The sequence below is a fragment of the Pogona vitticeps genome, chromosome 4 (assembly GCF_051106095.1).
Source record: "Pogona vitticeps strain Pit_001003342236 chromosome 4, PviZW2.1, whole genome shotgun sequence".
In the NCBI taxonomy this organism is placed as follows: domain Eukaryota; kingdom Metazoa; phylum Chordata; class Lepidosauria; order Squamata; family Agamidae; genus Pogona; species Pogona vitticeps.
In genome coordinates, this window is record NC_135786.1 from 58,659,729 (window position 1) to 58,716,364 (window position 56,636).

Genomic DNA, 56,636 nt, shown 5'->3' on the forward strand with positions numbered 1-56,636 from the left:
CACGAAAACACTCTAGCCGCCTAGAGTGGTCTTATAGACCAGATGGGCGGGGGTACAAATCAAACAAACAAACAAACACTGACATCACCAAGTAATTATTGTTAACAAAGCTAACATCGATTCTTCCTATTGGATTTTTCTTAAGGACCTAATGTTTCTTTCTCCCCCTCTCTTTTTTTTTAATGGGGCCTTAGCATCAGCCAGTCGGCTTCCTTCCAGCTCTCCCCCCCCCCCCGCCACCGCTGTTATTCTCCAGCAAAATTCACACGGGGGCAGACCCCCCCCAACCAGGCTCATGAAGGCAGAAGCGCCCAGCTTTTTTTTTTTTTTTTTTTTTTGCCCCCATCGCTCTCAGCCCGCCCCCGCCCCCTCCCTTTCCCTCCAGTAGCGGCACTGACGGGGTTAATCTACCGAGCCGGAGCGAGGCTTTCAAGGCACGGCTGAGCGGGGCTGGGAATTCCAAAGGCGGCGAGTATCCGGGCAACAGGCTGCGGGAAACCACTTGCCGGAAAGCCGTCGGAGCCGTCCTGTTCGCGTCGCCCTCCGGAGAGCGCCCCCACTGGACGAAGGGAGAAATGCCCTTGCCCCGCTCGCCTTCCTCTCTCCCAGGGCTAGTCCTGGGCGCAGCCGGCGGGGGCTTTTTTGGAGCGCGGCAGCGAGGGTCGCGCCACAAGGGGGGGGGGGGAGGGTGAACAACCGGTCCAGCTGCGCACAGACTCTGTTGCGTCCAGCCAGCCGCTCCTTCGGCGGCAACTTTCCGCTGGGGATCCAGTCCCATTCCCTGGAGCCGCTCCCAGTGCTGGGAGTGGTGCGGAGAGCGGAGTGAGGAAGAAAGCGAGTCGCTTCGGCGCGGTGCTGGCTCCCATCGCTCCCTCCCACCCTCCTTGTCGCCTTCCCTTCCTCCCTCCCTCCTTCTGGCTGAAAATGATACCGCTCCGCGCTCGTTCGGGCTCCTCCGGCTCTCTTGCAAGCGCACCTGAAGGCCGGCGAGAGCGATCGGGATCCTCACCCCGCCTCTCCCCGGCTGGAGCGATTAAAAGAGCCGCGCGATGCCGCCGGGATCTGATGCTCTCTGACGGGAAGCGGATTCTGTCCGGACGGCTGCCTCCGGGCTTTTTCTAATCCCACACAAGACGGGAGGGCACCGAAGCCTCTTTGTCGCCCTCCCTCCCTCCGAGGCCCCTTGGGATCGCTCGCTAGAGGGGAACCAGCGCAACCCAGGCGCGCCTGCTGCGGATGTGCCCGGAGGCGTCGGGCATCCTTCCTGGTCCCTCGCGCAGGGAAGGAAAACCCGGGTTCTTTGGGGCGCTCTGAACACCGTCCATGATCTATATAGTTGAATCCGACCCCGACTGAGCGAAGGTAAAGAAAGGCGCCCGGCAGTCCCGCTGGAGCCGGAGGAAAGTCGACCAAGACGCGGAGAGGTGGCGGCGTAGCTGGGCGCGCAAGAGAAGGGGTGTGGTGCTGTGCTGCTCAGGCATTGCCCGGGGAGCGGTTTCAAAGTTTCCAGATTTCCTCGAGAGTCAAGGCAAGGGCTGTGCGCCGCTGTGGGAAGGAAGGCTCGGAGAGCTTTTTGCGACCTGCTCGGAAGGGAACGAGGGGTGGGGGAGGAAAAGAGGGAGGAGAGGGCCGATCCCGGCAGGCGGCCGCCCTCTGAGCCGGCGATCCCTGCCCACTGCGCCGTTCCCAAGCGCTCTTGTTTGTCTTTCTCCGGCCTCCGTGCCCTCCCTCGATCGAGCCCCCGGCGCGCCTCCCTGCCCGCCGGCGGCGGTTCCGTTGCCCTCTGCTTGCCGTCGGCGGAAAGGGAGGCGGACCCCTCCGGCTGGCTCTCCGGGGCGGCGGAGGCTCCGTGCGGGCCCGCTTCTTCCTTTCACGCCCGCTCTTGGTTGCTCTGGCTCGAGAGGCGCGACTTGTTGCCGCCCGGTGGGGGCGTCCGGGACAGCAGGGCGCGGAGACCCGCCGGTGGCTTCCTCGCCTCCTCCCTCCCGGGGGCTTGAATGCCAGCGGCGCCGGCAGAGCTGCGAGCGCGCCAGCCGGACGAGGGCAGAGCGGTGCCCGGGGGTCCAGACGGACGAGCCCCACCTCGGCCCCCTCCTTCTCCTCCCTCCCAGCTCCCTCGCCGACAGGCCAGCAAAGTGAGCAGTCAGAGGGCGCCTCGGGTCCACCTGCCCGACGTAATCTATGATCAGCTCGGTGTGTGTCTCCTCTTACCGCGGGCGCAAATCGGGGAACAAGCCCCCCTCCAAAACATGCCTGAAGGAGGAGATGAGCCGAGGGGAAGACTCGGACAAGATCACCATCAACGTGGGCGGCACCCGGCATGAGACTTACAAGAGCACCCTGCGCACCCTGCCGGGCACCCGCCTCGCCTGGCTGGCCGACCCGGACGCCCAGAGCGCCTTGGACGCCGCCGACGGCCAGAGCCAAGAGGTCTTCTTCGACCGCCACCCGGGCATCTTCTCCTACGTGCTCAACTACTACCGCACGGGGAAGCTCCACTGCCCGGCCGACATCTGCGGCCCCCTCTTCGAGGAGGAGCTGACCTATTGGGGCATCGACGAGACCGACGTGGAGCCCTGCTGCTGGATGACCTACCGGCAGCACCGCGACGCCGAGGAAGCCCTGGACATCTTCGAGAGCCCCGAGCCCGGCAGCGGCGGGCCGGCGGGCGAGGAGGCCGAGGACGACGGGGCCCGGGAGAGGACGGTGCAGCGCCTGGGCATGGACGACAGGCCGGCCGGGGCGCCGTCGGGCGGTGGGGCCGGGGGCTGTGGCCGCAGCTGCCAGCCCAGGATGTGGGCACTCTTCGAGGACCCCTACTCATCCAGGGCAGCCAGGGTGAGTGGCACAGCCTGAGGGGGGTGGGGGTGGGAGTGGGGGCGCCTCGAGGGGTGGCAAGGCTGCCACAGTCACGCCTCCCTCCCCGCTTTCTCAGATGCTCTCTTCCTGCTAGCCAGACCTGGGGAGCGGGAGGAGGGATTTGAGACCCTTTCTCATTGGGTTATTCACCTTTAAAAAAAAAAAAAGTAGATCTCACTTGTGTATCCTGCTTTTTCTGTGGGCTCAAGGGAGGCATATGTGACACTCCCCAACCCCCTCCCCTTTATCCTCATGACAGTCTTGCTGGATAGCTCAGGTTGAGGCAGAGAAACTATTTTTGTCAGAGGCAGTTCCACCTTCCCTGCACTTTCTGTTTTCTCTTGAGATATAACTGTTCCACCACATTTCACCCACTCCCAAAAGTTGTTGAAGCAACCCTGTTAGTCTGTAGCCTGCTGCTGCATAAACAGCCACTGGTTTTGTAGCACTTTAATAATAATTGTGTGCTGTCAAGTCAGTTCTCACTTCTGGTGACCCTGTCCAGACTCAAAACTGCTTTACCATTCCCTTCTTCAGCCTGCTCATGGCTACACAGATTGGCTCTTCTCCCAGGAAGCACAGTGGGGAATCAAACTGCCAACCTCTGGCTCCACATCCAGATGCCTAACTCACTGAGCTATTCAGCCAGCTGGCACCTTAGGGGCTAACAAGTTTCATTTGGCATAAGCTTTGGTGGCCTGTAGCCCACTCAAAGAGTTTCTTCTTGCCCCTTTGTGACCAGGTTCCTGTCCTTTCCTACCTACCTTTTGCCGTATTCCCTTCCGATGATATTCTTTTCTGGATTCCCCCACCTGGAACACATGGTCAGGACGCCTCCCTTCTCCCTTCCAGTGCATTTGTCTCTATGTGTCTTTGTTTTGTGTATGCACTCAGGATGTGACTCCTCTCCCACTCCTCCTCTGGGTTTCTTAGCACAACTCTCAGTGGACAAGTGCAAGGCCTGCAGTTGGGGATGCTACAGAGTATCAGAACAAGTTTGGTCCAATATTTTGGACTTCTAGGCATTCCCCCGAATGCAGTTGGCATGTTTTCCCCTCTTCTACTCATTGAGCTCAAGGTCTGACAGAATTTTAGGAGAGTCCAAAGTTGGCTGTTTTTACTTTTGTATGTGCATTCATCAATATGCTTAGAAGAAGCATTTCATGTCCTAGATTTATAGTCAGTGCAGAGCACTATTTGCATGTATGTGATTCCTTTCCCTTCTTCTCCTTTATTCTTTACATATGTAGATGTACACAGAAGTGCAACATATGCATAACAAAAGCAGACAAAATTACAAGCAGGTAGCGCTCACAGGAGGCCTTTCTTCCTATTATTTGTTTGTTTGTTTGTTTGTTTGTTTGTTTATTATTTTTAATATATTTTTATTTATTTCTATAACTATAACAAAAACAAAATCATATACCTAAAACATATAAACTCAAATACAATAACTGTGTTCCCCACCACCATGTACGGGACCTCTTGCCATATTCTTCTTCTTCTTCTTCTTCTTCTTCTTCTTCTTCTTCTTCTTCTTCTTCTTCTTCTTCTTCTTCTTCTTCTTCTTCTTCTTCTTCTTCTTCTTCTTCTTCTTCTTCTTCTTCTATTGTCCTTTTCTCCAGAACTGCCCTCTCTGATTTCCCTTTGTAAAATACAGTACACCTTGTTCTTGTCGTTTCGGACTAGTATATGCTTTGGCTAAGGTGGCTGTGAGATTGTCCCATGGTTTTTCCCTTGACAGGAATAACATGGACTGGTAACTTGTGACACCTACTGCTCTTGCCTCTTTGTAGATTTTAGGACAAGAAGTGCATATTAATGGTAATCTGTACTCTACCTGCTGGCAGAAATCCTGTTTCCTCCCTTATGCATGTTAAGGATTCAATCTTGCTTTACCCCATTAAGACAGAAAATAATAAATAAAAATGTACCTTCTCAATGCTGGAGATGCAAAAAGGAAAAAGGGACCTATATGCATATGTGGTGGACTTGTGAAAAAAGAAAGAAAGAATGGACACTGGTTTTAAAGAAATTAGAGAAATTATTAGACATAATATTCAAATATCACCAATTATTGCCTTCCTAAATATAATTAAGAACAGCCATCTTAAAAAACAGCAGAGAGTGTTAATTGTTATAGTGGTCACAGTAGCAAGATTAATATTTGCAAAGAATTGGAAAAGTGACAAACAAATTGATCTTGAAGACTGGTACAAAGAAATGTGGAGTTTACCAATTAATGATAAGCTAACATGTGAAATTAAAGTAAGAAGGGGAATGACAAAATATAATGATTTTAAAGAGATATGGCAGTTGTATTTGGAGTATGTCTTAGTAAAAGGGAAAGGTCATAAGCCAGCAAAAGAATCAATGTCATTTTGGAGTGGAGTGGGGTGAAAAGGGATTAAAAATGGTATTTCTGGTTACGTAGTCTTGAGGGTGATGTTGGCATGGGTGGGGAATTCTAGTTGTATTGTATGCACTGAGAGCCAGATATAAGAAATCTGGGAGTGTTAAAACACTCTTGTACAAGCAGGCATGAGATCTGACCATACACAGACTCAAGAGAGAGAATAAGCGCTGTTTATTTCAAGTGGCCACTCGGGTCTCTCAAAGCATGAGGGACATTGACCCAAAAATACGAAGAGCTTTTATGCTTTCTAACCACAAGGAAACAAAAGTACAGAAAAATCCTCACTGGCTGACAAGTAGGTCAAAAGTATTCAGTATACAATTTATAGGGTACATAAAATATGACAACAGAGCAAAAACAGCAAATGTCACTAGGTATGCAGGCAGTTGCCCCCCCTTTGGGTACTCTAACTTGTCTGCAAGCTGTTATACGGTTACATTTCAATAGGAAGTTAGGTACACAGGATATTTGTGGATGGCCAATATATACCGCAGCCTAGCTTCAAATTGGAGCAAGCAGATGCACCTGTGACAGAGTCTAGTGACATTAAGTTCAGTGAGAAAATAAAAGCTTTTCTATGTTTTAAAGCAAACAAGAAGAGTAAGGGTCTGGGGGGGCGCTGTGGAAGTATCCTTTAAAACTCAGACATTCATGTTCACAGCACACAAACTTTATGTTAATGTTATTAATTTTCTTTAATATTTTTTTTTAAAAAATGCATGTTAAGGAAGATGCATATACTTTATTCCCATTAAAGCCCAGGCAGTGTCTACCCTCATTTTGCTCTTCCACACTAGTTTGTCTTTGGCATACAGCCTGCACTCTTATTTTTATACTGAAGAAACAGCCATTCACATATCTGTTTCATTTGTCACAACAAGTATGTACATGATGATAGAAGAGCTGCACACTTAGTTCTCTGTCTCACATGCATATACTGTATGTGGGATGTGCTGCCATTTAATGCAAACTCTTATATTTGGCCTGGCTTCCAGCAGAGATCACATTGAAATGGGGATGCTATGTAGTAGAGTTAGGGTCAGTGGCATTTAACTTCTCTAACCAGTTTTCTTCCAGCAAAATGGACCGTTTAGGCAACCAGACCACCACTACCCAAAATATGTTCTAGAGATTGAATTATAGACCTGTTATGTGTCTCAAAGGTTTTATATTTCCAGAGCTTCACTCAAGGTCCAAAATAGACTTGCTGAAAACAGCCTCCAGGGATTTTCCCACACTGAACTTGCCTGTCTCTCAGCTTCTCTTGAAAAATATTCTCTCTGGCCATTGGTAATGTTGCCTGGTGATATCATGGTTATTGTATTTAAGAAACTAAAAAAAAACTGTCCCAGTTGATGATTAACGTATAATACACAGTGATTTTGAAGATAGCTTCCGCAATCGTCTTGGAAATATTTTAAAAACATAAGTACTGTATGTCAGCTTCTTTGTTCCCTGTAGCTCAGAACTTGGTTTTTTGATAGAGGTTTCAGCCTGTTGGAGAACTGTGATCCAGAGCCAATGTTGTCTAGAAAAGGTAGAAGGAAATGGGGCTCTCTCATCATCATGACCTAGGCACAGGGTCAAACCACAATGGCTCCCCAAGCATTGAAAGAGACAAAATATGTATGAAGATCCAGCTGGCATTATCTAGTTTGCATGACATGGTAGACTCTTCTGTATTCTATGGAAACTAACAGTAGATGGATGTGGAAGTTAAGCTCATCTCCATCTCTAGACTGTGATAAAGGTTTATGCTATCAATGGATGCTGTTCAGCTAATTTCAAGCTCTAGAGAAGTTCAACAAGGTTACCTCAATTTGTATCATTGAAATATCTTATACCCATGCTTCCAGCATCACAGGCTAGAGTTGAAAAGGGTGTTTAAATGGATCATAAAATATGAATGGGCTGTCTTGCAAAGTGCCCTTGTGCCTCATTAGGCAGGCAAAAATAATTTTTTTTCTTAATGGGCTTCTACTATGAAGGAAAGAAATAGGAAACATTTGTGAATCTCCCCTCCCTCCAATGCAACATTTGCCACAAAATATCTCTCATCTTTGCTACCTGTTATGGCTTGACTTCCCAAACGTACTGTACTTACTATTAATTCCTTCTTCCTAAGAGAATAAACTGTAGGGGAACTTAACAGTTCTTTCTGTTAACTCTTGTACATTAGAAGTATGTTCACTGGGTGCTTCAGGTTTTGTTTTCCAGACAGGGAAATATTTTCTAAATAATGATATTATCCCAATTCACAAAGCACAGAACAAATGTCCTAAATGGATGTAATAGAATCTCACTAGTTTAGGTTTTCTTTTTGCTCAAGAGATTTGTATGAAATCCTTAAAGTTGTTGGCAACAATAAGTATTTATTGGTGGCTCGCTGGTAAGTCAGAATGTCTGACTTTTACATTCAGACAATATTGGGATAAATGATGGGCTTGAATCAGAGGTAGGGAACCTTTGGACCTCCAGATGTTTTGGCCTAGAACTCCCATCATCTCCGCCAATCATAGCCAGCTGTAGTCCAAAACATCCAGAGGGCTAAAATTTTACAAGCTGTGGCTTAAAAACAATGGACAAGGGAAGCTACAGTCATGATTAGCAATTTGAGTGCCCAAGGCTTCACTGCTTGTTGGTTAAACCTGGGTCATGTAAGATTGACATACATGGGGAGAAAACACAGGAATGAGGAGGCACACCTGGATCTAAGTGTGCAATGGTCATATTGCTCCTGTGCTGATCCCATGTTTTTACGTTTCCTTCTGCCCAGAGCAGAGTGGCTATGTAAGGAGTTTGTACTCAAAGAAGGCTGTTCAAGCCCTTCTGGTAGCCAATGCCAATGGGAAGGTTTGAGCTCTCCCAGTACATTTTCCCCCACCCTTTAAATTTTGGTATATGGACCAACACACTGGTTATCCTATCTGTATTTGCAAAGATTTTCATGGCCGGGATCGAATGGTTGTTGTGGGTTTTTTGGGCTCTTTGGCCGTGTTCTGAAGGTTGTTCTTCCTAACGTTTCACCAGTCTCTGTGGCCGGCATCTTCAGAGTACATCTTCAGAGTGCTTTCCTCTGAAGATGCCCATGGCCACAGAGATTGGCGAAACGTTAGGAAGAACAACCTTCAGAACATGGCCAAAGAGCCCGAAAAACCCACAACAACTATCCTATCTGTGCTATAGCTCTGAGAAAAGCCAATCCTAATTGGTAGTCTGGTCCCAAAAACTGTCTATGTTGTCATTTCCAAAAGCTAAAGCCTTGTGTGCTATCCTTGAATACTGAGTTTTTTGCTCTCTCCCAAATCTCTTATTATCTCCTCTAAGAAATAACCTGTTGGATATTGGCCTTCCCTTCTCAGGCTGTCTCCATGCTATGCACGTGTCCCCATTTCTCTCTCTTTCTCTCTCACTCATTCACTCACTCACTTTCTCTCTCTCTCTCTCTCTCTCTCTCTCTCACACACACACACACACACACACACACACACACACACACACACACACACACACACACACACACACACACACACACACACACACACCCCTTGCCAGAAATAGTGCAAAGGGCACCAAAAGCTGTTGTTGTCTCAGTGGCTTGCATGGAGCTGGCTGGGTCCTTGCACTGTCAGCATAGTAGTCTGGAAGCATATCCAGCTCTTCGAATAGATAGAGTGAGGGAGCCATCAAAGGCAACAGATGTTGGGAGCTGGCAGCAAAGTTTGCCCTGTATTCCCCAAGCCAGGCTGCTGCCTTCAGGTGTCATGAAGGACTTTGTCCTGTTGCCTGAGATAAAGCAAGTTTCAACAGCCAGCCCAGCCAGTTTGTGTACATGGAATAGGAGTGGGGCACTTTCCTCTTCTTTGCCCAGGCAGCCAAATGTCTTTAGTCCACCACATCCACATGTCTAGGACAAATGTACAAGACAATGCCTTCACATCAACAGAGAAGCTATTTCCGAAACACAACGTGGAAATGGAGGAATATTATAATGATGACAATATATGTTTGTTCTGGAATGACAAGAAAACAAGTTATAAAGTTACTTGAAGACCTCATTGGCTTTCTATAATTTGCTGGAAAAGTTGCATGGCTTGGTTTTGACTGCAGGAAGTAGCTATATGGGAAACAACAGTAGGGATCAATGCTCTCTGCTGAGAAGAAGCACTGCATCCATGCAGTGCTGAACAAAGAAAGGGCATGCCAGACTCACACAAACAGCTATAATCACATGAACATGAAACACAGCAACCATCTGCTTAACAGGGGAAAGCGTAGTTTAAAAACCTCAAATAGAGAGCTTGAAAATGTTACATTTTTGGATTATGGCTACCGGCATACACCAGCCAACATGGACACTGTCAGTGCTGGCTTGGGAATTCTTGGCACTCTAGCTCAATAAATATTTTTTTAAAAAGAAAAATAAATAGTAAATATATAAATAACTTGCCCCAAAAGGGTTAATTTTTCCAAGCTCTTCATAAATGCAAGCCAACCTTCCACATCACTTTCTCTCCATTATACAGCCATGCATTCATTTTGCATCCAAGAGAGCAAAGCATTTTCAGACTCTGTGAAAAGTCGGGACAGAGCTGTATTGTGCTACAGAGGCCACCACAACAATTTTGTACCCTTCAAGAGCCCTTCTGTTTGTCTGCTGGAGGCAAACAGACTGTTGTTGGCGAGGATACAAGCATCGCTCATAGAATAGCAAAAAATGAATGTGATGTAATTACTGTAATGGTTAAGAGTGTCAGGCAAAGGAGAAATGGTATTCCCACTCAACCATGAATCTCATTGGGTGACTTTGGTTAGTCATGATCTCTTAGCATAACCTAGTTCACAGGACTATTGTGAAAAGAAAATCAGGGTGAGCAGAGAGATTCGACATATGCCATTTCTAAGCTATGGTCCCTGTAGCTACTCCCAACTTTTCTTTAACTATCAGGTTCAGAGCATAGTGTGCTATTAAATCAGCCTTTTACTTCACAGGTCAAGCTGGTACCTATGGTTGGGCCTTTCACCAGTTATGGCTGCTGTGATGGATGTGACCTTCTTTGACTGAGTTAACCTGATCCCAGTTCTTCAGAAACTGGGAATGTCAAGAATTTGGGTGTTACTACATACAAAAGTGTCCTTGAAAACTATTTAGAGAACAGCCATTGGTAATGTGGCAATCAGGCGGTTGATGAATTGCTTGGTTGAAATATCTCTACTGCATCTCCACATGTTTCCAGGTAAAATTTAAGGCACAAGGTTCACTTGTTCTTTCTGTATGACTCAAAACCAGGTATTTGAAGTACTGTTGGGCCCATGGGAACCTGCCCATTTTTAGTGATCATTGTCAGGTACTCCTGATACAAATATTCTGGGGCCTCAGACATCTCCAACTCATGAGCTGCACTAGTTGAGAATTTTGACTATAACGTGTATTCTCATAACATTACCAGAGTAAGGAGATATTGGTTAGCAGAGATACTATGACACTATGACTCTGAGAGAGTAAAACATCAACTTAGTCTATTTACAGTACATATATACACAGAGAATAGACCTTCATCTGGCAGCATGACATCATACAACACACAACATAAGAAAAAGTGATCTGATTGACAGCAGACAGAGACATTCATTTTACACATGACTTATGTACAGTTCTGTGACCAATCAGAAAATACATTACTTCATTTTCTGTTACACAAAGTGTCATCATGTACACAGCTGTACAGCATTTAGTCTGAAACCTTGATCCACACCTGAATACAATCAATATAATGAATCAAGTAAAATCAGCCATTTTACATTTAACTATACAACATCCATATTTGATACATTCACATCAAAATCTCAACACCCCTCCTTAAATGTAATTGTTGTATAGACCAATTTTATTGCATAGATAAACATGGTTTTGTATTGTTAATGGCTTTGTGAAAATGTCTGCAGTATTATTTTTACTTGGACAATACTGTAAATCTATCGGCTTCTGTTCCACAGCACTCTTTACATTGCAATACTTTATGCAAATGTGCTTGATTCTACTCTTCATTTGACCCTCAGTTGCCAACTGAATGCAAGTGGTGCTGTCACAATGTACTGTGACAGGTAAATCAATTTGCATGTTTACATCTTTAAGTACCTGCACAAACCATGTGACTTCTCCACATAAATCACTTAATGAAGCATACTCAGCTTCTGCTGTGCTTGTGGCAACTAAACCTTGCTTTCTAGATTTCCAGCCTATTAAAGCTTCACCTAGACTGATAGCCATTCCAGAAATTGACTTTCTATCAATTTCACATGGACCCCAATCTGAATCTGGGTAGCACTCCAATTTAAGATTGTTAGATGCATTTAACTTCAACTTGCAATCTATGGTTCCCTTTAAATATCTCAGCACTGTTTTCGCACCATTCCAGTGCTTTTGCAAGGGGTTTTCAACACTCTGACTTAAAATGTTTAGTTTGGCCGCAAGGTAAAGCTTTGATTCACCAAATGTGCCTTATGTTGCTGGGTACTATCTGGTAACATCTTCAACTTGTGAACCCATCTGCCACCAACCATTCTTTCTTGTTGGGCATGAGGCAGTGTTAACATCTGCTCATAACTTTCAGGTTCAGATATTACCATATTTACACATGATTCTGCAAACTTGTCAGATGGAATACCAAAATTAGACCTCTATGAGTGTCTTGGAACAATTTCCTCAGCCTCACTGCATGTCTCATGTCTCCCTCCTACAGCTTCATTTCACTCTTCATGTACCTCACAATCCTCTCCCTCATTTTCAAACCTTTCTTCTCTATCTTTAGACAATGGCAAAAGTATTTCACTGTTTGCATGAATTTCTGACCAATTCGCATTTTCACAAAAATTAGCTGACCTGCTAATTATCACATTTCCATATTGATCACAAAATCTATAACTTTTGCTTCCTGTTTGATAGCCTAAGAAAATCAATTTCCTTGCCTTAGGGTTACCTTTTTTCCTACATGTTTTGGGTATATGAACCCAAGCATGACAACCAAAAACTTTCATATGTTTCAAACAAGCTTGTCTCCCACGTAATAGAAAATAGGGTGTATTTTCTACTGCAGAGTTCTACTCTGTTTACAGTATAATTAGCACATTTTAAGGCTTTACCCCAAAAACTTTTGGGTAACAGCATCAGCAACCAATAAGTCTAATACAGTTTGCAAAACTCAATTTCTTCTTTCTGCAACTCCATTCTCAGCAGGGGTGGCTACATTTGTACACCTGTGATGAATGCATTTTTTCTTAAACCAATCTACAAAATAATGTGCTAAAAACTCTCCCCCTCGATCTGTCTGAACAGATACTATGGGAGTACTAAATCTTCATTCTACCATGGCAACAAAATCTTTAAATCTTTGGAAAGTTTCACTCTTATGTTTAATTACATAGACATAGCTATAACCTGAGTAATCATCTCTTATAGTTAAACAGAACCTATTACCATCTTTTGTGGGCTGCAGAGGCCCCACAACATCAAGATGAACCAACTGAAAAATCTTGTCACTGACTCTTTTGCTTTTCTTGCTCACAGGAAAGCCTTTGACTTGACTAATTTACATATGTTACAATCTAAATATTTCTCACAGTTTTTAATATATAGATCAAAGACAACTTTAGTTTTGTTTAAAACTCCAAAGTATACATGACCTAACTTTCTATGTAGGCTATGTATACACCTTTCATGTGGCCCTGAGTTGTTAACCACATTTATGGCTTCATTCATTTGGCTCTGATTCATCACATATAGTTGATCTTTTAGATAACCATTTCCCACCTGTGCACCATTTTTCATTACTTTGCATTTGCCTTTCTCAAAAATTAGTGTGTAGCTGTCTTTATCTAGACTTGACATACTTAATAAATTATTCTCTAAGCTTGGCACACACAATACAGTTTTTTAGAGTTTGCTCTAAACAGTTTACATACACAGAATCTGTTCCAGTTACAGATGCTGACTTTCCATCTGCTAGCTTCACTATCTTTTGAACTGAAGGGGTTAAGTTTGTGAACAACTCTTTTCTCTGGCACACATCTGAGAAGTTCTGCTATCTAAAAGCCATAAATTACTTTGCTTGTTTTCACAAGCTTTAACAATAGCCAAATCACCTTCACACTTCTGTTTGCTCTTTAAACATCTTCTTTTTTTCTTTTTTCCACTCCATCATATCTGGGACAGTTTTTAGAAATATGTCCAGTACGTTCACAATTATAACATTTAACAGTTAAAACTTTTTCTTGGGTGGCTGTGAAGTCCTCATCCACGGATCCTCTTGGTTTATGCTGACAAACGACCTTCTCCGCGGCCTTTATCATGTCACCTCTGGTCCTCCTCCACAAACCTCACGGACAAATATTGCACTGTCAGGTCTTTCTCTGGCATGTTCTCCAAGCTTATCACCAGGTTATCCCAGCTGTCATCTAGGCTGCTCTGAATCACAAAACACTGGTGTGACTGGTCAAATTCTATCCCTCGCTCCTACAGCTGGAGAAATAAATTTAACATCTCTTTAATATGGTTAGACACATCTTCTCCAGGCATTAAACGCTTGCGATATAGCTTACGTACCACAGCCATTTTGGACCTGGCTGTATCTTGTACATAGACATTCCTGAGTGCCTGTCAACAATCCTGGCTTGTTTTCAGATTCCTCACATATGTCAGTTGCGAATCTTCCAAGCACAATATTATTGTGGCTCTCGCTTTATCATCGTTTGCGTGTCCCTCTTCATCACCAGGAGGATTTTCAACATACTGCCACAGTGATTCTCTCCTCAAGTACATCTCCATCTTAAAAGACCAGGACATTTAAATAGTGTCATTTAGTTTTGTATACATTATTCCACTTGCCTGCTGCATCATGGAACTTTCTGTTACAGTCTGCTCCTTGTCCTCTAAAGTACTTCCACTCTCAGTTACTTCAGCACCATCAGACCTCAGCTGCGTCCAACTTCAGCCTTGGCCTTTACATGTTTCTTCCTCCCAGACATTCAGTACTTATCTGCTTGAAAAACAATCTCCTCTGGACGCATAACCCTGTAGAGAATTTTGATTATAACGTGTATTCTCATAACATTAGCAGAGTAAGGAGATATTGGTTAGCAGAGATACTATGACACTATGACTCTGAGAGAGTAAAACATCAGCTTAGTCTATTTACATATATACATAGAGAATAGACATTCATCTGGCAGCATGACAAGATACAACACACAACATAGGAACATACTTCATTTTCTCTATACAGCTGTACAGCATTTAGTCTGAAACCTTGATCCATACCTGAATACAATCAGTACAAAGACTCAGGTAAAATCAGCCATTTTACATTTAACTATACAACATTATTATTTGATACATTCACATCAAAATCTCAACAGCACTCTGCCAGGATACAGTATTCACAAAAATAACTCACATTTCTTCTCCACTCACTATTGGTTAGGAAAGGAGGAGGCCTTTTTCCAATTTTATAGTTTGGCTAACACTGACAGAAACCACACAGAGGTAATGCTAAGGAATCCATCCTGCATGCCACTAATTGTGATAATGGCATGCATTTCATCAGTGCTGCAGTGATAAATTTTAAGGGGCAAGTCCCTGGTCTGAGACATGGTGGCGCTGTGGGTTAAACCACCAGAAGCCTCTGTGCTGCAAGGTCATTAAATCGTAAGATTGAAAGCATGCAAATGCAAGCAGATAAATTGGCACCACCATGGTGGGAAGGTAATGGCGTTCCGTGTCTAGTCGTGCTGGCCACATGGCCATGGAAACTGTCTATGGACAAAACACTGGCTCGGAAATGGGGATGAGCACCACGCCCTAGAGTCGGACACAACTGGACTAAATGACAAGGGGAACCTTTACCTTTACCTTACCTGGTCTGATAGTCCTATAGCTATACAGTCAAACCTCAACCTACGAACTTAATCCGTTCCAGAAGGGCGTTCGTAGGTCGAAACATTCGTAGGACGAAGCACCATTTCCCATAGAAATGCACTGAAAACCAATTAATCCTTTTGGGCCGAAGAAACGGAAGGTACTGAGGCATTAAGAAGGGGGAACCTACAACAACAAACTGTAAAACAACCTCCCTTGTTGAGGCTTTAAGAAGGGGGAAAACTTCCAAAAACACACAGTAAAATGACCTCCCTTGTTGAGGCTTTAAAAAGGGGGGAAACTTCCAACAATAAACAGTAAACCCAGCTCCCTTGCTGAGGCATTAAGGGAAAAAAAGCCACCAACAAAACAGCATAGAAACATATCCGCCCCAACCAAAACCCACCCAGAAGTTTTTTAAAAGGAAAAAACAGCAGCATACCTCCCTACAGACCCCCACACAGGCTCAGTCCAAAAGCAGGAGCTCTCTCAACTGTGACACACCCTATAATGGCCAACAGAGGTACAGCACAAAGAAGCAGCCTCGGCACCATCTATAGTTAGAAAGTTGAATTGCCTGCCTTTTTCCCTGCCTGTTTCTGTTCTTATGTCAAAGCTCCGTGCGCAAGTCGAAGCAATATTTTCCTATTGGAGCAGTTCGTAAGTCGAACCGTTCACAAGTAGGGACATTCGTAAGTTGAGGTTTGACTGTATCCCCAGGGATGGTACATACACACACACAGAGTTGTGTTGATCTGTATTGGCTAACCAATTCTAGCAGTTATTATGGCCATCCCAAATAGGTCTTTTATAAAGTAAACAGTCCTTATTAGCTTGTTTGTGACCAAGCCACCCAACTTAACTTTGCACTAAGTGGCTTATGACTGGAGGTGGTAATGGATTCTTAGCCCAAAACTTCAGAGTGCAACACCCCATTGCAGAGAGCACGAACCACTCCTACAAACAGGATTGCAATGATGTACTCTTGCTAGAAAAATCCACTTTTTCTCCAGTTACTGTAAGAAAACAAGAGAAATGTGTGTGCTACTGTTGGGGAGATGGAGCCTCACTCCCTGATAATCAGAAAGCTTTGACTTTGTAAGCGCTGGCTGTGCTACTTTTCACTTGTTCTAAAATGGATTTTCTACCAATATTCTATTCTCTGTTATATGATGAAAGTAGAGGCCTTGTCATGTTACTTAACCTGCCATTCAGAATTTAGATGAATGAACATTACTCTAGAAATCTGAGCAGAATTCCCTCCCCAGGGACATATATTTGGCCCATCAGTGCATGCTTTTAAATGAGCTTTGGAAAATGGACCCATTTGTTCTGCTTTAAGGCTGGATTTTTTTTTTTTACTTTTTAATGATCTGTAATGTCAGCTGTCTTCTGAGGATCATGCCTTGAAAGGCAGCCCAGAAATATTTGAAAGGAATAAAATCAATTGATGGGGCTGTACCAAGAGGCTCACCTGATTGTCTATGATGCAATCTGGTATTAACATTTGTCATTGTATCACTGGGTTTAAGCATCTCTTATTGAAATATAATCAGTGATGAAACCATGTAACATGTAGCTAGATATTGACTGGGGCAAAGCAATAGAATTGAAAAGATCTGAAGCCACTGCATTTTGCAATGAGTTGTTCATTAGCTCAATAGAATTGTTAGGTGGGATAGTTTTCTAAAGGAAATATTCAGGAGCTCAAGGGGAAACAGTGTACTTGTATGTCTACACATTTTGGGGTTTATTTCACATTTGTCCCACTTACTTGACTTTTGGTGTTTATTTCACATTTGCCTTAGTTATTTGGTTTCTTTAAAAACCTTGCAAGTTATGGAGTTGCAACCAGATATATAACCTATGGCATGGAATTGCCATCAGTTTGGTAGGATGAGGCACCAAAGGGCATCCTAAGCAACATGTATAAAAATAAATGATTTTTTAAGAAACCAATTTTTTAATGTTATATCTAATTTTCAAACAAGTTACAGGACTCAATCCAACTGCTACCCCACTGAGTCAATTACTGAATTATAAGTCAAAAAATAACCCCCAGTGATTCAATTGGTCTACTATAGCTTGGGATTCAACTAAATAGTGTCGGCATTTATTTTGATCTCATGGAGAAAAACTGTTCTGTCCACCAAACACCACTCTTTCTTCAGTTGCAAAGTTAGCAGACATGGGTGAATTACTAGAGAAAAAGACTCTGGGTTTATTGAACAAATTTCACTAGAAGCATTAGCTATATGCTATAATCCTATGTCCTTTTAGCTGGGAATAATCCCTGATGAACACAATAGAATTGACTTTTAAATAGACATGTATACAATTGCATTGTAAGTCAGGTATAGTTCCAGATGTTGTTGCAGTTCATCACCCACAGTCACAAATGGACTTTCTGTCCTCAAACCGATGTAATTTCTGTAATGGAAAAGTGGGCAAGCTCTGGGACTGAATTTTCAGCCCCCAAGACTCAGCCAGGAAATGCACTGGGTGCAAGAAACAAAATCGGAGAAATCCTTTATTTGATGGCCGAACAAGATATATGAGTGTTCCTTACCCATTTTCTAGCCATTTTTCACTTATACCAGCCTCATGTGTGTATATGCGTGGAACATCTGAGAGAGGCCTTGAGGTTGCAATCCATGGAGAGCACAGGATTCCCATTCTTTCTATAGTACAAAAAGACATATTGTACAAGTCTTAGGCTCTTAGGTGGTACAAAGATTACTTAGTTACCCAGTGTTTCAATAAATATTGTACCAAAAATATGTGAATTGCCTGCCAAAAAACTTGATTGAAAGCTATTATTTTCTTGGTGACTGACATCATGAAATTTGCTTCAGCTGCCCAGGGACTGAAGGATTGAACCAGCTCATCTTTCAAGCATATGGCTTTAATTCCCATTTTGTTATCAAACTAACCTGCAAAGAAAAAGAAATGTGAATGATGCTAGAGTTCAGCAAACACATAGCTGTCCCAGTTGGGCAATTGAGTTTTTCCTGTTTTCATTAGTTAGACTGGTTTCAGGGATGCAGTAAAAATTAAAGGTGCCAACCAGTTTCATTTCAGCCCATGACATGGCAAGCTTCATGTTGACCAAAAACTGAATCGGAAAAGGGCATCATAAAAATAGAAGGAAGTTGTTTGGCAATAACTAGGGAACAAGGCGATCTGTTGTTGTTTGTTATTGGCACTAGTAATAAGAGTAGACATTGAAAACATGCTTACTGGACTACCTGCCTACAAGTTCACAATGCTGCAAAAAGTACTCTTGTTGAATCCCCAATTTCCTTCCTCCCTGTTTTTTGATTTTGTAAAGCCACACACTTGACATCCTTTGCACATTTATCTGAGCACACGTCCCAGTGAAATCTATGAGATTTACTTTAAAATACATACTAATAAGATCAGGATGTGAATCTAACGGAAATGTAGAGAGGTTCTATTTGGATTTGAAAAGTGTGATCATTGTTAAAGGATAACAATTTTCAAAAAGGATAAAGGGTCCTGTGGCACATTAAAAGCTACTACATATATTGTAGCATGAACTTCCGCGGACTGTAGCACATTTCTTCAGATGTATGAAGTGCAATCTAGAATTTCTTTGTCATATACACACATAGTGGTTGTGGGTAGGACCCAGAGAATAAGATCAGAGAAGTAGGCAATGCAGAAGTTATTTACAGTGGCAGGTACATTGTTAATACTGGTCATTAAGAAAAACGCTGTAGTGATAACACAAACATGTTGGTACTTGGTAAGCCAATAACTCTTGTAGTCTGACAAGGAAGTTCTGTAGCATGGTGTAGTTATTATAGGCAGCATCCATTCAGGGAAAGTGTTTGTGTTATGTACTAATAGATCACAGTGAGCTGAGAAGAGGGGAGGAGGTAAGCCATATAGAAAGTACAAATGGTAACACCAAAGTGTTTGATCATTGCTGTTTCCCATTCTAGTTGAAATCAAATTTGCATCTTTATTATGCCTTCTTCATCATGATTAATAAAGAAAGAGGAGAAATGAAAATTCATTTCAAAGCTTATTGCTTCTCTTTTTAGATCATCCTCTCCCATAGCTTGCACCTTTTAACTACTTTTCTTGTTTTTTTCTCCTTCCCCTCTAGGTAATTGCCTTTGCCTCCCTTTTTTTCATCTTGGTGTCCATTACAACATTTTGCTTGGAGACACATGAAGCCTTCATCATAGATGTTAATGTGACTGAGACGCTGGTGGTAGGCAATGCAACAGAGACCTTTGTTGTGCGAAAGATGGAGATAGAGCCCATCCTCACCTATATTGAAGGAGTCTGTGTGCTGTGGTTCACACTGGAGTTTCTAGTGCGCATCATTTGCTGCCCAGATAAGATGGTCTTTATTAAGAACCTCCTTAACATCATTGACTTTGTAGCCATCTTGCCTTTCTATTTGGAAGTGGGGCTCAGTGGCTTGTCATCCAAGGCGGCACGGGATGTGCTGGGCTTCCTGAGGGTTGTCCGCTTTGTCCGGATTCTCCGGATCTTCAAGTTAACACGTCATTTTGTGGGTCTTCGGGTGCTGGGCCATACCCTGCGGGCTAGCACCAATGAGTTCCTCCTTCTCATCATCTTTCTGGCTCTTGGAGTTTTAATCTTTGCCACCATGATCTACTATGCTGAAAGGATTGGAGCCAAACCTTCTGACCCTAGTGGTAGCGAGCACACCCATTTCAAGAATATTCCCATTGGCTTCTGGTGGGCCGTGGTGACCATGACAACCCTGGGCTATGGTGACATGTACCCGAAAACCTGGTCAGGCATGCTGGTGGGGGCTCTTTGTGCTCTGGCTGGAGTCCTTACTATCGCCATGCCTGTCCCAGTCATTGTCAACAACTTTGGGATGTATTACTCATTGGCCATGGCTAAGCAGAAGCTCCCAAAGAAGAAAAAGAAGCACATACCTCGCCCAGCTCTACTTGACTCGCCAACATACTGCACATCAGAGGATAACTCACCTCGCAGCAGCGTTCATAGTCATAACAGCCCTTTGGCTGCAACAACAGCAGCTATAGCAGAAGTGATGGAGAGGAAAAGATCAGGTGAGGTTCACCACTCTAAGTCAGAGAAAGGAATTTTGTGATAAATGTAGATGGAGCTCAACTCCTTCTAGATGCTGAAGGACAGATTGCCCTGCACGCGAGATAAAAAGGGGCTGCAGTCTTCCTATTTGCATCTTTCCACTTTGGATCATCATGGCCATAGTGCCGGCTTTGCAGTGATAACAAAGACTGACTCAAACCAATCCAGAGCTTTGGAACACCACATTCCTCTCTCCCTCCCCCCCCCTTTTTTGGGAAATTACAGTTCTCAAAACCTCCACAACCAACATGGCCAGTGGCCATGCTAGTGGGCAGAGTATGAGAGTAGTGCTCCAAACAAGGAACCTCTTCAGGTTCTGATTTTGCGTCATGTCAGTATAGAAATGTGCCCTTTTCTGTTGATGACCAGGGGACTCATAGATGCTTGTTCAAAGGGTCTGACCTGGCTAGTCTGAAAGCCCATTATCATTCTTGCAGCTAGAAATGGAGCACAATTCTCTGCTCTGGTATAAATAAGAAGTAACTGTATTGAGTGCATGATTTTGTTCTAACAAGTGTCTTCTTGTCATGTCTGATTTAGGAAAATATTTTACTGGAATGTGGGGGACGGTGGAGAGACAATGTCTTTGGTGGTTTTTCAGCAGTGACTTCTTTTGCCCTGTGTTACTTCACTGCCAACAAGCATTCCCTGAACCATGGAAGAGCCACTGGTAGACTGGTTTCCAACTGCAGCTATTCACATATTCAGAACCCAGTCTATATGGCTCTTACAGGAACCATTCAGAAGAGGTGGTTCACATTACAGTTTTTTCCCCTCTCCTTCCACTATAACATTGAAATGAGAATTTGTTCATCGCTGTAGTGAGGACCAGCATGGCTTTGTCTCTACTAGGGCTGCCACCTAATTAAATAAATGAAACAGCGCAGTCTAATGAATGTGAGCTCAAACAGAAGCCTCACTGACTTAAAGAAGACTTACTCCCAAATAAATGTTTATAACAGGATTGGAGGACTTTTAGCCCTCCAGCTGTTCTGAATGATGACACACACACAGCACCTTGGTGTTGGCCAGACTACATAGGGTCACAGGGGGCTGAATACTAAAAACCTGAATAGCCAGATGCTTCCTACCTATGATGTATAGCAGTGGTTCTTAACCTTTTTGAAAGAAACGCCCCCTTGAGCCATTGAGAAAGTTATCATCGCCCCCCTCCCCACGGTGATATCTTATTTATTTATTTATTTATTTATTTATTTATGACACTTAAATCCAATGACCCCTGAAAACAGAACTAAATTCCAAGAATATGAAATGCCCCCCCCCAAAAAAGTAACATGTACTGATTTAGTTGCAAGTGAATTTTAAGACGCAAAAAGAAATATAAAAAGGGCATAAAAACAAATGCAGGAACTAAAAATTTCAAGACAAAAAGTCGGAAACTAAACTAAAATTGGAGGAATATATTCATGCACACTGTAAAAAGGCTGCATCCATCTTCACAGGTTTGGCTTGCTCCAGCGCCCCCCTTCCGCCCCCCTTCTGCTCCAGCGCCCCCACGCCGCCCCTTTTCATTCAACTGCCCCCCTGAAAAATGAAATCGCCCCCTGGGGGGCATTATCGCCCACGTTAAGAACCACTGATGTATAGGACTGCAGAGCTGTTCACTGAAAAAAGAGAGGGGTACTCCCAGGCACGGACTCAGAGATGTTTGCTATATTATGTGTATGTAATTTGGCCTTAAATGTGTAAAAGTAAGATCCATTTGCTTTCCTGTTTCTCTAAAGCAATCGTGGACAAAGTGTGGCTTGGGAGGCCATTTGCAGCTCCCAACACTGTTTTTGAACTCCTCTAGATGCCAACTGCTCCTAAAAAGCATCTTCCAGTAAAAGCAACAACAACAATAAACCCTTCCAAAACAGTTTATCACTGCTCCTAGGGGCTCCTAGGAACTAAACATTCAATTTTCAAATATATCACAGGACCCCTCTAGTTCTATTTAACATGAAAAAAATTCCAGAAGTTTCCTTCTGGCCACATCTGTGTTTATTTTTTTTTTAACTTGTTTGGTGTTTTTCATTTGGTAGCACAAGCTAGGAGTCAGCCCTTAGCCCATGTAATATTTTTCTTCCACATATTGGGGGCACATCCTTTTCTTTTTAAAAAAGCAATTAAAAAATAACAGATATACCCACCCACCCCAAGTCATCTCTTGACGAGTTAAAGTCATCATGTAATGTAGTCATAAGTTCATTATTGGAAAAAAGAATTAATTACAAGTAACTAATTATTTGGTTGTTTTAGGTTTTTCGGGCCATCTGGCCATGTTCTGAAGGTTTTTTTTCTTCTTCTTCAGAACACGGCCAAACAGCCCGAAAAACCAAATCCTAGCCATGAAAGGCTTTGAGATTAAACTAATTATTTGTAACATGTTTCTCCCAGGCTGTTTCTCCTAGTCAGGGGAGGGTGGGTGGGTGGGAATAATGCACATGTGTGTGTCAGAGGGGAAAGCAAAGCATGAGAGGTGGAAGATCCTTGATGTGGGTAATTTGTTCCTGCTGAGTGCTATGCTTTTTCCTTCCATCAGCTGGCAATTGTTAAGACTGCTGTAGTTGCTGCCCAGGGCTGTGCCTCTCCAGGGTGTCTTGTTGCAGACTCTTGGCTAACAGTGGAGAGTGCTTTGGGACCTAAGTGTGCAGCAGTATTTGAAGGGGAAGAGAAGGGGAAGAGAGATTGTTCTTTCTCCATCTTTGCCAGAAGACAGGCAAGATTTTTTTTTATTGAAGTACTTTCTGGTAAATGACTCCTAAAGAGGCTAGGCTGGGGGCTGATGTGTCGATGCACATGTGCACATATGTAAAGGAGCATTGATAACACCAGAATGGGAACTGCAAAAACAGCTGAGATCTTAGTGTGAATGAGCCGTTTGTTGTCTAGATTTAGATCAGAACAAATTAAATTCAAACTGCATAAAAGGTTTAAGCCCAGAAATCACTTAGCTTGCTTCCCAGTGCAGCTGTCTGTAGCTGGAAGCTCATCTTTCTTTAATTTAAAATGATGATGATGATGATGATGATGATGATGATGATGATGATGATGAGCCTAAGGTTAGTAATTCAACTTCTGCAAGCTTGTTAGTGAGCAGACAAGGTTTTTGGACAAGTAGATGAAAGGTAATGGTAACCGTTGCCAAGTATCACCTAAATGAAGGAAGCAGGCTGGCAACAGAATAGCTGGCTGGCTATTGTCAGTAGAAAAGAGAAGGAGGTACAGTGCAACTGGCATATCTGGCACAGATGGTCCTCCCTGACAAAAATCTACAGCAGAGAGTGCAAGAACTTCAAGGCATGGTTGCTGAAAAGCTCACTTCTGTTGTTGCTTCAAAAATGAATTAAAGGCATTTCTATTGGAGAATGGCAGGTCTGGTTTAGCCTGACCATATCAGTACTGGAATAGTAGAGGCGGCGGCCTGTTACCTGTGATATATATGGGTATCAGGTAACCAAGAGATGGCAAAGTTCCTTTTCTGGGCTAGGACTCTTCAGGTTCTTCAGTCACCATGGCCAATAACTAGAAGATTCTGGGAGTTTTAGTACAACAAAGGAACTCTTCCAATTTCTCCGAGTAACTGACAGAGAATGAAAGCAGCTTGGAGGAAAGTCTGGTTTATGTTGAAACTATGCAGTGCCATCACTACAGTATCAACACATGTGCTTGGAGGCATTTCCTTCAAGTCCTTCTTTCTTCAAAAATAGAGAGGCACAGAGCATGTGGTTCAGGAGTGCTTGGTATTGTGTAGGTTCACATTCACAGAGTTGGAAAGAGCTGTAGAGGATAGGTTATTGGTCTAGAAGATGAGAATTTGATTCTAGTGTACTTCAGAAATGTGCCAGGATTGTGGCCAGGCTCCCAGATTCTATAAATTGTTGGGATGCAGCAAAATGGCAGGGATATTGTCTTCTACTGCAATGAGACTTTTAAAAGTAGATGAATGGGTTGCAGCCTAGGGCTTACTAGAGTTTTCTTAAGTCATTAGCAAAGTAAGTACACTTACTACAGATAGAAAAGAGCCATGCTAGCCCTGTCACCTTTGCTTCTGCTTTTGTTGTTGGAAAGGTGATGCTGAGTCTGGAAAGACCCCACTATCTATGGGGGTTCTTCATGCAACTCTGGATGCTGATTTTCCAGGATTCTAACCCACTTAGAGAGTTCCCACAGAGAGGCGAGACACACCCCTCCATGTATAGTAGAGGAATAAAACTAGAAGCAGGTGGTTAGGATTACCCCCCCCCCCAATTCCCTTCCACTTGTGGCAAGTGTACTTGCTTTAATAATGAGTGAACAGGGCTTATATTTGGTGCTCATGTAGCTCTCATAGAGGGTTCGTGCTCTAGCATCAAAGAGGGCTCCCTTCCTCCTCTATTCTTTTGCCAATCACATATTTGCTTTACTGCAGGCCAATTTGCCTCTTATTGTGTGGCATGTGCTCTCAGTGAGCTGTTTACTGTGCTCTTTTGGGGATCTAAATGGCCACCTCTTTGTACTTATGAAGGCAAAACAAATGTGCTACATTTACAGCTTCATAGGTCCTTTAAGATACTGCCAGTTAAATCTCAGGAGGAAGTCACTAAAGAGTTTTCTGAAGGAATATGCTCCATAACTATTATAATCTTTGAGAGCTCCCTGAGGCAGGCAGGGCAGCAACCCTGAGGTAAGTATCTGAGGACGTTATCTTGTGGTAATAATACTTACAGATAATAATATTAAACAAACATGCCCCTAACGTCTTCTAACAAACGCACTGACACTTCTCGCAGTGGTTAAACGGCTGTACTGCAGCCAAAACTGTGCTCACGACCTGGGGCTCAAGGTTGACTCAGCCTTCTATCCTTCTGAGGTTGGTAAAATGAGTACCCAGCTTGCTGTGGAGGGGGAGCAATGTGTAGCCTGCATAATTAACTTGTAAACCACCCAGAGAGTGCTTGAAGCACTATGGGGCGGTATATAAGCAGCACGCTTTGCTTTGCTTTTGCTATAGAATTCGTTGGCCAACAAAGCATGTGGGAGTAGAAAAAGAGCTGAGGCATGCCAGTTGCCACCACATATACACATCTGTTAAGATTCTTCAAATACGGAACAGGGACCCTTGTTGCCTCTGTCCTTCTGTTGCAGATTATGCTGGAACATTGCCAGAATAGGGCCATATCTGGTCTCCTCTCATTTCTAATGCTTATTTCCCCCCCCCCTTCTCAAGATTCCAAGCAGAATGGCGATGTGAACATCGTGATGTCGGATGAGGAGCAGCCTCTTTCATCATCACAGGAAGAGAAGCAGCCCATGAGGCGCTCAAGTACCAGGGACAAAAGTAGAAAAGCAGCTACTTGCTTTCTTCTGAGTGCTGGAGATTTCCCTTGTGCTGCTGATGGTGGCATCCGGAAAGGTACGAAGGAGAATCTGAGACACGTGCCAATGGATGGAGGGCAGATTGTGGATGAAGAAAACAATATATATTTATGAGGCAGATTTCTCAGCTGAGCAACAGCTAAATCATCATTACGGTTTAAAAGGGAAGGGAATGTTGCATTTTGAGATGGCTGTCCTGCATGACCGTTTCACATCTTTGGTCAGGTTGTAACATTGGGTCTCATTGTTTCTATAACTCTGTCAGTACTGTAGTAGTCAAGGCAATTGTGGCTTCTCCCACCCATTTCTTCCTGGGTTCTGTCAGTGCCCTCATCTGAGGCACTTATGTGGCTCCCACACTATTGCTGCTGTCTGATTTTTCCACTACAAGCAATACCTTTCTCTCACATTTATTTATTTATTTATTTATTTATTTAATTTATATCCCGCCTATCTGAATCACATAGGACCACTCTAGGCGGCGTACATACAACGTATAAGACAAGATTCCCAAATGCAGAAAATCCCACAAGGGAGCTTCTGATTCATCTTCAACTCTTTAAGTTGTGTGACTGGTGTTCTTGAAGCAGTTTTTCTGGACAAACCCTGCTGTCTTTTATTCACATAAAAGATTTAAGCCCCTTGGGAGAGATTGTTCTCATTTTAATTTAATTTCTTTTTTGCTTTTGCTATATCACTACTGGAGGCATTTGTTTCCTTCGCATTTCTTTGTTGGTGTTCTTTACATTTTTGTTCATTTTGTTTGTCCCTTGTTCACTGACACTACTTTTTGTGTTGTTACCATCTCTGTGCATTGCCTTATGTTAGACTATTGGCTATTCTTTTACCTAAGATTTTTTAAACACACTGAACAGTTAGAAATAGCTTCTGTCTGTGGGGGTGGGAACAGAACCCTCTGTCTCTGTGGAAAACACAAATACCATGTGTTCCCAAAAATAAGACAGTTTCTTATATTAATTTTTGCTCCAAAAATGCATTGGGGCTTATTTTCAGGGGCTGTTTTAATTTTTTTCATGTACAACAATCTACATTTATTCAAATACAATCATGTCATCTTCTTCTGGTTGCTGCACAATGCTACACAATGCTGGAGGGCGGGGTTTCACCTAACTGGGGCTTATTGGGGGTAGGGCTTATATTATGAGCATCCTGAAGAATCATACTAGTCTTATTTTCAGGTTAGGTCTTATTTTTGGGGAAACAGGGTAGCAGCTAAAATATTAAAACACACACACCCAAAAATCCTAAAACAATATCTAGCACTATTCTTCTTTCAATCAAAGGAGGAGGAAAGAAAAAAAACAGAGAACTATTGGTTCAGAGAAATACAGGATAGTGCTCAAATTTTTTTAAAAAATTCTAGAAGCAGCACACTAATCAAAACAGCATGCGGGATGAACCACGGACTGTGTAAGTTTTCATATAACGGCTGAGATCAGATTAGATGATGTCTGGAGTCCCTTCCAGTACCACAGTTCTGTCATTTAAAGCTAGCAGTATATTTTGTAGAAAAAAAATCTAGTATAGATACACATTTTCTGTCTCTTTTTAGTGGTTTTCTGTCACCATTTCATCTAGGCTTGTCATTCACAAACTTTACTCTTTTTCTTCACCTTCTTTTCCTCTGATTTGTTACTGTATTTTTGTTTGTTCTGTTTGTTCACTTCTTCCGTTACAAAATGGCTTAAATCTTTTCTTTTGCTATGGCCATATATAGAGCAGTGGCAAGCGATCTGTGGGAGTAAGACCACATGTGGTGCTCAGACTCATTTCACAGATCTGTCAGTTTGGAGCTCTGTTAAGAGTGAGCAGCAAGAGAGAAAGAATGGGGTGGGGAGGAAGCAGTGGACATATCGGGGACGGAAGGGGAGGGGAAAGGAGTTGGCTTAACAGAGTGCTGATTTTGAACCTGCCTGTTGCTAGCATGTGCCCTTCCCCCCCCCACTCCTCTGGTGTGGCTGTAGCCCTCAAAAGCAAAAATGTTCCCCACCTATGACATAAAGAATCTGGTTAAATATATTTACTTGATCCCAATTCATTTCACTCTGTTCAGACTGTCCATCTCAGAGATGGGGAATTTGTGACCCTGCAGAGGCTGCTGGGTACCAACTCCTGTTGTTCATTCTCAATGGGGCTTATGGGAACTGGAGTTCAATTATTTTTTGGAGGGCCACAGCTTTTCCAGTCATACATTTTCCCTCCTTCAGCTTGTGCTCTCCTTGTGTCTGCCAGCCTTTATTCTAACACGTATTTTTCCTGTTCCTTCTCATTCTCCTTCCTTCAGGTTTCTCACCAGCTGGGACAGATTTTCCCCTGACTTATCCCCCTAATAATATCCCTTGAATTTAGTGCAGCTGAGCTCTGATTTACACCAAGATGCACAAAAGAAGAACATTGCATAGCTCATTTGTTTAAAGGCCACAGTAACTAAGCTGGGTAAATGTGTTGGTTTCCATTATAGTAGCAACCAGCAGTTACAAGGGGGCACATTTAAGATAGACAGTTGAGAAAACATAACCAAATAAGACTGAATCATTATCATGAGCAGATCTTCTGGCTCTTTGCCCTTCCGTTGAGAGCTGAAAAGCAAGTTGTAACAGCCTAGACCTGATTCTGAAGCACAGGCAACTTCATTTACTGAATAAGGGCAGGATCCGGGGCCTCTGGAAAGCTTCCTTGCATACAGTGCAAACCAATAAATATTCCAAGCATTAAAGTTCCATAAATTATTATTTATATATATAGATACTCATAGTGAAAGCATGGTAGAAGTAATTGATACAGAAAAAACAACAACCCAGAATTGACTGTTGATATCATGAAGCTAAGATTCAGAAACTACGTCTCTCATAATACGTAATAACCATTTCTGTTCAATATAGTAGAAAAACATACTCAATACAGTAGTTTCCTTTCAGAAGACCATATTTTGAACAGTGAGATGGCCAAAGATAATGTAATGATATTAGGGTTAAGGTGGTCTCTAGCTTTGGTTCCATTTGAACCTGTACTGTGTTCTAATGGTGTCCTTCCTTGACTATGTGCTCAGGTCAGGATGAGAGAACGTGTCTAGTTTGGAAAAGTCAGCCAGTATGGTATGAGGGCATTTGTGGATAGTTTGTTCACAGCCTTATTTAAAAGCTGATCTCTGAATCCAGATCATGAGTTTAGCCTGTGCCAGTCCTTCATTTCCCATGTTGTTGAGAGGGAAATGAAGGATGGAGCATGGAGAACGGAGTGCCCAGTCTTCGTAGGGCACAAAGAGCATTTGAGCACATACTCAGAGGAAAGGGAAACTTCCTGTCTCTAAAAGGAAGCCCTTCAGATGTTGTTTTGCACCGTTGGCTATACTGCTGGGGCTGCTGCAGTTGTGCAACATGTGGAAAGCAAGAGCTTGCCTGCCCCAGCTCTAGATGCATTTATTGGAAGCCCCCAGTGCCCAAGGGGCGGACTGAGAAGCACCAGTAGATCAGCCATCAGGAAAACTGACAAAAGGTCCTTCAGGGCTATAGTTATCATGGTGATATGAATACAGACAAAAATATGACATTACAACTTGGGACTGGGAGATCAATTTACGGACTAAGAGGAATATTTAGAGTAGACTGTTCAAATCTTGGCAAGCTTCTATTACTTGCTTGTAACAGACCTCACGCCCACAGTCTTCTGTCATTTGGAGAGGCTCTGTGTATGGGTTTTTGTCAATATATATATTCTTCATATTTAAATTGCAGATGAACAAACTGCATGTGAGTCATATGCATACAAGTATATGGTGAACGTGCTTGTTTTCATACTTCAGTGTACAATATAAATGCACAAATTGATATCTGTGAGTATAGTGGTATCTGATGCAAGTAAATATCATTTAAGAACATATGGATGGGCCTTGAATCAATCCATGATAAGCCTTGTGCTGTATATCTAAATAGCTGTGGAGAACTGGGAATTTTATCAGATGCAGCATTTCCCATCACCTGTTAGTTCTGGCAGTCCTAAGCTGACATTTAATGGAGTTGCGTCCAAATGCACATACATGACTGTGGAAGTGAGTCATTAGTCATAAGGCTATGCAACTAATTCCATGCTCATGTTTTCCAATAGTAAGTCTCTGTACTTCTGTACATGTCTGTGCTTCTGAGTGATGTGAGGGGCTGTATATGGGGAACACTGATTCCAAATAACAGTATCAGCTGCTTTCCTAGTGCTACCACTTTCTTTACAAAATGCCTTGAAACAGTTCCCTGGCAACGAACAAAATTTTAACCACTTAGAGTTACTTCAACCAGCATCTGTATATGGGACTAGAAAGGTTGAGGTCTAGCTAAGCTGTGCACACAACAATTAACACAGCAGTAACTAAATACAACACCACTATAAAGCAATTTTCCTATACAGTCCTCAAAGTAGATTAAAAGTCATTTGCTTCCATGCCTTCCTTGCTTATGTTTGTACTGGAGTTTCACTTGTTCTTTTTTGACACTGAAAACATTGATAATCAAGTAGAATCGGATAAAGTGCAAGTATATGTCAAAACCAGACCCAAACTTGCAGCTCATGGTTTATGTTGCTGGGATTTTCAGGAAGAAGCAGGCTGGTAGTACTGTATATTGATAGTTTTCATATGAAACCACTAGCTGCTCATCTCAGATCCAAGGGCTTATATAGATTTAAAGATGTCAGCAACTAGTGTGCAAACTATCTTGTTGCTACATGCTGTCAAATCACCTGATTTATAGTGCCCCCATAAATGATCTCTGGTTCGTCCTGTCCTCAACAACCTTCCTCAGCTCTTGCAAACTCATGGCCATAACCTCTTTTACTGAGTCAATCCATCTCGTGTTTGCTCTGTCTTTTTTCCCCCTGCTGTCTTCATAGCATTATTGTCTCTTCCAGTGATTTCCTTTTCATGAAATGGCCGTAGTACAACATCCTCTGTTTCATTGTTTTTGCATCTAGAGGAAGTGTATGCATCATCTGATCTAGAACCCACTTGGATGTCTAACTGATGCATGGTATATCTTCCAACAGCGTATCTTGAACAAACTGATATTTTCCTGTGGCTTCCTTCACTGAGTAGCTTTCACAGCCATAGTAATTGGGAATACACTAGTGTGGATGTTTTTGGCCATGGATGTTTTCTCTGCATTGACAAATCCTTATAATTGAAGATATTTTCTCATTCCTTCATAACCACCCTTCTGAATCTGAGATTTGATTTGCAGTCTGTATTATGTTTAAAATCCCAGTCAGTGCTCACAAAGAGGCTGCAGACTAATTCAGGAATTTACCCTTCATACTGGAAACAATGTGATTCACATTCCAGCCCATATCCCCCAATTATTTCCCTCCTTGCGCTGGTCCCACCTCTGGTTATTTTTTAATGGGGCATACATATGGGAAATAATAATAATGAGGACCTAGCGATAAGGTGATCTAGTGCCAATCTCATATATGTAAGAAATTAAAAGAAATAATTTTTAAAAAATCAGACAACAAGCAGGGGAGAGGAAAGCATGTGGGGGCATGTTTCCCCCAGTCCTGAACTGCCCCAGGTGCCCATGTCACTAAAACACCATCTACAGACATGCATCCCATCTTTATAAGAATGTATCACAAATAACCATGTTGGGAAAAGCCTGTTCAAATTGTTCTAGCTTGAAAAAGTAAGCCCCCCTCCCATGTGGCAGAGGAAAAAGAGCAGATTTGGGAGCAAAAAGGGCTGGACCAATTCAAATCAGCCGTTGTGACATATGGTCAGTTTAAAAAAAACCCTTCAAATTCACCTGTTTTGTAAGTGAAGCAAACCCCATGGTATTTGACCATGTAATCACAGCCTCAGTCATCTTCTGATTTCTTGGCTGCAGTCTCCATTTGGATTGATGATTGAACTAATGTACAGTATACACAACCTTTCACTATTTCAGTGTCTTCATTGTCAACATCAAAGTTATGCAGTTCTTCTATAGTCATTTTTTTGTCTTTTAAATGTTCAGCTTTAGTCTTACTTTCACCTCCACCAGGAGTGGTTTCAAGTCATTGCTTCTTTCTGCTAGTAATAGAGTGTCATCTGTGTATTTTAAATTATTGGTATTTCTTCCATCAACTTTTACTCTGTCATCTGAATCTAACATAGCTTTCTGTATGATATGTCTTGTGCAAAGATTGAACAGAAAGGAAGAAAAACACCTCTAACATCTTTGCCTAAGGGAAACCAGTTTACAGTATTTCTCCATATTGTCCTAACTGTAGTTTCTTGTCCACAGTATAGCTGGTGCCTCAGAATAATCAAGTCTTGAAACTAACACCCATTTCCTTGAGAGTAAGCCACTGCTTTTAATGATCCACACAATCAGACTATACATTTTGTAGTGTGCTTAAAGATAAGGATTGCTGTCTTTTCAAATTCTATTCTGTTCACCGAACCAACACACCTTGAACCAACACACGAGTTCTTATTAGAACATAAAATTGAACTGCCAAGGTTTTCTCTCGATTGTTTCTTGCTATCTATGATGTGTAGAATTTACATATCAAAAATTAAACTGCCCACACTTTAGCAGTTCTAAAGCTTCTCCTTTTACATGCTCCTGGAGCCTTTGCCCACTCTCACTGCTGGATCTGCTCAAAATTCTGCATCTGCCCAAAAACAAATAGAATAAAGGATGGGACAAGAATTATAGTCACTCTTGTTGCCTTGGGCATTGGCTTGACTTGCAGCCCGGCTTTAGTTCCAAGTATGGTCATGTTTTGACTCTTTTTTTTCCTCCTGAGTGTGCCTGTCTATCCCTTTATCTTTCTGTTCTGTTCCAACCCTGCTCTCTCCCAGTCTTCCTCCTCCTCTTTCTTCTCTTACCATTCTGCCACTCCTTCAGGAAAGACAAAAGGAAGGAAGATGGTGGCTCTAGTGTTATTGTTCAGCTTTGTGTGACCCAGCTTACATCTAAATGCAGTTGGCATGGAGGTTCTCATCCACCAATTGAAGAGAAATGCACTAGACCAAGGATGAGCCACTTATGACACTTAGGATGTTGTTGCACTCCATCTCACCTCATCTGTTTTGGCAAGGTCTGGTGGGAATTGCAGTCCACTAGCGTCTGGAAAGCCACAAGTTGCCAACCTTGCCTCAGAGCATACACAACTTCATGTTGTGCATGTTGATTAGGAAGCAAGTCCCACTGTGCTTAGTTATACTTCCACTCAGTTATGTATGCACAAAACTGTAGCTTTAAAGTTAGTTCTGTCTCTGGGCAAGGTCCTAGAAATCATGGGTAGGTCTTGCTTACTGGTAAATAATAGTATGCATAGGACTGTAAGTTGAAGACCATTAACATGCTGTTGGTAGTTAGTGATTCTCAGCATAGAGAACAATGTGATAGCTCTAGAAAGGCTCACCTGGAGAGACTCTTGATTTATGCACTCTGGATGCAGGCATCCCTTCATCAGGAGAAAACCGAGGCATCCCTTCATCAAGAGAAAACCGTAGTCATATTTCACACAGTTTCCTGCTGGTAAAATCTGAAGAAGGAGAAGGATAAAATGCCAAGACTTCAATTATTTGCAGTTCCTTAGCTTTGGTAGCTATGAATGAACTCTGCACTATTCCAGTAGTTAATCTGCTGTTTACATCCAGCAGGTTTGTCAGGCGTTTGTTCCACGGAGACATGCTTTGCAGTTGTGTGATTTGTTTAATTAAGTGTATTCATTTATCTGTTAAGCCTGCCATCCTCAGTATTGAGTGAGTCATGAAAAGAAACACGCTTCAAACTGTATGCCTTATTGAGCTAAGAGAATAAAATAGGTTTCAGCTCATCAAAGTAATGATAAGGCACTGATATGTGGTTCTTGTCATTGGCGTGGTATCTGAGAAGAATATCATAATCTATAATAGGCTCAGGTACACAGCACCCCAGTGTGGAATAATGCCAATTTTGCAAGTTGGAAGCTAATTTGGGGATTGACAGTCCAAGACTATACATGTCTATTCAGATGAGGGAATATTCGTAACCTTACAGGTCAAGAAGGCATTTGCTGGAAGTCTATCTATTATAGGTGTTGGCAGAGTTGTTTAAAATAATGGGTAAAAAGGAATAATCAGCTGTGCATGCAAATGTGCAGAAAGGGATGGGAACTGGAGGAACATCCTTTATTTGATTTTTAAATTGTTATGGTTGCTTGGAACTGCAGTTCACCCTATTTTACTAAAACTGGCTATAATATTGTATTCTTGAAGGCTTTCACGGCTGGGATCTGATGGCTGTTGTGGGTTTTTCGGGCTCTTTAGCCATGTTCTAAAGGTTGTTCTTCCTGATGTTTCACCAATCTCTGTGGCCAGCATCTTCAGAGGATTGGAATAGGAACTCTGTCCATGTGACTATCCAGAAAACAGCAACAGAGCAGGGACAGAGTTCTTTTGAAAAGTCTAGAGTGAATTTAGTTCATCTGTTGTACTTTCAGAAACCCAAACCTTTATACAGTGGTGCCTCGCATAGCGAGGTTAATCCATTCCAGATTAACCCTCGCTATGTGAAAACATCGCTGAACGGAACATAAAAACCCATTGGAACGCATTAAACATCATTTAATGCATTTCAATGGGCCCTAAACTTACCGTTCAGCGAAGTTTCCTCCATAGCGGCTGCCATTTTCACGCCCTCGGTAAGCGAGGGGAGGGCGCAAAAATGCTGTGCGCGGCCATTTCGGGCATCCGGCAGCCATTTTAGAACCGCCGAACAGCTGATCCATGGGCATCACAAAGCGAGGATCGGTAAGCGAAACGCTATGCAAGTTGTGCCCATTGGGATGATCGGTATGCCTCCGCATTAGCGATCCCGAAAAGGGGATCGCTATGCGGATTCGTTGTTGTACGGTGCGCTCGTTAAGCGAGGCACCACTCTACAGTATTTATCAGTGTGACAGAGGTTTCCAATATAGGAACAGAAGAGATAAGAATACTGAAAATTGATTAGTTCCCTTCAACCATGGGATGGGATGGAGAATCTTTGGCCTATGGTGGAACATGGCTTGTGGGAATTCCATTTGGCCTTCACGGTTCTTCTGCTATTTTCTCCATCAGGGACCAAATATAAGAAGTTAAAGCTCATGGATCTGTTGCATAGATACTGCTGTACTGTATTGTTCTGTAAGACAAGACAAGATACACACCGCATAACACAACATAGTGTCTCAGTATTACATCCAATAGAGAACTTCAAAGTCTTCATTTAATGAACCGTGCAGTGAATGTGATCATGAGAGAGGCAAGATGAACACATACAATATATTTTGTGGTACCCCCATGCACAGAATATTTAATAAAACAGCATGAGCAAAACACAGTTTCTTGCCTCTATTCTGAATGTCAAAGGTCAGAAAGAAAACAAATGGAATGTTGATTGTGTTGTGCTAGAGGAGACTTAAACAATTGTTAGTGTTTCCAAAAGGCGGATAGGAGAGGGCCAACAACAACAACAACAATGTGCCATCCAGTCAATTCTGATTTATAATGACTCTTTCCAGGCTTCCCTAGGCACACCAAATGGGTGTGCCATTCCTTTCTTTTGAGGGCACCCTGGGACTGTGCAGCTTGCCCAAGGCTACACTGGCTGGTCCTTCTACCAAGGAGCACAATGGGTACTTGAACTCTGAACTTCTGGCTCTTCCTGAGCTACCCATGTTTAAAAATCACTATTTCTGCAGTCCCAGGCAAGCAAGAAAACAAAAACTTCTCAAGGCATTGCAGGGCTAACATGTCTGGCTGGTGCGCAGCAAAGACTTAATGGTTGCAGGTTTATGGGCTTGGCCTGCAGGTGCATTCCTTGAGAGATGTTTGTTTTGGGGGCACTTGAAGAGAATTGCTTTCCCTCCCAGTCTGAATGCAGGTTCCTGGCTTCCAACATGAAAATAGCAATTACCTGTTAATGCAGCAGCCGGGCTAAAATACAGCACATATGTACGTCCTGAAAACTTGCGTTTAGCTCAATCACAGCCAGCTTATTACTAATTAGACACCCTTGCCCTTTGTAAGACAGGAAGTCAAATCAAATTGCCCCAGTGATCTTTCTCCTTCATGAATCTGCTTGTGTGCATCATACATTAATTTTCATATCAATATAGCAGGTTTACAGGGAAACTGGAGATAGAAGACAGGTTATTGGTTTGTATGTGCTGAGTATTTTGATAAAATGCATGAACTCTTGGAAAGGGTGGGTGGGATGAGGTGGGTTTGGGAGCAGGGACTGGGCTATAAATAGCCAGATGGGTTCTGCTGTATTTATCCTGCAGTGTTAAGACAGCTGAAGACCGAATGCTCTTCCTGCTTAAACCAAGGACAAACTTGTTGCACTTTGATATGGAACATCCCCACTGGACCAAGTATTCCTAATCACCAAGGATAATATTGTTTGAGGCAGTGCTTATTAGAACTGACATGCGGTTCTGCTATGCAATTTTTAGACTTGGCATTATGCAACTTGGTATAAAAAGCATGACTAACAGTCCTGCTGCTGTGAGAACAAACAAGCAGAATAAGGGAGTGAGCTTCTGGGAAGCTGAGTAGAAATCTCCATAGTACTGAAATGGGTTTCCATTAGATGTTCTCTTCACACAGACTTTTCTTCACAAACATGTACAATACAGGATAATCAGTAATGTCTATACATCTTGAGTTCAGAATGTTCATTAGAGCTTTTCTGAAGACACCTACAGAGAGGAAATGTTCAAATTAAAGAAACATTTTCAGGAAATAAAGCAAAGAGAGCCAGAGGCTTAGAGTTAAAGCCCCAGTCATTTTGTCTCTAGGACAAGGCTGCATGGGCGAACTTGGCTCAACTTGAAACAATTTCCATTGAAATTAATACATTTTAATCCAGAGTAAATGCATGCAAAATCCAAATGCAGAAGAAGCTTCAAATGATCAAGAATTTGCTCCATAGGATTGCCGCTGCCAGGGAGTGAGCCACCTGTTCAGTGTTCAGCATGAACTGTGCTGATGAAGGAGAGAGTTGTGTTTGTTCCTTCTTTCTCCCCACTCTCTTGAGGATGGCCGTTGCCCACATGTAGGGACTCCATTAGCAGGAATACACAGTCATCCTACAGCAGATGTAGTGGAGCAGGGAGGGCAAAGAGAAGGCAAGGGCAGCTATAGCAAGGGCTAGACCTACATTAAGCGGGAGAAGGTAGCCTCAGATGGCAGGACACTAGGAGCAGTGAATCCTGCAATCTCCTCACTGTTGCTGCAGCCTTAATTCCCTCCCTGTCACCACATCTCCTCCCTCTCTTGCACATGCAGCTCTTTCTCCCACTTTCCACTGCTTTTTCTTTTTCTTTTTCTTTTTTTGAAAACCTGTCATCTCAAAGCAGTGGGCCTGTCCTTATACAGGGTCAACAGGACCAGGGCAATAAAAAACAGAGCAGGAAAGAGATAAGACAAACAAAGGAAAGAGAAGCACAGCTTCTCTGTGCTTCTCTCTCAATTGGCAAATATTGTGGCCAGAGTCTTGCTGCCCTTTTGGTTAAGTCTGGATCATCTGAGACTGGGATACATAGGGAGAGAATGGAGGAATGGGAGGGACATCAAAATCTTGACAACCTTATGGCCATATTAGTTTTGTGATTCCTTCTGCCCAGGAAGGAGTGGCTGGAGGTGGGCTCAGAGCTCCAAATGCTGTATCCTTGTTACAGCTTAGAAGGGGAGGGGGGAACTCTTGAGTCACTGATGCTCTAGCTAGCTCTTCTCCTGCTTGATTGGCCCATTTAAAGCTAAATACTCATTTTCCAGAAAGCTGGCAACGGGTGTTCTTTGTTTACTTTCACAACATGGTATCTGCAAAGAACTGATTCTGCAAGAATCTATCATGTTTTAGAACTCTACATTGTGATTCAGTTGTAATGGGTCCCCTTTCATGGGTTGCTTTTCTCTTTTATGTGATGCCTATGTCTTTAAGAACTTGAATCTGCAAAATACTTTCCTGGCATAAGAAAATGACTTGCCTAAATCCACATAAAACAGGTTGAGCTGGAAGTCCTGAATATCCAACCTCAACCTGATGTACAAATTAGCCACAGCAACTGTGGCATGTACAAGTACAGCTTTCTTCACCATTTTCTTGACAGTCTGCAGAAACTCTAGCTTGATCTTCATTGTTCGTTCAGAGTAATTAAACACAAACTAGAACAAGGCTCCTCTATCTTGAACAGTTGTGGAACAAACAGAATTTCAGCTTACATGGCAAAGATGCAGGAGCTGTTTGGTTCTGGCCATTTTGTCTAGTTTCACTGAGAGTGCCAGGAAGAGTAGCAAATAGAATATTTGTTCTGAGGTGGAGAACTTGTTCAAAACATTGTCATTCTCAATATAATGCATGACATTTTGTTCTCTCCAGCTTTAGTTGGGTGAGATCCAGTCTCATCAGAACAGCGATCTTTACCCATATGACTACTGATCTTCTGACCCAGTACAGGGAACAGGATGCAGCTGCCTACAACCAATCAACTGCTAATGTGTCAGATAGCAAGTCTGAATCCAGAGTAATCCCAGAAGAGCTGACCTGGGAAAACAGCAGGGCATTATAACAGAGATGGTTAATTTGTTTACATATTAAAGGAAACAGGCACTCGGAGGTATTCTTTCAGTACATCCCATGTCTTTCTAGATAAATCAAAAACAGGGTAAGGACGTGGTTACAAATTTGGTCCATATGCATGTATGGATGTGGGGGGGGGCAGGGGGTACTAACACAGAATAATATTCCATCTCCAGTCTACTCTATTACTTTAACTATTCTTCTACCCAAGTTAGATTTGACTAGAGACTGTAGTTGCATATATAGAATGACATTGGAACACTTCCATGTGTACTTGGGAGTGGCATTGCCATGTTTATATTTTCATATCCTTTCCAGCAAAATCAAGAACCTACATACCTGCCTTGACTCGGTACACCATGTACCGTTACTGCATTCCTGTCTTTCAAAAATATAAACAAATACATATACTCCAAGCTGAAAGTGATTCTCTTTTGTTGTTGTGGGTTTTTCAGGCTCTTTGGCCGTGTTCTGAAGGTTGTTCTTCCTAACATTTCACCAGTCTCTGTGGCCGGCATCTTCAGAGGACAGCATTCTGTGCTCTGGTGTAGTTGGCTTGGGAGTGGAGTATTTATGGCTGTGAGATGGCTTTTGTCTTTTTCTGTAGATGGGTGATCAGTGTGTCTTGTTGTGGATGTATTGTTGTGGTAAGGAGAAGAGATTATCTGTCACTGTGATTGATGGGTGTCATTAGCTGGTCTTTTGTGTGTAGTGATGCCGGCCACAGAGACTGGCGAAACATTAGGAAGAACAACTTTCAGAACAAGGCCAAAGAGCCTGAAAAACCCACAACAACCATTAGATCCCTGCCATGAAAGCCTTCGCGAATACATTGATTCTCTTTGCCTCATGTGTGGAAGCAGCATAAAGTTAGCTCCCATCCTGGAGTGCAGGAGCAGCATGTCTTCCAGCAAAATAGTTATCTTCTGCTTGGATCTCTCCACAAGCAATGGTGGGTATTTGGTCTATTTTTTGAATACGAGGCATATGTTTGCCTCTGCTGACATCATGATGGGGGCTTTCTGGTGCTGCCAAATTTGAGGGAAGCTTCCTGGGACCAGTGCAGGCTAACAACTGAGTGAGGATCAAGTGTTCTTGACCATTTTTTTTTAATGAGCAGCACAGGGACTAGGGATCTTATGGCCACCCAGTAGGAGTAGTATCATTGTCCAGACTGGTTAAGGGTGACAGGAATTGCAGCCCAGCAATATCTGTAGGATCACAGTTTCTCTAACACTGCTGGAAAAGAATTACAGCTTATCTGTGCCTGTAGTAATTGTACACTGTTCTCTTGTAGATGCTCAAGGCACAACATAATGACAATATATGAACTGACCAGCAGGTTCTGTATACATTTACTGTAGCATTTTGTTTCCAATAATATAGTTAGCTCTGTACAATGAGGAGCTTACATATGAGGTATGACATAACAGCTGTACTGTTCTGGTCTCTCTCCCCATCCAGCAATTGGTAAATTATTTTTCCAGTATTGCAACAAGTAATGTCAACTGCTTGCTGTTCCGGTGCTGAAAGGAATAATAAGAATACAATATTTTTAAAAAGTTTCTTGCCATGCCTTTGATGGAGAGAAGCAATGCACAAGCAAAATATTTAATATTCTGTTTATTAAATACACAGTGGCCTGTGTACAATATTTTTACAAAGTTTCTTGCCATGCCTTTGATGGAGAGAAGCAATGCACAAGCAAAATATTTAATATTCTGTTTATTAAATACACAGTGGCCTATATATTTATGGTTGCATTGAGAACTTTTGACAAAAGAAGCAATGTACAAGCAAAATACATATTTTGTGTATTAATACTGTCATTCCATTTCTCAGAATATTTTCATTTTCTCAGAGGAGCCCAAGCGAGTGGGGAAAATGGAAAGACCAAAATGTTAGCTGGCTAAGATATTTAAATATCATAGTAATAATTGAGCTGCCCAGAAATCATCTGTACTACGGTTTTCCTACTTTGCCAGCAACGCTCCTTTGTGCTTCCTGTTAAAATAAAAACATCAGTAAGACTTCGCTTATTGTAACGAAGTAAAAAACATCATCAACAAAAAGCAGCTGGACCAAATACAACCATCCCATAAAAGGAAGTTTTTCCTGTAATAAACATTCAACGCCTGCTGCATTTATATAAGCGTGCAACTGTTAGCCTGAAGCATATCCCAGACATTTTGTAGCATAGTCTCTTTGCGTAAAAATTGCTACTCCCCAAATACATCTAAAATATGGGTAAAATCCCCTTCTGTGTGTTCCTCTTCTGGAACTCATGAAAGGAGGTCTCGCATACCTCCTTGCAGAAGCTCATTGGTATCAAGGGGGATAATCTCCAGCCTGTGCAGTTTAAGAGACTTATTGTAATCCAAGGTGTAGTGAGCTGTACATACATCCACCCACACACAAACATGTATGCACCATGATCTGGTGTTACCCCTTACACAAAGATAAGAGATATGAGAAAAAGGAGTTGGGGAGTGGAACAGACTTCAGTTTTTTCCCCTGAAATCAAAGTACATGTCCTTTAAATGTTGCAAGCCTTTGCACAATTACTGTGGTGTGCTCCATTGAACCCAGTGGTATTTACTTCAAACTAACAAGTTCAGGCTTCAGATCTCTTAAATGTCTGTGTTCTCCATTTCTTTCCTGCTCAGAGGGGCTGTCACTTAGTGAGAAAGCATATGCTTTGAATGGAAATACTGTAGTTATGTGTTCCGTTCTGGGCTTCTCCAGATAGGGCTAGAAAGCATTCTTGCCCCACCTATGGAGACCTGCTGATGGTCAAGTAGATAAGACCAAACTAGATGGGCAAGTAAGTGTAAGTCAAGATAAATACAACTTTATATGTTCTCTCTGTCCTTTGATCCCATTTCTGAAAGGAGCCTTCCTACCTCATATTCTCAGTGAGACCTTAGAATCCAAGCCGATTTCATTGAATTACTTCTGTCATCCTCATTCCAGATTGCTTCAGTTTCACAGTTGCTGGTTGCTTTCTTCTTTTAAAAAACACAACTCGGGTTGCTTCACACTTTCCCCTACTACTAGTTTGTAGAAATTGCACCGGGGTTTATTTTGACACATCCGGAAGTTCCATCTTTTAGACGTTTCCTAATACTGTACAGTTATATGGTTTTTACATCTGAACCTTTACATCAGTGTGCACTCAGAGGTTGGAAGAAACACATTACAAGTAACAAGGTACCTATAATGTGTCACTTTGGAGGTAATAAGGGTACAGTACTCTGGTGTTCTTTTGGCAAGTAATATTGTAGAGATAGTAGTGTATCTTTTTGTTTGCTTTCTTCCTCATTGGCAGTGAGGAGCTAGCAATTATTATTTTTTGTGGCGTTTTGAGAGGTATTTTCCAAACTTCAGACAATTTTCTTGCTTTTTTAGCTGGATCTCACCACAGAGCAAAAAAGCAAGAAGTAACCAATAAGTTACTAAAAAATTAAAATCTTGCATCAGAAGAAGCAGACAGCAGTCCATGAAAGCTAATGCCAAATAAAACTTGCTGTCTCAAAGGTGCCACAGAACACCATCAATCATAACATGTTATCTCAAGAGATTGTCTTATATTTCAGTGGTCCAATAAAGCTATCCCCCATCCTTGTTTTCAGTCATCAAGTAATGACTAAAGCAAGTGAACTGATCCTGCGCTACTTCTGGAAAGGATTTAGCCATGTTAAAATCAATGGGAATACTATGCAACTGAACTTGAAAACACAAAATATAATTAGTATTTAATCACCACACATGGAAGTTGTCCCTTTTTTTTCCAGATTAAGGTTTTATGCCTTCTAACAGCAATGTGACATGCAAAGTGCAGCAAACAAAGCTTACCCTAACAAGGTGTCACAGTAACTGGAAGAGAGCCATTTGCTGGTTTTCAGTTATCAAGTTGTTAAAAAGCCAAGGATTCCCTCAGGAATCAGAAGCTTGCCAAAAGTGATATTTCATGGCCATGCAAAAACAGCAAGAGAGTCAGAGGAGCATCCTTTAGTTGATTTGTTTTAACTTCCAAGCTGAAAACTGGCCTGACCGTTAAGGCTGTGGGTGAAAATACAGGCATTGGTATTCTGATTATCGACTGGATGCTGTAAAAACTTTGGCCAGGTTTTCCATCTTTACATTTAAAGTGTGTCTTGTAAACAGAAAAAACGTGTACATTGGTTTCATTTTATTCAAGTAGTTTAGTTGTCTGTAGCAGGAATAATGCATATTGCTCTCTAATCCACAGGATTGGCCCATCCATTAGCCAGTGTGGGTGAGGTGGTCACTTCAGGTGACTACACTGCTCTCTCTCTCTCTCTCTCTCTCTCTCTCTCTGTGTGTGTGTGTGTGTGTGTGTGTGTGTGTGTGTGAGAGAGAGAGAGAGAGAGAGAGAGAGAGAGAGAGAGAGAGAAGGGCAAAGGCATTGTGGGAGGTGTTGCCATTTGAAAAGAAAACATTCATTCATTCAATATGAAAAGCTAGACTATACAGTTGATCATTACAGAAAGACACCTCAGCTGCTTTCCTCTCCTTCTTGCTTTCTTGTCCTTCCCCTCCGAGTGTCGCTGTATGGCAGTGCAAGAGGCATGAGGGGGCAGCGCATGTACTCCTTGACCTACAGTGGCCACTGGAACTGCTCACGCCAGTGCTGCTGGTCCAGAGTCACTCAGAAAGGAGAGGGCAGGAGCTGTGCGATCCACAAGATGTGCGTGATTAGCTGTGGCCTTGCTAAATTAAACTGCAGCTGAAAACATTTGTCTCAAAGGGGCCTTATTAAAAGAAAATGTTCAGGGGATTAAATGGAACCATGCCCCATTTAAATTTACGTAGTGCAATATTTCTACATGGCTTATTTACATTACTGTATTTTTTTGAAATTAACATTGTTTTAATTATACTCCAAAATTAAACTATAGGAAATTATGCCAGCAGTGATTATGATAATTCCTGCTGGGGGAATATAAGTGCTCTTTTATAGTGATGTCCTTTTGCTTCACAATCCAGCTGTATTCACTACTTGGGTCATGAGTTAACATGGGTGCTCGTTTGAACTTTCTGCAGCTAGAACTGATTATGACCACAGCTACTTCTATAACTAAGATAATTAAGTACTGACCTTTTTTGCATCAGGATCCTAGTGACTGGCAGTAATGATTACAAAAAGAACTATAATTAGCAAGTGTCTGTCCACTTGATATTCCATGCTGCCTCTGGGCTTCTGCAGTTTAGAGATTCTCTTATGCTTGATTCAATTGATACCTCTTAATATAACATTGCAGTTCTGTTCCTTCCTTTCTGTTCCTGACCTCTCTGTATGGTTGATAAGGAGAAACACCTGAAGGACTGTACATTTTGTTCAGATGGGAAAAGCTAAGGTATTCTGCTGCTGAAAGGATGATCTGAACCCTCACTTGGAATATCCGTCTATGACATTTCTCCCTTCATGCTCAATCAGGAGTAGGAATATGTGGCGATCTGGAGTTGTTGAAATGCAGTTCCCATCAGCCTTAGCCACCACAGTGAATAGTGAGGCATGTTAGGAGATGCAGTCAAGGGACAATCTGGACAGTCACATATTGGCCATCCCTGTCCTGGATACTATTCCTACGCTCGGTCCGAAGGCAAGATCAGCCTGACCACAGCTGTGGATCCTTTAGGAAGGCAGTGCTCAGGCCACAAAGAAATCAGAAAGAGAAATGTCACCTGTCTTTGGTGATGACTCCACTATGAAGATCTTAATGTGTCCTCCTGGACACCAGCCCAGAGATTACTGTTCTTTGGAGAACCTCATCCATTTAGTCTCAGTTAGCTTCAAGGTTGCTAACACTGACGGTGCACCATTTCTGGTCTGAGTGTATAGGTATTTTTTGTAAAAGTTGGATGCAAGCTTCTCAGTAAGGCAGTTGTTTAAAATCTTACCTCTGGAAAGATTTAAAACTATAATTGCAAAGAGCAGTATTTTATATTATTACTACTTTCTTTATTACTTCTTGGGAGGTATGATACACTTAGTGTTATCAGAATCAGGAGTGCTACTTGTCCAATCAAATCCCCCTTCTCTCACATAATTTTTTTGTTAAGCTAGGATTTTATTTTATTTTATTTTATTTGCAGGTAGCATGCACATTTAGTGGATAGGCTGATTTAACAGTCTGCTAAAGATTATTTGAAGCATTGCTTAAATAAATAGTCACTCAGTATAGAGCTTATGAACTGGGCAGAGATGGACATGCTGTAGAGAAATACTCTGAAATGGGAGGGGAGGTGGGGGTAATGACCAGGGCTCCTTATACTTAAGCTATTGTGCAAAAAGAGTTTACCCAGATCTGATGCTTCTTCTCCTAGCCTAAGGAATGATACTCTGGTGTGGTGTGGATTTTTCAAGTGTCAAATACACATGGGAAGGGTGATGATGCTCTAGCCCTCTCTGTAGTTGGTCCATCATGATGCTGTCCATTTCCACTGAGCCTTTGTCTTTTCCTTCTGACTCAGCCAAGCTACCATATGTGCTGTCTGGGCAGTTTCTCCAGCCTTTAGAAGGCCGAATGAATCATCACCGCTCTTCCCTTTGAAGGATCTTCTGGATTCTCCACTGCACAACTCTCATTTTTTTCTTCTTCTTTATTATATATTTTAAGAAATCATTCATGTCTAGGAATCAATGGCAAGCAAGCAAGTATTTGAAGGTATGATTTCAGTGCCAGATCTTTTAAATCCAAAGATGTTCTTGTCTGTTTGGCTCCAGGACAGAGACAATCTTAAAATAAGTATTGGTTGGAAAACAGTTTTTCATTTTTCCTGTTTGAATGCTTTTACCAAGAAAGAATCTAAAAATCCTTGTTTTTGCAGGACTGTTGAATCCTCACTGACTGTCACTAAAAAGCTGGGACTGTCTCGATCAATTTTTCCTGTTAGAAATATAAAGGAGAGTACAGTATAACTTTTAAGGACCTGCCTAGTTGCTGTAATCCTGCTTGCTATGTATTCAATGTATAAAAATATATATCTGAAACATCCCAGGGTTATTCCACACTGCCAGTGTCATCATGAGATCCCACACTTTTAACTGTTCTATCAAAAGCTTTCTCCCTTCTGTTATATTGATTGACTTTTTGGTTGGCATTACTACTGTTTCACTGTAGTTCCTGGACATGGTTACTGGCAGGCATTGCTGATCTTAGATACCTTTTTATCCATCTCCTGAAGATGCTCAGTATATAAATGTCAAGCACTGCCTCTAGATCTTTTTTTTTTTTTTTTGAAGACTCAAAAGTTGTTCAGCAATTTGAAGCCAAAAGTTACTGAAAGGAGAAATCTTCCTAACAAAGGAACTTATGGATGTGTTTAATGAACAACGCAGAACTGTTATACTGGAGAGATGGTTTTGTTTTGAGGTTTTCCCCTTTAGTGTGCTGTTACTGTATCTTGGACAGTATTTAGTACTGTTATCTTCTGCATTGTACACATGCCTGTTCCTGTCAAACTGTACTAGAGTTTTAATAAAAAGGTCTGAGAGCTGATATCCAGCTTCCAGGTATTCTTGCTGCCTTTTTTTATTGTTGGTTACTCTGTAATGTGTGGGGGAGGGTAGAGGGGGAGTTCAAGCAACAAAAACAACAGGCGTGATAGTGTGCTGGATTACCATGACAGTGACATAGACAGTGAGACGGCCAAGACTCTTAAGTTTATGTCATGGTACTACGGTATGTCCAATTATTATTCTCAGCTAGAGTAAACCTATTGAATCAATTGAACTTTGGTGAGCCAATATTCATATAGTGTAAGTTCCATTGTTTCAATGAGCCTATTCTAACTGGGACTGACAACTGGGCTGCATGCAGACTGTTTCAGAAATAAGGAACACAGGAACAATCAAATTGAAGTGTTTTTTTAAAACTTTCACAACAACAAAGTGATGTAGGGTAGATCAAGTGATTAACTAAAGACTCAAACCCCTGCCCCCTAATTTCTGAGTCATATGTTGAGCCTGGCTTTTCCTCATCCAGACCCATCAGGTTAGCCAATAGGTCATACTGGTAAAAGACACAGTCAAGAGGAGCTTTGTTTTAGCTTAGGACTGCTTTTAGATCCAGTTAGCCTTGTGTCATCCAAATATACAGTATTATCCAATTCCTGTCATCCCTAGTCAGCATAGGGGATAATGTTGTATGGAGATGATGTAGCTTGTAATTTACTACGTCTGCAGAGCATGAAGTTGGGGAAAGGTTGAATACAGACTTCATAAGTAGCTTTCAGGTTCTGAGGTAGCAACATACAAAAGGGAAACATTCCATATCCTCCCATGGATGCTTCCTCATACTTAATTGTAATGAAATGCTCAGCTAGGAGATGGAAGTCCTGTGTGGACATGTTCTCAGTTACTCCAGAATGGAGGTTCAGACTGCTGTCTTGTGAATTGCTATTTGGAAATAAAGTCAGTGCAATCAGTTGGACTTACTTCCAGGTAGGCATGTATACTAGAATTGTAGACTAAAGCTCCTTTGTTTCTTCAAGTCTGTATAAATCTGGATACAAAATAATATTTCAACTTGCAATTATGCTTTGTTAAAAAAAAAGCCAACAGAATTTGATAAATTTCTCCCTTTTTTGTACGAAAATGTTCTACTGTAACTGCCCCTCTCCAACTGGCACAACCATTTGTAAACTGCAGAAACAACACTTTATTTTTATTTTATTTATTTATTTATTTTTGGAGGGGCAGATTATAAGTGAGACATGCAAAAATATTTTCTTCTGCATAGCTTGGTGAGGTTCTATGATAGATGGAGGACTGTGAGTGATGCAGTATTACATCAACACCAGTAGATGACTGCAGCAGTTTATTGCACCCAAAACTGTCTGCCTGCCTGTCAAGCAGAGGGGCTAACTAATGGGAAGCCATTAGTTTCCTTCTTGAACTCCCGCTTCTACAACATTATAGTAGCCTCAGGTACCAGATTCTACCACAGCAGACATTGTTTTATTTCCTAGACATTCTATCCCTCTGCATTGTTTCCACTGCAAACCTTTTAATAGAACACAACTGTCCCTTTTTATCAAGTGCCCTCTTTGGTTTATGCAAATAGAGAGGATTCAGAAGGATCAGGTAAGGGATTCTAATCTCTGTGGTGCTTGAAATACATTTGGGATGCAGAGGGATTTGCCACACCCATAAGCTCCAAGTTCAGGAGCAAGGTGATCTGTTTGTTTTTAGCCTATAGGGTCAAACCTTGATTAAGAGGAGTTTCATTCTGGTTGCCCTGGGGCAGAGATCCTTTCCACCCCATGCTGTGGGTAGGCAGATGAAAAGGAGACAGCAAAGGAAACAGATGAGAGCCCTTCCTTACCTCTGATCTGAAGGCCATCTTTTGTGACAAAAATAATGGACTGGTAGCCCTGTGCTTTCTGCCCCAGAGGCCAAGTATCTTGGAACGCAGCCTAGTTTGTCTGGCTGCTGACACCAGCCTTGCTTCTCCAAAGCTGAAGTCCTCAATTAAACTGGGAAGAAAAAGAGCATCAAATCCTGAGCAATCCAGGCTTTGTGGCTGATGGCCAAGCATCAATTACAGATAAAGCTTCTCTCCAAGGCACATAGAGAAACTGTATAGCTTCCACTGGGAAGGGGGAGGGAGCAGGAAGGCTTCAAAGCTGTATTGTCTGTATTGCTGGGGCACTAATAATATTGTACTGCAGGGCCTGTTTCCCTTAATGGTGGTTATAGATATTGAGCGAGCTGCAACTGTCTGTCTCTGAGAAAAGACTGGAGGCATTTTGCACATAGTACCAGGCTTCTTGGTGACCAAGGCACTGAATTAATTGTAAATAAGAGTTTGTCCAAGCTGAGCATTTTTGTGACTTTTTTGCACCCATCATGGAGGTACTGCACACTGACCTCCACATAATTCAGAGCTGAAACAAGAGTCAGTACAGTCAAAGTAGAACAAAATACCTTGCTTTGCTTTTTGTTTTGTTCTGCTTTGCTCCAATTTGCTTCAGTGAAGGATATGCTCATGTGGATGCTATCGTTGCATTCTATGTTGATCTGCACAATTTGGTCATGTGTGTGTGATTTTATGATTTTTTTTCTTATTGGTCTTTTTCAGTTGGTCAATCTCCACATCCCATGGATAGGCAAAACAAGGAGAGAAGTGAGGAGAAAGTGAAGTGTGTAAGGGGAGAGAGTGGGGAAGACAGGCAAAGGGGGAGGGAAATCTGTGTTGGGAACATGAGATGCTACAGAGCAGTTCTGGATGTGTGTGGCCAGGTGGAACTGGGGAAAACCAGCACATCCCATTGCATCCAGCAATAAAACCCTCTCCATGTGTAGATGCAAATACCAGAATAATCTACTGAAATCTTCAACAAAAAATGGCAGAATGACTCAGAGGAAACCCAGAACAACCAGAGACTACCCCACTACGTCCAAGAGTTCCTTAGCACAAGTTACATCGTCAGTGAATACATAACTCCTCCTATACCTGAGATGTAAAGTTCTTGCCATCTGGTGACCAGACAGACCAGATAGCTAAATATCAATAGAAATAAGATCAGAGATAAGAGGCTAATTTTTTGAAAAAGGAGAGCTTGGGAATAGAGCAAGGATGGCCCACATTATTTTCTGCTTGAACAAATAACCATATGGTGTCTCTTGCTCCACACATCGACATTACATTGCATTGTACACAAAGCCAAACAAGTTAGCTGAGCACATGAGGCAGAAAAATCCTTCTAGTACCTTGTGTCTGACTTGGTTGTAAAAATACAAAAAAAGAGAGAGAGAGAGAGAGAGAGAGAGAGAGAGAGAGAGAGAGAGAGAGAGAGAGAAATTCAATAGAATGTTCGGCCCTTACATGATCTCCAAAATCGTGTGGCAGAATGCCCAGGTCACTACGTCACTTCTGTCCATCATATGGAGCTCAGATGCAGGAGCCTATGAGAGGACAGGAGGGGCAGAGTTAGGGTGACAGTTAGACAGCTAGAGAGAGACGGAGAGTGAGGAGATTGAATTGGGAAAGGGAGGATATTAATTGAGAGAGAGTTAAGACAGAGCTTTGAAAGTGGGAGTGTGAAAGAGAATAGGAAAGAGTTGGAAGGAATATTGAATAGATAGTCAAAGAGTATTGTTGAAGTGGTTATTGGGAATAAGTATATGCAAACAAACGTGTAATCAAACCTAAGTACTTTAATGAGAGATCTTAAACAGTAATAAATGAACATCTGTGATTTACATCTGTGATTTACCAACTAAAAGATCAATAAACCTGTTGTATTGGCAGCACGTGTCTGAGTTATATATATTTGGTATAGTGTGGACTAGATCCACTGGAGGCAGCGTAAAAAGAGTAAACTCATCCAGAGGGTGGACCTGAGAGTTTGGGGAAAACAAACAAGGGACACTGAGTGGACGCGACAATCATGTTCAGCCCTTACATGATCTCCAAAATCTGCTGTCCCCAATGCTCAACTTTCAGGCCAGCACTTGACGAGAACCTTTTGGAAGCAAAAGTTTCTGCTTTGGAAGTGCAGTTCTGTTTGTTCTCTCTGGGTGCTCAGGGTCTAGCTGGGCTGGTATAGGGGCAAGGGAATAGCAATGGGCACCACTTAATCATGGCCAGTTCTCCAACCAGCCTAAATCAAAGTTCCAGCCAATACATATGGGAAGCTCAGACTTAGATGAACATCCCACCTTTAATAATACACAAGATATAACATAAGTAAAAGAAAAAAACTATTAGAACATTGCCAGTTTTGATCCAGTTTTTCCAGGACAATGATTGAAAGACCACAGTTGAGAATGAAATCATAGTTATGCTTTCTATGAGTAAATCCAACCAAACAAAATGGAACTTGATTCAATTAAAAATTGCCCAGCAATTGTCTACAGATCATTTACCTATGCAATGGGACAGTAGGAAGCAAGCCTGAATTCACAAATGCTCTCTAAAAACTTTTCAGGGTGCTACCAGATGATTCACTGTTTTTTTTAATTCTTATGCCTCTCCACTTTCCCAGTCCTCCCTCTTTCCTCTTCTGGCTGACCCTATTTTGGGATTTTTCTTTCCCTTTTGCTTATGCAGAATCCCTTTAGGTTGTCTACCAACTACTGCTTGTGTAAGAACTATATGTCCCTGGATCTCACCGGGGCTGGGATGTTCTGATCTCCACTGTGATTCAGACTAGCTCTAACTATACAAGCATGTGTCTCACAGAGGCTCTGCTTCCTTCTCTCCTTTTTGCAATCTTACTGTGACTGATTAGATATCTCTGCAAAGGAAATATATTTTTGCAGTTTCTCCATCAAAGAATAAGTTCCCAGAGAAGATTACAGAGCCCAGCAGGATCATCTGTGTACAAAAGAACATTTCCATATAGCCTATATTGGAGCTGTCACTAAAGCCTTTTCTATGCCAAACTGATTGGCAGCTGCAAATTTCTTGCTTCCTGTAGGCACTGAAAGTTACTGCCTTTGGACAGCATGAGTTGAGAAGTCTCTCTCCTTGTGTGTTTTGTGTGTGTGTCAGTATAGCATTTAGAGTGAGCTTGTGGGTGAGTTCCATATGTCTAGTCTCGAAACCGACATGGGAGCTGGCATTTGGAACATTTCACTTTTCATTCAGTAAAAGGCAGACAGATTCATTTTCTAGGCCTTGTGGCCATGGCACAGAGAACACATTAATTAATTAATTATATGATGCCAAGCCATTTCCTGAATTTTGGCAACCATTCCCAGGGTTTTATAAGTATAAAATATGCAGAACTCGTTTACTATTTCCTTCTTCTGGGGACACTCCGGGATCCTGCAGTTTGCACAAGGCTGCACTAGTTGTCTCTTTCCATAACAGCCACAGTGCAGAATCAAATTCTCTGCAACCAGGTACCCAACTCACTGAGCTACCTAGCCAAATGGATAATTCTTTACTACCTTTGAAATTAGAGGTCCTGTTTACATTCTTACACAATGGCATAGTGTCTGGTACCTGCAGAAATCTGTTGCACTTCCTGTGCACTTTTAAAGTGTATGCTGAAGAACACTTAGGGCCAAACTGTGCTTTAAAGATAACACAGCATTAGTGCTGAATGATAGTGTACCAGACTGAGTAATCAGACTACATGAGATGAGGAAAGCTCCTTCTGTAGCAATCACACACTTGCAACAATTACAACGCCCTATTCTAGTAACGGGTTTAACATGCAGCATGGTCCATGGGGTCACAAAGAATCGGACATGACTAAATGACTAAACAACAACAACAAAAATGGCACTCAGATTGGTGATTCTAAGCTTTACAAATCCATATGCTTTTGATCTCAGCTCCCAGAATCCCTGAACACTGATCAGTGATCATGCTGGCTGGGGCTGTTGGTCACTGAAGTCCAAAATATCTGGAGGTCAAACGTTCCAAAAGCACTGGCTAGATAGTCCTGACTGGCAATTGTTCCATATATTGTGCAGAAGGAGGTGGCAAAAGTGTATTAGATGACTTTTTGTTGTTGTTGTTTAATTGTTAAGTCATGTCCAACTCTTTGTGACCCCATGGACCAGAGCATGCCAGGCCCTCCTGTCTTCCACTGCCTCCTGGAGCTGGGTCAAATTCATGTTGGTGGCTTCGATGATACTGTTCATCCATCTTGTCCTCTTCTCCTCTTGCCTTCACACCTTCCCAACATCAGGGTCTTTTCCAGGGAGTCTTCTCTTCTCATGAGATGGCCTCAGCTTCAGGATCTTTCCTTCCAGTGAGCACTCAGGGTTGATTTCCTTCAAAACGGATAGATTTGTTCTCTTTGCAGTCCAGGGGACTCTCAAGAGCCTCCTCCAGCACCACAATTCAAAAGCATCAATTCTTCGGTGGTGATCCTTCTTTATGGTCCAGCTCTCACTTCCGTACATCGCTAATGGAAAAACCATAGCTTTGACGATGCGGACCTTTGTCGGAGAGGTGATGTCTCTGCTTTTTAAGATGCTGTCTAGGTTTGTCATAGCTTTCCTCCCAAGAAGCTGGCGTCTTTTAATTTCGTGGCTGCTGTCACCATTTGCAGTGATCATAGAGCCCAAGAAAGTGAAAGCTGTCACTGCCTCCATATCTTCCCCTTCTATTTGCCACGATGTGATGGGGCCAGTGGCCATGATCTTAGTTTTTTTGATGTTCAGCTTCAGACCATTTTTTGCGCTCTCCTCTTTCACCCTCATTATGAGGTTCTTTAATTCCCCCTCATTTTCTGCCATCAGAGTGGCATCATCTGCATATCTGAGGCTGTTGATATTTCTTCTGGCAATCTTAATTCCGGTTTGGGATTCCTATGTATTTTGCATATAAGTTAAATAAGGAGGGAGACAATATACAGCCTTGTCATATTCCTTTCCCAATTCTGAACCAATCAGTTGTTCCATATCCAGTTCTAACTGTTGTTTCCTGTCCCACATATAGATTTCTCAGGAGATAGATAAGGTGATCAGGCACTCCCATTTCTTTAAGAACTTGCCATAGTTTGCTGTGGTCCATGCAGGCAAAGGCTTTTGCGTAGCCAATGAAGCAGAAGTAGATGTTTTTCTGGAACTCTCTGGCTTTCTCCATAATCCAGCACATGTTAGCAATTTGGTCTCTAGTTCCTCTGCCCCTTTGAAATCCAGCTTGTACTTCTGGCAGTTCTCGGTCCACATGCTGCTGAAGCCTGCCTTATAGGATTTTGAGCATAACCTTGCTAGCGTATGAAATGAGTGCAATTGTACGGTAGTTGGAGCATTCTTCGGCACTGCCCTTCTTTAGGATTGGGATATAGACTGATCTTTTCCAATCCTCTGGCCACTGCTGAGTTTTCCAAACTCGCTGGCATATTGAGTGTAACACCTTAACAGTGTCATCTTTTAAGATTTTAAATAGTTCCACTGGAATGCCATTGCCTCCACTGGCTTTGTTTTTAGCCATGCTTTCTAAGGCCCACTTGACTTCACTTTCCAGGATGTCTAGCTCAAGGTCAGCAACCACACTATCTGGGTTGTCCGGGATATCCAAATCTTTCTGGTATAATTCCTCTGTGTATTCTTGCTACCTCTTCTTGATGTCTTCTGCTTCTGTTAGGTCCCTCTCATTATTGCCCTTTATCATGTCCATCTTTGCACAAAATGTTCCTATAATATCTCAGCTCATTAGATGACTTTACACTGCATCAATTCAGAGTGCAGGTGAGACTAAATGGCCAAGATCTTACTGTGCATTTATGCAAATAGCCTAACTTCTAGAGGTAAATTGCCCTAAGTCAAGAAATCTCTGTAGACATTACAGGTATCTGTTGAACTCCAAGTTGTGTGACTTAACTTGCAGCAGGAGATTTCTTATGGCAGCAGTGGATGTTACTCCATTACCAAGGCAGAAGTAAAGTTCTTTATACCCATACTCAGCAATTCTCCTTTGACAATAGTTTTCTTGCACTGCCAGTCAAAACACATTGTGCAAATAGTCCATTTTTCCAAATATTGGGAATTTATTCTAAGTGTACAGTAAACTAGCCTATGAAACTGACTGAAGAAGAGAAGGAAACATTATCTTTCATTACCAAAACTTGTAAATTGAACCTAGATTACCCAGAAGATTTAGAGCATCAACTTCACAACAGTACTACAGCTTGCCACATCTCTTGTACAATAAAACACTACCACTGCTGCTAACAGACTGCACCTGAGTGCGGCAACAGGAGCAGTAACTTCACCCAAGGCATTCCTCCTGACCTCTGACCATTTTATTCTGTTGGAGGACAAAGCTGTTGATGGGCTCATCCATATAAAATCTGTGCCTTGAATTAATGTAGCTTCCTCCTTCCCACCCACCCGCCATAGATCCAGAATCACTCTCTCCAAGCTTCCATTCCTCTTAGTTTCCCTTCAATGTCACCCAGATTGTGCCAATTTCAATTTCTGCACCATTTCCCTTTCTTCTTCCTCCTCCTCCTCCTCCCCCTTCCCCTTCTCTTCCTGTCTCCATGCTTTTTTCCACCCTCTTTCCTAGCCTTTGCACAGTTCCTCCACCAGGTGGCTCCAATGGTTTCTAAAGACCAACATATCCCAGAACAAACCAGGTTAGGGGGGAAAAAAACACCCTCCTAATAAGGGGAAATAGCCATGAAATGGAAAGGATTGATTTGAGTCTCCAGTAATGAGATATAGATTTGTAACACAAACCACCTCTTCAAAGAGAAGCAAATAAAAGGTGCCCGTGAGTTCTATGTCTTGTTATCTGTCCAGAACCAGCTTGCTTCCTCCATGGCACCAGTGGATGTTACTCCATTACCAAGGCAGAAGTAAAGTTCAGATGCCAGTCAGCTTTACACCCATACTTAGCGATTCTCCTTTGACAATAGTCCATTTTTCCAAATATTGGGAATGTTACTTCCGTACAACAGCTTCCAGATTTCTCCAGTATAACCACTGTCTGCATAGCCTGGAGGTTCTGGGAGATTTAATCCGAACAGGTTCCCCACCCACACCCCAAACTTTGCATTTTCCCCACCTCAACAGATTCTCCCTGCCCCTAGGAAGGCTATATCTTCTACAACTACAGCTTCGAAAGAAGAAGAAGAAGCTACTGTCAGGCTGGATCCCCATGTATTTTGGTAATGTTTCTTCCTGAGTTCTCTGTAGTGCCCTTCAAAGAGGGTAATTCAACAGTATTTGTTATCTCTGGCCTTCTTGCCCTTGTGCATTCCAATGGCCTAGCCATCTGGCCATACTTTACCTAAATGTCAACTCCTGGTGTAGGATAAAAGGTCTCATTGTTTATTTAGATGGCCATGGATGAGCCACAAACTCCCATCAGGTATGGCTGGCCATTGGGGCCTGGGGCCTGAATGGCCTCTGCTGTTCCCAGTCTGAGGGGCAGGATCAGAATACCATTTGGAGAATGTATAAAATGTATACAATATTAAGGAAGTATAAGGTACAACACTAAATAAGATTCTAAAATACAATTGAGATAAAGTGTATAAAACCATAACTGGTACAATACAGGAAGAGTGTTTGTGGTATAGATACAGTGGAGCTATAATATTGTTACAATTACATTATGAGCAAGATGTTAGTACATAATTAAATTCTCAAGCTTTATTGATACAGTTAGTAGTAATAACTCTGTTAAAATACAGTGTCATCATCTCCCCGGTAGCAAAATCTCTTTGGTCTGAATAGATTCCAGCAGTGTTTGGTGTTTGCTCCTGTAGTAAGGCTTCAGGAATAAGGTTCATGGCCACAATTCCTTTTGTGTTCATGTGATAATTTATGTGCATGGGAAGCAGAGATTATAACTGAACATTTTTCTTAAAGATTGTGGCAATTTTTCCTTGAAATACCGGATGTATCCAGCAAAGGCCTAAAGTCCAAAACTTTGCCTAGGTGTTCTATGCTATGAAAATCTCAATTAAATTCGAACCCAAGCTGATACTTGCATGACTTCCTGATTTATCAAGCCCCAATTCTCCATCTGGGGACTGAACTTAATTGAAAGTTTCCATGATTTAGAACTCCTATTTTTTCCATGTCCTTTTTCCCTCTCCTTAACTTTTTACCATTTACCTTCTGGGGAACTTGAAAGCCTTCCTTTTCTGTTTTTGCTTCTTTAATTCTTTTTTTAAAGCATAAAGGTACTCCAGACAATAACGCTTCTTTAATTCTTTTTCAAAGCATAAAGGTACTCCAGACAATAACTTAGTGGGTGAGGAAAGATCTGATAAGTGGACTGAAGTTTTGATTGAATTTTCAGAAAAGAAACAGGGATGAGAAGGCTGAGCAAAAGCAGGATTAATACCCTGCTGAGGGCAGTTGAATTTTTTACAGACAAAATTCAGAAGCGAAGGGAGCTGGGGAGGTGAAAAGACCTACCTAAAAGGCAGAGGAAGCCAGGGGACAAAAGACAGCGAGACAGGTTCCAGAAGACACAAAAAGAGAAAGAGAGAGCAAGAACAGAACTCTGAATGAATCCACAAACTCCAAAATAGCATCTCCAATTACAGCATGCCTGGATTTTTTTGATTTTTTTTTTGAACTTGTGAGTGGTTTGTGAATATAATGAGAACATTTTAGTAAATAAAAGTCCTGTGAATGCGGTGCAACACTCAACCGAGATTATGAGGGAGACACTTTTATCTAGGAAAACAGCCCAAACAGTAATCTAACGGTTTTGAAATCAAGCATATGTCAAGTTTGCTTTTTATTTCCTCTCTAGTCAAAACTGAGCACAAAATCTTTGTGAACTAGTCACAGAACTGGCAGCGCAACAGAAAGAAACTGAAGCCTGAGCCTTGATTCACGTTGCTATATGAGTGAATCGTCATGTATTCAGTTTATTTTATTTTTTTCAGTCTGGAA

The 56,636-nt window shown here is 42.2% G+C and overlaps 1 protein-coding gene and 1 long non-coding RNA gene across 4 annotated transcripts; one reads left to right on the plus strand and one right to left on the minus strand.

Moving 5' to 3' along the window:
* The first annotated feature begins 308 nt into the window (after positions 1 to 308).
* KCNC4 (potassium voltage-gated channel subfamily C member 4) lies at positions 309 to 45,821 on the plus strand. Of its 3 annotated transcripts, XR_013544856.1 has the most exons (5): positions 312 to 2,838; positions 19,324 to 20,272; positions 25,525 to 25,710; positions 44,777 to 44,970; positions 45,134 to 45,821. XR_013544856.1 is itself a non-coding variant. In XM_078392773.1 (4 exons), the coding sequence occupies exons 1-4, from the start codon at positions 2,182 to 2,184 to the stop codon at positions 45,151 to 45,153; spliced, it is 1,812 nt and encodes a 603-aa protein (XP_078248899.1). In that variant the 5' UTR covers positions 309 to 2,181; the 3' UTR covers positions 45,154 to 45,821. The 3 variants fall into 3 exon arrangements, 2 of the variants coding, with proteins under 2 accessions (XP_078248899.1, XP_072853592.2); XM_078392773.1 differs by lacking the exon at positions 44,777 to 44,970 and having other exon boundaries at positions 309 to 2,838; XM_072997491.2 differs by having other exon boundaries at positions 44,777 to 45,821.
* On the minus strand, positions 26,264 to 44,780 carry LOC144589021 (uncharacterized). Its single transcript, XR_013544858.1, has 2 exons — positions 41,182 to 44,780; positions 26,264 to 39,804 (listed from the first exon to the last, which is right to left on the minus strand). It is a non-coding gene; the product is annotated as an uncharacterized LOC144589021 (long non-coding RNA).
* Positions 45,822 to 56,636: the final 10,815 nt, after the last annotated feature.

What these genes read in the sequence shown, in the direction of transcription:
- KCNC4 (XM_072997491.2), top strand. Translation starts at nt 2,182, where the DNA reads ATGATCAGCTCGGTGTGTGTCTCCTCTTACCGCGGGCGCAAATCGGGG. An exon ending in ACTCATCCAGGGCAGCCAGG is followed by an intron (nt 2,839 to 19,323) that starts GTGAGTGGCACA and finishes CTTCCCCTCTAG; the next exon opens with GTAATTGCCTTTGCCTCCCT. An exon ending in TGATGGTGGCATCCGGAAAG is followed by an intron (nt 25,711 to 44,776) that starts GTACGAAGGAGA and finishes CTTCTGACTCAG; the next exon opens with CCAAGCTACCATATGTGCTG.